Below are 72,089 nucleotides of genomic sequence, written 5' to 3'. Positions count from 1 at the left end.
AGTTCTGAGGACATGGAGTGCGGCAGCCAGGCTGAAAAGTGGTCAAGGAAGTGGGTGGGTGAGCCTGGGGGCGGGTATATGACCGCTACTCTGAGGGAGAGGGGACGGAAGAGCCTGATGGTATGGACCTCAATGGACCTCAAAAGAAGGGAATGAGATTGATGGAACTGGAGGGATGACCTGGAAAGTGCATTGTGGGGACAGGAGTATGCCGACTCCACCACCAGGTCTGTTTGTGGGTCTCGGGGAATGAGTGAATTAATAGCAACAAAAATCCCATAGGTGAAATAAATGGTGTGGATACAAGGGACAACCCTGCTCCAACACCATAAACATAAGCTCTGCAACTGATATGAAAAACCAGGAGGAGCAAAAAGAGCATAAAGTCACATAATTGTAATAAATAGAGTTGAGCGACTTTTGGTTTTTTAGGGTCGCGTTTCGTTTCGTGAAACCCGACTTTTCCAAAAGTCGGGTCGAGCAAGATCGTCCGATTATAGGGAAAAGTCGGGGTCGTCCCGAAACACGAAACCCAATGTAAGTCAATGGGGAATAAAAGTCGGCAGTGAGAGGAGGACAGGAAACACACCTACAGTGCCCATTTGAATGCCAAAAGCATCAATTCTTCTTTCTTAAGCTTGTCAACCTTAATTAACTTCATAATACAAGTTACGCACTGAAAAATGGGGGTTATTTGGCTACAAACTGTGGGCGGGGAGGGCTGGCTCCAGGTTTTCATGTGCCCTGGGCGAAAGAGCGCCCCTTTAACACATACCACAACTCATCATGCTCCGATACGGCAGAGAAATAGCGGTATAGTCCAATGAAAAATACCTCACTTTTTACATCTCATGACGAGGCCCATCTATTTCTCCATACAGAATCATTGGTCCCATATAATGTTTGAAACAGTATATGATGAGCTCCACATAATGCTACAGTATATGTTGGTCCCCATGGATGAAGCTCCACTGTCTTATGGGCCCAAATAATGCTCCAAACATAATGGGCCCCATTTCTAATGCTCTAGTGTATAATGGGCCCTGTAAATGCTGCTCCAGTGTCTGATGTCCACCTTTGGAATGTTCCAGTGTATGGTGGGCCCCATCTATCATTCTCCAGAGTATAGTGCTCCCCAAAAATTACTGTCCCAACATTGAAAACAATCAAATAAGTCTCCTCGCTAGGGAATCCCTGTACTTGTCTGGACAGGTGCTGTAGCTTGCTTAACAGCTCGCCAGCCGTTCTCACGCCCAGTATGGATTACACGTGATTGCACAAAGGTTAGAAAGGGTACCGTATCCCCGGATAACATGTATGGATAGCGTACACATTCAAAATATATGTCTCAGGAGGCAGGCTCAGACGGTGTTAGGCCCAGTATGGATTGCACGTGATTGCACAAAGGTTAGAAAGGGTACCGTATCCCTGGATAACATGTATGGATAGCGTACACATTCAAAATATATGTCTATACAGCATGAGGCAGGCTCAGACGGTGTTAGGCCCAGTATGGATTGCACGTGATTGCACAAAGGTTAGAAAGGGTACCGTATCCCTGGATAACATGTATGGATAGCGTACACATTCAAAATATATGTCTCAGGAGGCAGGCTCAGACGGTGTTAGGCCCAGTATGGATTGCACGTGATTGCACAAAGGTTAGAAAGGGTACCGTATCCCTGGATAACATGTATGGATAGCGTACACATTCAAAATATATGTCTATACAGCATGAGGCAGGCTCAGACGGTGTTAGGCCCAGTATGGATTGCACGTGATTGCACAAAGGTTAGAAAGGGTACCGTATCCCTGGATAACATGTATGGATAGTGTACACATTCAAAATATATGTCTATACAGCATGAGGCAGGCTCAGACGGTGTTAGGCCCAGTATGGATTGCACGTGATTGCACAAAGGTTAGAAAGGGTACCGTATCCCTGGATAACATGTATGGAGAGCGTACACATTCAAAATATATGTCTCAGGAGGCAGGCTCAGACGGTGTTAGGCCCAGTATGGATTGCACGTGATTGCACAAAGGTTAGAAAGGGTACCGTATCCCCGGATAACATGTATGGATAGCGTACACATTCAAAATATATGTCTATACAGCAGGAGGCAGGCTCAGACGGTGTTAGGCCCAGTATGGATTGCACGTGATTGCACAAAGGTTAGAAAGGGTACCGTATCCCCGGATAACATGTATGGATAGCGTACACATGCAAAATATACAGTATGTCTCAGGAGGCAGGCTCAGACGGTGTTAGGCCCAGTATGGATTGCACGTGATTGCACAAAGGTTAGAAAGGGTACCGTATCCCCGGATAACATGTATGGATAGCGTACACATTCAAAATATATGTCTCAGGAGGCAGGCTCAGACGGTGTTAGGCCCAGTATGGATTGCATGTGATTGCACAAAGGTTAGAAAGGGTACCGTGTCCCCGGATAACATGTATGGATAGCGTACACATTCAAAATATATGTCTCAGGAGGCAGGCTCAGACGGTGTTAGGCCCAGTATGGTTTGCACATGATTGCACAAAGGTTAGAAAGGGTACCGTATCCCTGGATAACATGTATGGATAGCGTACACATTCAAAATATATGTCTATACAGCATGAGGCAGGCTCAGATGGTGTTAGGCCCAGTATGGATTGCACGTGATTGCACAAAGGTTAGAAAGGGTACCGTATCCCTGGATAACATGTATGGATAGCATACACATTCAAAATATATGTCTATACAGCATGAGGCAGGCTCAGACGGTGTTAGGCCCAGTATGGATTGCACGTGATTGCACAAAGGTTAGAAAGGGTACCGTATCCCCGGATAACATGTATGGATAGCGTACACATTCAAAATATATGTCTATACAGCATGAGGCAGGCTCAGACGGTGTTAGGCCCAGTATGGATTGCACGTGATTGCACAAAGGTTAGAAAGGGTACTGTATCCCCGGATAACATGTATGGATAGCGTACACATTCAAAATATATGTCTCAGGAGGCAGGCTCAGACGGTGTTAGGCCCAGTATGGATTGCACGTGATTGCACAAAGGTTAGAAAGGGTACCGTATCCCCGGATAACATGTATGGATAGCGTACACATTCAAAATATATGTCTCAGGAGGCAGGCTCAGACGGTGTTAGGCCCAGTATGGATTGCACGTGATTGCACAAAGGTTAGAAAGGGTGCCGTATCCCCGGATAACATGCATGGATAGCGTACACATTCAAAATATATGTCTCAGGAGGCAGGCTCAGACGGTGTTAGGCCCAGTATGGATTGCACGTGATTGCACAAAGGTTAGAAAGGGTACCGTATCCCTGGATAACATGTATGGATAGAGTACACATTCAAAATATATGTCTATACAGCATGAGGCAGGCTCAGACGGTGTTAGGCCCAGTATGGATTGCACGTGATTGCACAAAGGTTAGAAAGGGTACCGTATCCCTGGATAACATGTATGGATAGCGTACACATTCAAAATATATGTCTATACAGCATGAGGCAGGCTCAGACGGTGTTAGGCCCAGTATGGATTGCACGTGATTGCACAAAGGTTAGAAAGGGTACTGTATCCACGGATAACATGTATGGATAGCGTACACATTCAAAATATATGTCTATACAGCATGAGGCAGGCTCAGACGGTGTTAGGCCCAGTATGGATTGCACGTGATTGCACAAAGGTTAGAAAGGGTACCGTATCCCTGGATAACATGTATGGATAGCGTACACATTCAAAATATATGTCTCAGGAGGCAGGCTCAGACGGTGTTAGGCCCAGTATGGATTGCACGTGATTGCACAAAGGTTAGAAAGGGTACCGTATCCCCGGATAACATGTATGGATAGCGTACACATTCAAAATATATGTCTCAGGAGGCAGGCTCAGACGGTGTTAGGCCCAGTATGGATTGCACGTGATTGCACAAAGGTTAGAAAGGGTACCGTATCCCCGGATAACATGTATGGATAGCGTACACATTCAAAATATATGTCTCAGGAGGCAGGCTCAGACGGTGTTAGGCCCAGTATGGATTGCACGTGATTGCACAAAGGTTAGAAAGGGTACCGTATCCCTGGATAACATGTATGGATAGCGTACACATTCAAAATATATGTTTATACAGCATGAGGTAGGCTCAGACGGTGTTAGGCCCAGTATGGATTGCACGTGATTGCACAAAGGTTAGAAAGGGTACCGTATCCCTGGATAACATGTATGGATAGCGTACACATTCAAAATATATGTCTATACAGCATGAGGCAGGCTCAGACGGTGTTAGGCCCAGTATGGATTGCACGTGATTGCACAAAGGTTAGAAAGGGTACCGTATCCCTGGATAACATGTATGGATAGCGTACACATTCAAAATATATGTCTATACAGCATGAGGCAGGCTCAGACGGTGTTAGGCCCAGTATGGATTGCACGTGATTGCACAAAGGTTAGAAAGGGTACCGTATCCCTGGATAACATGTATGGATAGCGTACACATTCAAAATATATGTCTCAGGAGGCAGGCTCAGTCGGTGTTAGGCCCAGTATGGATTGCACGTGATTGCACAAAGGTTAGAAAGGGTACCGTATCCCTAGATAACATGTATGGATAGCGTACACATTCAAAATATATGTCTCAGGAGGCAGGCTCAGACGGTGTCAGGCACAGTATGGATTTGACGGCCCAGATTACACAGCGGAGGAGCAGGGAGAGGTAAAGATTGCAAATGCTGGGGCCCTGCCCAAGCAAGGGGGGCCCACTCGTGGGCGTCGGTACTGGCACTGGGCCCCTCATAGTACAGCGGTGTGTCTGACGGCGGGTGTGCACCACCACCGTCAGAGACACTTGATTGCACTATGAGGGACCCTGTGCCAGTGCCCGCGCCCAAGAGTCGGCCTACCCACCTGTCCAGGGCAACGGCACTCGCACGGTGTCGTGCGCTAGGTGGTGACCCCGGCCATGAGGGGGGAGGCAGCACAGTTAGGGAGTTTTAGAAAGTGGCATATGTTGATGTTGGACATTCAGCTGATGCAAAAGGCGAAATAGGTGAAGTACCAGGAAGAGGTGGACCAAAGCAAGCCATTTTTCTGTCACCCTATGTGTCATCAGGGGAAGGTGGGACAAAATCCTTGGAAACCCATGCGTGGTTCATTTTAATGAAGGTTAGATCATCCACATTTTGTGTTGACAGACGGGTCCTTTTTTCTGTCAGGATTGATCCAGCTGCACTGAAGACTCTTTCCGATAGCACACTTGCAGCTGGGCAAGCGAGCTCCTGTAAGGCATATTGGGCCAATTCAGGCCAGGTGTCCAGTTTAGCGGCCCAATAGTCAAAGGGGAATGACCTGTGTGGGAGAACATCGATATGGGAGGAAAAGTAGTTTGTAACCATAGTTGACAACTGCTGTCTCCTGTCACTTTCCATCGATGCAGTATTACCAGTTGTGTGAGCGGTATTTGAAAAATCAGTCCACAACATTGTCATGAAACCCCTGTCTCCAATGCCACTTCTGCTGTGTGCACCACGAACACCTCTGCCAAGCTGCCCCCGGCCCGTACGGCTCGTGTGAGAACCATCACCGTTGCTGTGTGCTGGGAATGCCTCAAGCAACCGATTTACCAGAGTTGCTTGTTTATTAGCCAATATTAGGTCAAGGTTCTCCTGTGGCATGATGTTTTGTAATTTGCCTTTATAGCGTGGATCCAGGATGCTGGCCAACCAGTAGTCGTCATCGTTCATCATTTTGGCAATGCGGGGGTCCCTTTTTAGGATCCGCAAGGCATAATCTGACATGTGGGCCAATGTTCCCGGTGTCAATGATGCACTGCGAGTGCTGGGTGGAGGAGCACTTTCTGGCAAATCCACATCCCTCCAGTCACGCACAAACCCTGTACCAGACCTTGCCACGCCAACATTTTCACTTGCCCCACGAGATGCATCCTCCTCCCCTAAGTAATCATCCCCATCATCATCCTCCTCCTCCTCTTCTTCCTCCACCTCGTCCAGGAGAGGTCCCTGAGCAGACAATGGCTGAATGTCATCAAGGATTCCCTCCTCCTCTTCCTCCTCATCAACATTGGCTGCAGACGCCTGCTCCTTAAGGTGCGTCAAAGTTTGCATGAGCAGACGCATAAGTGGGATGCTCATGCTTAGGATGGCGTCGTCTGCGCTTACCAGCCGTGTGCATTCCTCAAAACACTGAAGGACTTTACAAAGGTCTTTCAGCTTTGACCACTGCACACCTGTCAACTCCATGTCTGCTCTCAAAGTGCCTGGCCGTGTATCCTCCCACAAATGCATTATGGCCTGCCTCTGCTCGCACAGCCGCTCCACCATGTGCAGGGTGGAGTTCCACCTTGTTGCAATGTCGATAATGAGGCGGTGGTTGGGAAGGTGGAGCAATCGCTGCAGCTTCTGCATACGAACGGAGTGTACAGGCGACCGGCGGATGTGCGCGCACAGTCTTCGCACCTTCTGGAGCAGGGCTGTTAACTCCGGATAATTTTTGAGGAAGCACTGCACTACCAGGTTCAAAGGTGTGAGCCAAGCAAGGTATGTGGCTGAGTTTTGAAAGGGCTATGGCTGCCACAAAATTACGGCCGTTATCACTAACTACCTTGCCTGCCTCAAGATCTACACTGCCCAGCCATGACTCAGTTTGTCGCTTCAAGTACTCGGCCAGCACCTCAGTCGGCGGTGTGTCTGTCAAACACATCATCTGCAACACAGCCTGCTGACGCTTTCCACTAGCTGCTCGATAGGGGGACACATCGTGTGCAACAGTGGCAGCTGCAGATGGAGTGCTCGTATGACTGCGCTCTGTGGACGAGCTTTCGCTTCTGGAGGAGGAGGAGGAGGAGGGTCGAACGCCTACAGCCAACTGTTTCCTATACCGTGGGCTAGGCAGCACTGTCCCACCACCGCTGTCCCCTGTGGACCCTGCATCCACCACATTATCCCAGTGCACAGTGATGGACACGTAACGGCCCTGGCCATGCCGACTGGACCATGCATCAGTTGTGAGGTGCACCTTTCCGCTCACTGACTGCTTGAGTGCATGGACAATGCGGTCTTTCACATGATGGTGGAGGGCTGGGATGGCTTTGCGAGAGAAGAAGTGGCGACTGGGTAGGTCATAGCGTGGTACTGCATAGGCCATGAGTTCGTGGAAAGCTGTGCTTTCCACCAACCGAAAGGGCATCATCTCAAACGAGATTAGTTTGGCAATGTGGGCGTTCAAACCCAGTGTACGCGGATGAGAGACTGAGTACTTTCTTGACCTACTCATAGTGTCTGGGAGGGTGAGCTGGACTTGAGAGCTGCATATGGTGGAAGTAGCGGTGGACAGGGTGGACTGAGAGAGGGTTGATGATGCTGATGGAGTTGGTGTTCTTTCTGATGGCCTAGAATCAGTCTTTCGTTGATATAACAGTGGGATTCCCTGACTGCTGTGGTCTTGCAGCGACACCTCAACATTTGCTGCTGTGCTAACCGGTGGGCTTACAGTGGGGGAAACAATGTAGCGTTGCTGACTACCTTCGTTGTGATCAGTTGCACATGTGGCACTTGAGGTTTGGTGTTGTGTCCACGCTTGCAAGTGCATGCTGGTTAAATGTCTAAGCATGCAACTGGTATTCAAATTTTTCTGATTTTTCCTTCGGCTAAAGGTCTTTGCGCACTTCTTACAGATAACCTTGGCCTGATCATGAGGATTTTGTTCAAAAAAGTGCCACACTGCACTCTTCCTACTTTGGCAGACATTTTGTGGCCTAGCACGCTGTGATCCTTTGACCCTCTGGACAAGCTGTCCAGCAACTCTTTTGATGTTTGGAACCTGTCTTTGGAGTGCTCCGGGCCTGCCAGATAACAGCTGTTGCGATGTCGATGTCTGCAGTGGATGCTCCTCATCTGAGCTATTGGAAGCAGCACCCTCTTCCCCCAATGGATGCCAATCTGGGTCAACAACTGGGTCATCCATCACCTCCTCTTCTATGTCATGTGCACCTTCCTCTGTGTCACCGTGTATGGTGGTATAGTGTGCGGGAAGGGGCACCTGAGTCTCATCAGGGTCAGAATCTGGCTCTGTACACTGCGAGGACAATGTAGCGCTCTGAGTAAATGTACCAGCAGAATCATCCATCAGCAGCTGTGCATCAGTGCACTCCATGTCAGAATCATCTTGGCCTGGGTAATTCACCACTTGACTTGATAATCCAGGCATGGTATGTGAAAACAGCTCCATGGAGTAATCAGTAGTATGGCCTGCGTCATCCTTCAATCTTGGTTGGGGTGAAGGACACAAGGAAAGGTGTGGTTCATGAACATGAGCCTCCAATGACGACTCAGTGCTTTTACTTTTTACAACTGAAGAAGAGGAGGCGATGTAAGACAAAACTTTTTCCTGATGCTCTGGCTTTAAAAGCGGTTTGCCAACTCCTAAAAAACTAAGCATTCGAGGCCTTATGCAGCCAGACGATGACGCAGGGTCAGCAGCTCCTGCATTCGGTCCTATTTTGCTCTTGCCACTACCATCAGATCCACCACCAACACCATCATTACCAGCTGCCAACCTCCGCCCAATTCCACGGCCTCTTCCACCAGTCTTCCTCATTTTTGGTAGAAATGTAGACAAAATCCAACAAACTATATAGTAATGTAAAACAAGGTACAAGGTGTCTATAGGACAGGGGAGATTTTGAATTTCTGCACACACTTTTGGACACTGGACACTTTTGGATTGTGTGAGGCCCACTGATATATGAGCGCTATGTGACATGCTCGATGGCACTGCTGTGACAAAAGTGACTAGAGGATAAGGGAGATTTTGAATATCTGCACACACTTGTGGACAGTGGACACTTTTGGATTGTGTGAGGCCCACTGATATCTGAGCGCTATGTGACAGGCTCGATGGCACTGCTGTGACAAAAGTGACTAGAGGATAAGGGAGATTTTGAATATCTGCACACACTTTTGAACACTGGACACTTTTGGATTGTGTGAGGCTCACTGATATCTGAGCGCTATGTGACAGGCTCGATGGCACTGCTGTGACAAAAGTGACTAGAGGATAAGGGAGATTTTGAATATCTGCACACACTTTTGGACACTGGACACTTTTGGATTGTGTGAGGCCCACTGATATCTGAGCGCTATGTGACAGGCTCGATGGCACTGCTGTGACAAAAGTGACTAGAGGATAAGGGAGATTTTGAATATCTGCACACACTTTTGGACACTGGACACTTTTGGATTGTGTGAGGCCCACTGATATCTAAGCGCTATGTGACAGGCTCGATGGCACTGCTGTGACAAAAGTGACTAGAGGATAAGGGAGATTTTGAATATCTGCACACACTTTTGGACACTGGACACTTTTGGATTGTGTGAGGCCCACTGATATCTGAGCGCTATGTGACAGGCACGATGGCACTGCTGTGACAAAAGTGACTAGAGGATAAGGGAGATTTTGAATATCTGCACACACTTTTGGACACTTGACACTTTTGGATTGTGTGAGGCTCACTGATATCTGAGCGCTATGTGACAGGCTCGATGGCACTGCTGTGACAAAAGTGACTAGAGGATAAGGGAGATTTTGAATATCTGCACACACTTTTGGACACTGGACACTTTTGGATTGTGTGAGGCCCACTGATATCTGAGCGCTATGTGACAGGCTCGATGGCACTGCTGTGACAAAAGTGACTAGAGGATAAGGGAGATTTTGAATTTCTGCACACACTTGTGGACACTGGACACTTTTGGATTGTGTGAGGCCCACTGATATCTGAGCGCTATGTGACAGGCTCGATGGCACAGCTGTGACAAAAGTGACTAGAGGATAAGGGAGATTTTGAATTTCTGCACACACTTGTGGACAGTGGACACTTTTGGATTGTGTGAGGCCCACTGATATCTGAGCACTATGTGACAGGCTCGATGGCACTGCTGTGACAAAAGTGACTAGAGGATAAGGGAGATTTTGAATATCTGCACACACTTTTGGACACTGGACACTTTTGGATTGTGTGAGGCCCACTGATATCTGAGCGCTATGTGACAGGCTCGATGGCACTGCTGTGACAAAAGTGACTAGAGGATAAGGGAGATTTTGAATTTCTGCACACACTTTTGGACACTGGACACTTTTGGATTGTGTGAGGCCCACTGATATCTGAGCGCTATGCGACAGGCTCAATGGCATTGCTGTGACAAAAGTGACTAGAGGATAAGGGAGATTTTGAATCTCTGCACACACTTTTGGACACTGGACACTTTTGGATTGTGTGAGGCCCACTGATATCTGAGCGCTATGTGACAGGCTCGATGGCACTGCTGTGACAAAAGTGACTAGAGGATAAGGGAGATTTTGAATATCTGCACACACTTTTGGACACTGGACACTTTTGGATTGTGTGAGACCCACTGATATCTGAGCGCTATGTGACAGGCTCGATGGCACTGCTGTGACAAAAGTGACTAGAGGATAAGGGAGATTCTGAATAACTGCACACACTTTTGGACACTGGACACTTTTGGATTGTGTGAGGCCCACTTATATCTGAGCGCTATGTGACAGGCTCGATGGCACTGCTGTGACAAAAGTGACTAGAGGATAAGGGAGATTTTGAATTTCTGCACACACTTTTGGACACTGGACACTTTTGGATTGTGTGAGGCCCACTGATATCTGAGCGCTATGTGACAGGCTCGATGGCACTGCTGTGACAAAAGTGACTAGAGGATAAGGGAGATTTTGAATTTCTGCACACACTTGTGGACAGTGGACACTTTTGGATTGTGTGAGGCCCACTGATATCTGAGCGCTATGTGACAGGCTCGATGGCACAGCTGTGACAAAAGTGACTAGAGGATAAGGGAGATTTTGAATATCTGCACACACTTTTGGACACTGGACACTTTTGGATTGTGTGAGGCCCACTGATATCTGAGCGCTATGTGACAGGCTCGATGGCACTGCTGTGACAAAAGTGACTAGAGGATAAGGGAGATTTTGAATTTCTGCACACACTTGTGGACAGTGGACACTTTTGGATTGTGTGAGGCCCACTGATATCTGAGCGCTATGTGACAGGCTCGATGGCACAGCTGTGACAAAAGTGACTAGAGGATAAGGGAGATTTTGAATATCTGCACACACTTTTGGACACTGGACACTTTTGGATTGTGTGAGGCCCACTGATATCTGAGCGCTATGTGACAGGCTCGATGGCACTGCTGTGACAAAAGTGACTAGAGGATAAGGGAGATTTTGAATTTCTGCACACACTTGTGGACAGTGGACACTTTTGGATTGTGTGAGGCCCACTGATATCTGAGCGCTATGTGACAGGCTCGATGGCACAGCTGTGACAAAAGTGACTAGAGGATAAGGGAGATTGGATTGCTTTTAAAAAAGCAGTTTGCGGAGCAGTGGGTAAACAGCAATGCCATCCTGTCAGTAAGCCTTAGAAGGCAGCCCAACAACCAACACCACTGGTACACCACTATATAGCCTCCCCTTGCACTGCACACACAGTGACTGGTGTGTTGTGCAGGCCAAATTGCTAGCAGCAGAAGCATTTTTTTTTTCTTCTCAGCAGGACAAAAAAAAAAAATTGTGATTGCGTTTAAAAAAGCAGTTTGCGGAGCAGTGGGTAAACAGCAATGGCAGCCTGTCAGGAAGCCTTAAAAGGCAGCCCAACAACCAACACCACTGATACACCACTATATAGCCTCCCCTTGCACTGCACACACAGTGACTGGTGTGTTGTGCAGGCCAAATCGCTAGCAGCAGAAGCAGTTTTTTTGTCTTCTTCCCTGCCTAATGCTCTCCCTACAGAATCAGCAGCAACCTCTCCCTATACTAAGATCGGCAGAAGTAAGATGGCGGTCGGTGTGCACGCCCTTTTATACCCCCTGTGACGCCCACCAAAGCAAGCCAATCACTTGCATGCCCTTCTGAAAGATGGTGGTGACCCGTGCCTATGTCATCACGTTGCCCACAGTGTCCATGGATCCTGATTGGCTGAAAAAGAGCGCAAAACAAACTTTTGAAACGCGACTTTGGCGCGTAAGTCGCCAACCTCGTGGCCGACCTGATCCTAGGGTCGGGTTTCGTTTCATGAAACCCGACTTTGCCAAAAGTCGGCGACTTTTGAATTTTTTCGACCCGTTTCGCTCAACTCTAGTAATAAAATATCAAAATTCTTTATTTAAATATCAACAATGCAATACAGATCATAATGAGGTGCTCATGAATAAATATGGACATATATCCCAGGGAAAACCCCCTCAAACTCCCCAAGTTGGAAAAAACCCGGCAAGTATACAAAAAATATATATAGATATAGCACGACGCCCCAAAAAGGGTCCTATTACCATATTAGTCACCAGAGGATTGAGTCATATCAAATCAGTAACTAAAATGGGGCTTTAGTGCTACCTATTATAAGAGCATAGTGGCAATAGATCATAGAAAATGCTCATAAAAGTTTTCACAAGAAGCCATGTGGCAACTTACCAGGAAGGGGAGAAGAGGGAGAGCCCAGCGTAGGTACCCCCGATGCGCGTTTCGCGACGTCCCCCGTCGCTTTATCAAGGAGGCGATAACGCTAAGTGTCCCAGTAGGGCCTTAAAATAACCCCTAACCCCGATCATGTGACCGATATCGGCCAATCACAATGGCGCTTGCGGCGCATGCGCCATGACGTCTGCAGGTCCTGCCCTGCAGCCTGGCGTCAGACACAGTGCGCACGCGCCGGGAAGACCCAGAGCAGTGCACACCATGTAAAGAGACACCGGCCACAGCGCGGAGCCGCAGATAGCATGGCGATGCGCTCGGCCATGAGGGCACAAGATAGTAAGGATGTAGGCACAATACCACGGATCAAGGAGAGAGAGGGAATTACACTAATATATTTAATGGCCTTCTACCACCATGTAGGTCTATATGCCAGAGTAAAATTCATCTCAATAAGATATATAATTTAACCCTCTATCTTCCTACAAAAAATGGAAACCACCACAATGAAAAATAATATGACGCATATGCAATGGGATCATTAATATAATGCAGACTCAATAAGCATATAATAGTGCCCATGGGTATACACAAAAGGAAATGAATACATTCAATGAACCTATAAACAATTCCATACAACATCCTAATTTAAGTGCACCCCAAATACAAAAGCCTACATCCCCATATTTACATAGAACATGGGGAAAGCATATAATCAGTTGACAAAATACATAATAAATTCCATAAGGTGTTTGATTGCAGTAGATGATGTATCAAATCCATGATATGGTGCCACTTCAAGAAAGGACTGGGACACGCCAAATAACAACTGTAAAAAGGTAAGATGAGGAAAAATGAGAAAAATATAAAAACAATAAGAAATTAAAAACAACCACCGCTAAGCAGCCTGGGAGATATAGGGTCATGCGAGAACAATAAACAAGGAAAAAGCAGGAAGATGTCAATATATACAAATATATATACCTGCATATCAAGCTTAGTTAGAAAACATAATAATGTAATGGAAATCTGAAAAAAATGGGTCCAAAGTCAGGTTGCATAATGGGTCACAAAAATGGGGTGAAACTTAAAGACTCATTAAGGCCTCTCGGGCTCATAGTGTCCAACTGGACAATCCATCTGACCTCCATTTGCCCGAGAACCTTTTTGTAATCACCTCCCCTTATCCCCATGTGCAGCACATCAATACCCCTAACTTTTAACAATCCTGCATCACAATTGTGATGTGCCCGAAAATGTCGAGGGATAGTCTTAAGTTCAAAAGGGTCAGATGCAGCCCTGGCTGCGCCAATGTCCCTAACGTGTTCACGTACTCGCACCCTCAGCTCCCTGGTGGTAAGGCCAAGATAAATTTTGGGACACGGACATGTGGCATAGTATATGACATTAGTTGTGCCACATGATATTCTTTGCTTGATCTCAAATCAAGGAGCTGAAGGTGAAGCAGCGTAGGACATTGGCGCAGGCCATGCAGTGCCCACATGGAAAGGAACCACAGATTGGACCACTGGATACGAAAAAGTTTTGAGGAGCGGGTACATAATGACTCCGTACAAGAAGGTCGCCCAAGTTCTTTGAGCGACGTGGTGTCATGGATGGGGAGCACCCCAGAGCGGACCTCAGGGATGGATCTGTCTCCAAAATAGGCCAATGTTTTTGTAAGATGGTACGCATATTGCGCCATTCATGATTAAAAGTAGAAATGAACCGTATAGGTCCATCTCTACTTAATGTACCACTCCTCTTTGTTGGTTGTAAAAGACTGCTGCGTGGGGTGTATCTCGCTCTATTATAGCCCCTCTTGATACACCTATGGCTATAGCCCCTCTTTGAGAAGCGATCACTCAAGTCATGGGCTTGTCTCTCAAATCGATCATTGGTGGAGCATATGCGTCGCATGCGGGGGACGTCGTGAAACGCGCGTCGGGGGTACCTACGCTGGGCTCTCCCTCTTCTCCCCTTCCTGGTAAGTTGCCACATGGCTTCTTGTGAAAACTTTTATGAGCATTTTCTATGATCCTTTGCCACTATGCTCTTATAATAGGTAGCACTAAAGCCCCATTTTTGTTACTGATTTGATATGACTCAGTCCTCTGGTGACTAATATGGTAATAGGACCCTTTTCGGGGTGTCGTGCTATATCTATATATATTTTTTGTATACTTGCCGGGTTTTTTCCAACTTGGGGAGTTTGAGGGGGTTTTCCCTGGGATATATGTCCATATTTATTCATGAGCACCTCATTATGATCTGTATTGCATTGTTGATATTTAAATAAAGAATTTTGATATTTTATTACAATTATGTGACTTTATGCTCTTTTTGCTCTTCCTGGTTTTTCAATGAGTGAATTGTAAGCCACCATAGGAAATGGCAGCAGGAGAGACAGTGTCAGAATCCTGAATCCAGGTTTCAGTGAGGGCCAACAGATTAAGAGAGTTGTTCAGAAAGTAGTTATGCAGGAAAGGAAGCTTGTTACATACAGACCGTGGATTCCAGAGGGCACAATTGAAAAACTCGACATGTCCACCTGGCAAACCGATCATATCTGACATAAACTATCTAACAGCTAATTTGCCTGAATATGTGTACATACATTTACAGAAATGTGTCACATTACTCCTGGCCTACTTGAAGGATTCTGGACACACTATCCAAGTCCTAGACTCAATAAATTGGAGAGATAATTACATTTTAGGGACCTTGAATATTAAGTCTCTGTATACAGTCTTTAACCATGAGAAAGGGTGTGAATCTGCCTAACATTTTTCGTATAAATTGGACATTTACAACCCTATTCAAGTCTCATTCAATATGGAGAGTATCAAATTTATTCTCCAGCATAACTACTTCACATATGGCCAACAGTTTTACCTTCAGACATGAGGAAAGGCCATGGGTACAAAATTTGCCCCAATTTATGCTAATTTATATGTAGGCAAGTGGGAGGAGTCCCACATTTTGATAAATGGACTGCTACATAAAGGCCTCATCATGTGGTGGAGTTTTATAGATAACATTTCTTTTGTCTGGGACGGGTCTCAAACAGACCTTAAGAGTTTATAAAGATGGCTCGAATAAGAATTCTTATGGTTTGGAATTCACACCTACAATAAGTACCAGTAACGTAAATTTTTTGGATTTAAATATCAGTGTGGACAACAATTCTCTAGTAACTAAATGTTATCACAAAGAGGTGGACTGCAACAGCTTTAATTCACATTAATTGCTGCCACCTGCCAGGTTGGCTCATAAATATTCCTAAAAGCCAATTCACATGTGTGAGACAGAACTGCACCAATGAGAGTGATTTTGACACTGAATCAGATTATTTAAAAGGACAGTTTTTAGAGAAGAGGTATCAATCATCATATCTCGAGAAAGCAAGATAAAACGCAAAAGCTATTCCAAGAGCCAACCTGGTACATGGAACAAAATTAATATCTGAACCTCCAGATTTATCCCAACAGATTAGGGATTTACCCTTTATTACTCAAAGCCACACAAATCGTAATCTATTTATGAATATAATTCGTAAACATTGGCCCATTTTAAAGAAAGATAAATCCATAGGGGAATTATTACCCATGAATCCAAGATTTGCATATAGGAAAGCCCAAAATATTTGAAATATAATAGCCCCCACCATCAAATTAGGTATGTGTGATATCAATCATAGGCTCACACTCAATCTACCAATATGGGATTTACTTCATGTGGTAGTTGCCCCTGCTGCATTCCTATAGCATGCAAGAGGACAAAACAAGCGATATTCTGGAATGCAGATAGAGCCAGAACATTTTTTATCAAAGATAGTATCTCCTGTCATTCTACAGGGGTCATCTATAAGTTAAAATGCCCCTGTGACAAACTATACGTGGGTCGCACTAAGAGGCGCCTTAAAGATAGGATAAAGAAACATTTGGGCAACATCAATAAGGGATTCATGGGATACCCGTTATCACGCCATTATGTAGATAAACACAATCGGTCTAGTATTGGGACTTCATTTTGCGGCATTCAAACTGTCTGAAAGAACCCAAGAGGGGGAGACTTTTTAAAACATATCTCAAAAATCAAATCAAAATGGATTTTTTATTGAACAGTTTGGTGCCTAAAGGACTCATCCATGAAATAGAAATATATGCCTTGTGAGGAATGATATATAGTCCATCAAAAAAGAAAGCAGCACACCATGTTAGTTTTCAATAAAGTGCTTTTGTAATAGCCCATATGGCTATGTGCCCATGCAGCAACGTTTCGGTTCAATGGGTGTGAACCTTTATCAAGCATGGCCATATGGGCTATTAAAAAAGCACTTTATTGAAAACTAACATGGTGTGCTGCTTTCTTTTTTGATGGACTAACTGGAGGTTTGGTGTGTACCTGGAGGGCCTGCACCTGAACCCTTTTTCTATTTTGTGCTGTTTTTTCATTTTTTTCTATATTTACTGTATATATATATACTAGATGTGTGCCCGATGCTATTGCATTGGGAGGGCAGTAACATCACAATAGGGGCAGCGGCCCACGCACTTCCGTGCAGTCATAACCGGCAGGAAAGACGGTGTTTTGTGGCCTGTGCTGGAGATGGTGTGCGGTGCCACCAGAGGGTAGCCGCACCCAATCTCCGGCACAGGCCTCAAGCCGTGGTCTTTCCTGCTGGCTGTGACTGCATTGAGGTGGGTGGGCAGGCAGCGGCAGGATCCAGGGTGTGTAGTCAGGCGGTGGGTCCTGATGGGGGTCCGGTGGTTGCATCCCTCTCATTGCTCCCTCCTCATTACACCCTCTCATTACACCCCCTCATTACACCCTCTCATTATACCCTCTTCATTACACCCCTCTCATTCTACCCCCACGTTACACCTCTTTCACAGCCTCGTGATCACAGCGGCGGCCTGGATCCGAGCGGCAGCTGGGATCGCAGCTGCGTTCAGGATTGCAGCGGCATTCTGGATCCAAGCGGCATCACTTGGATGTTCCATAATGGCGGTCGGCGTACGTCCGCTGCGGCACAGTGGATTGTGGGATTCGGGGACATCGAGACGGAAGAGGATGACGGACAATTTAAGGCAATTATATATCTAATATATAAAGCTCAAGTGTGTGTATGTATGTATGTATGTGTGTGCATGTATGTGTGTGTGTGTGTGTATGTTCGGTATTGGCATCCACACCGTCGCAGCTACAGCCACAAAATTTGGCACAGTCACACGTCTGGACCCCGAGAGCGTCCTAGGCTATGTTGTGAGGTGAAATTTTAACCCTGCGCATTCCAATTCACCAAACAATTTTGCCCCTATCTACATAATGGGGAAAAAGTGTGTGTGTGTCAAGCCCCGCCCCTCATTATGATGTCATAATGCCCCTATCTACATAATGGGGAAACAGTGTGTGCGCATCATAATGTCATAATGGTTGCCATGGCGATGCTGATGTCATCATAGGTTGCAAGCCCTGCCGCTCATTATGAAGTCATAATGGTTGACTATGGGATGGAGGATATGTGATGGGTATATGGGCACTGGACTATGGGATGGAGGATATGTTTGACGGGTATATGGGCACAGGACTATGGGATGGAGGATGTGTGATGGGTATATGGGCACTGGACTATGGGATGGCGGATATGTATGATGGGTATATGGGAATGGGCCTATGGGATGGAGGATATGTATGATGGGTATATGGGCACGGGACTATGGGATGGTGGATATGTATGATGGGTATATGGGCATGGGACTATGGGATGGAGGATAATTTTATTTTGTTATAACTAACCACACTTAGTTACTATGCCCAGGCGGCGCCGTATGTCTGGGATAGGCATCCACACCATCGCAGCTACAGCCACAAAATTTGGCACAGTCACACGTCTGGACCCCGAGAGCATCCTAAGCTATGTTGTGAGGTGAAATTTTAACCCCGCGCGTTCCAATTCACCAAACAATTTTGCCTCTATCTACATAATGGGGAAAAAGTGTATGCGTGTCAAGCCCCACCCCTCATTATGATGTCATAATGGTTGCCATGGCGACGCTGATGTCATCATAGGTTGCAAGCCCTGCCGCTCATTATGATGTCATAATGGTTGACTATGGAATGGAGGATGTGTGATGGGTATATGGGCTGTGGGTATAATAGATTATTTTTAAGACAATAATGCCTCATCAGAAAAGGAAGGCCATGGCACGAAGGTCAGCTGATGCAAAAAGAAAAGCTGCATTACGGGCCAATGAAAAATGTGAAGACCGAGAAACAAGGCTGACACACATGAGAATAGCAGCTGCTTCCTCAAGAGCCAATGAACTTTCTGAGGAGAGGGAAGCGAGGCTTGCAGACAAGAGAAGAAGAGCTGCTTCCTCAAGGGCCAGTGAACTTTCTGAGGAGAGGGAAACGAGGCTTGCAGACAAGAGAAGAAGAGCTGCTTCCTCAAGGGCCAGTGCGACGGTGCGGATGCCAATTCCGGACATATGGCGCTGCCCGGGCATAGTAACTAACTGAGGTTAGTTGTTGTGAGCTCATTTTCGGGATTGCCTCTGGTTTCTGGTGAGGGTTATGGAGCTGGCTGTGCTGACAGAGGAGTAGTGAGTTTTCTATCTGGACTCCCTCTGTTGGTGAAGGGAGGTAATGAAGCTGATCTAAATGGCAGAGACCGGCCACCTGAGGAAGAGGACTGCGATTGGACATCAGGAGTTTCTGATTGGATTTAAGGCAGCCGACTCCCTAGTTTCTTGCTGGTGATTCTTCCTGACTGTGGCTCCTGGTTTCCAGTTTGGTTCCAGCCTTCCTAAAGCTAAGTTTTCTCTGCTATTGTTCATATGAGTTTTTGCTGGTTTACTTAGTTTTTGTGTTCAGCCAGCCCTGGCTGGGACTGGGCTGAATCCCCATTTTGTCTCTGATCAGTTGATCTCTTTTGCTCTGTCTTCAGAATATACCTGAGTGCTGATATAGTGATTTGAAGTCTAGCGACTTAAGGGCCTTTTTCTATCAGACGTGTTGGACATTGTTTTTGGCAGGGTTTTTTGCGTGATTGCCGACAGCAGCTTTTCTTTCCTGTCCTTTCTAGTTAGCGAGGGCCCCATCGTTTGCTCAGCCTTTCTTTCTACCTGTGTCTGTGTTTTCATCTTGTTTTACCGACAATACATGTTGGGGGCTGTCTATTGTTTTGGGGTCTGCTCTGGGGCAGTTTAGATTTTCTCTTTCTTTCTTTAGGCTTATTTAGTTCTCCGGCCGTGATGAGGCATCTAGGACCACCGTAGGCACGCTCCACGGCTACTGCTAGTTGTTATGGATAGGATCAGGGGTCTGCAATCCGCTAGTTACCAACCTCTCCGTTTTTTTCGGCTTAGCTTGCTTTTTGTTTTTTCCTCTTCGGTGACTCATTCATAACAGAATCACCAGCCATACCGCAGATTCTAGGGTACTCAAAAGCAGGAGAGAATTGTAAAAAAAAAAGTGTCAGAATTTTTTTTTATATGTATATTTTCTCCTCTTTTTCTCTGGGGCCGTAGGAGGATTCTTTTTTTTTTTTTATTTTTCTCCTTGATGGAGATTAAGCAATTGTCTGATTGTGTGGAGCAGCTCGCTGCTGAAGTGCGGGGAATTTCCGCCTATCTCACTCATTCACATGCTGCTGAACCAAGGATCCCTGCTCCTGATGTGTTTTCTGGGGATCGGTCTAAATTTCTGAATTTTAAGAATAATTGTAAATTATTTCTTGCCTTGAAGCCTAACTCATTGGGGAGCTCTACGCAGCAGGTTAAAATTGTCATCTCCTTGCTGCGCGGCGATCCCCAGGATTGGGCGTTTTCTTTGACACCTGAAGATCCTGTTTTGACTAATGTGGATGCATTTTTTCAAGCCGTGGGGTTGTTATATGATGAACCTAACGCTATTGATCAAGCTGAGAGAGCCCTATTGGCATTGAACCAGGGTCAGGATCCTGCAGAGTTATTCTGTCAGAAATTCCCAAAAGTGGGCGGTCCTTACTACATGGATTGATAGTGCATTGGCAACTATCTTTCGGAAGGGTTTGTCTGAGGCTTGAAAAGATACTATGGTGGGATTTCCTGTTCCCTCTGGTCTTGACGATATTATATGTCATTAGCCATTCAAGTTGATCGGCGTTTACGTGAACGCAAGACTACATGGGAGGCGCTGCCACATTTTGAACAAATGTCTGAACCTATGCAATGTGATGGAGTTTTGTCTAGGGCACAACGTCAGGAGTTTAGATGGCGTAATAAGCTGTGTTTTTTCTGTGGATGATGCCTCTCATGTTATTTCTGTCTGCCCTAAATGAGAGAAACGTTTTGCACACACATTTGCTGTGGGTGGTGTACAACCTAAGTTTCTTTTGGCAATTACTCTGATCTGCTCCTTATCCACATTTTCCGCGAAGGCTTTTGTGGATTCAGGAGCGGCCTTGAATCTAATGGACTTGGATTCTGCTAAACGTTGTGGTTTTCCTATGACACCTCTGCGGACGCCTATTCCTTTGAGGGGTATTGATGCTACTCCTTTGGCGAAGAATAAACCTCAGTTCTGGACCCAGGTGATAATGTGGGTCGCCCCAGACCACCAAGAAAATTGCAGATTTTTGGTGTTGCGTAATTTACATGATACCATTGTTCTTGGTTTTCCCTTGTTGCAAATCCATAATCCGGTTTTGGATTGGAAATCTGTATCTGTGGTGAGTTGGGGTTGTCAGTGTGCTCTTGGTGACAATCCTGTTTTCTCCACCTCTCCCCAGTCTCATGATGTTCCTGACTATTTGGCTGATTTTTATGATGTATTTAGTGAGAGCAAGTCTGCATCATGCCTCCTCATAGGAATTATGACTGTGCAATTGAGTTGAGACCTGGGTGTAAATTTCCAAAGGGTCAACTTTTCAATTTATCTGTACCCGAACACGAGGCTATGCGATCTTATATTAAGGAGTCGTTGGAGAAGGGTCATATTAGACCATCCTCTTCGCCCTTAGGTGCTGGGTTTTTTTTCGTGGCCAAGAAGGATGGTTCATTAAGGCCTTGTATTGACTATCGTTCCCTCAACAAAATTACGGTTAAATTTAAGTATCCGTTACCCCTGATTTCTGATTTATTCTCCAGAGTTAAAGGTGCTTGCTGGTTTACTAAGCTTGACCTCAGGGGGCGTATAATCTTATTCGCATCAAGCGTGGGGATGAATGGAAGACGACGTTTAATACTCCGGAGGGACATTTTGAGTACCTGGTGATGCCTTTTGGGCTCACTAATGCCCCTTCTGTCTTCCAATCCTTCATGAATGATATCTTCCGGGACTTTGTGGATATGTTTTTGATCATCTATCTGGATGATATTTTGATCTTTTCCAGGGATTGGGATTCTCATGTGGAACATGTTCGGACTGTGTCTGTGTTTTCATCTTGTTTCACCGACAATACATGTTGGGGGCTGTCTATTGCTTTGGGGTCTGCTCTGGTGCAGTTTAGATTTTCCCTTTCTTTCTTTAGGCTTATTTAGTTCTCCGGCCGTGACGAGGCGTCTAGGACCACCGTAGGCATGCTCCACGGCTACTGCTAGTTGTTGTGGTTGGATCAGGGGTCTGCAATCCGCTAGTTACCAACCTCTCCGGTTTTCTGGGCTTAGCTTGCTTTTTGTTTTTTCCTCCTCGGTGACTCATTCATAACAGTCAGTTATGACAAATTATAATTATCCTCCATCCCATAGTCCCGTGCCCATATACCCATCATACATATCCACCATCCCATAGGCCCATGCCCATATACCCATCATATATATCCTCCATCCCATAGGCCCGTTCCCATATACCCATCACATATCCTCCATCCCATAGGCCCGTGCCCATATACTCTTCATACATATCCTCCATCCCATAGTCGAGTGCCCATATACCCATCACACATCCTCCATACCATAGTCCCATGCCCATATACCCATCACACATCCTCCATCCCATAGTCCCATGCCCATATACCCATCATACATATTCGCCATCCCATAGTCGAGTGCCCATATACCCATCACACATCCTTCATCTCATAGTCCCATACCCATATACCCATCATACATATCTGCCATCCCATATTCCCGTGCCCATATACCCGTCATACATATCCTCCATCCCATTGTTCAGTGCCCATATACCCATCACACATCCTCCATCCCATAGTCAACCATTATGACATTATAATGAGGGGAGGGGCTTGACGTGCACACACTTTTTCCCCAGTATGTAGATAGGGACAAAATTGTTTGGTGAATTGGAACGCGCGGGGTTAAAATTTCACCTCACAACATAGCCTAGGACGCTCTCGGGGTCCAGACGTGTGACTGTGCCAAATTTTGTGGCTGTAGCTGCGACGGTGCGGATGCCTATCCCGGACATACAGACACACACATACTTACACACACACATACATACATACATACATACACACACTTGAGCTTTATATATTATATATATATATATATATATATACATATATACATACATGTGCATGTATTATTTTAATCAGCCATAATTCAAGATCATCCCCGTTTGTGTGTAGTACTACAAATATGTCCTGTGTTTTTTATGTATTTCAACATGGAAAAAATTTAAGGATTTTGGCAACTCAATGACACCATGTAGCAATGGATTCCATACAGTATGTTGGATATACTTGTATTCCTCTATAAAGAACTTTAGAGATAGGCATCACTGGGCTAGTTTTGCCAATGGTCCGTAATTAAATCAGGCAGACTTTATAAAGGTAACCATGGAGGGGAACGTGGCTATAAAAGGACAACAGAAGAGGATGAGCCATACCTTGAGAAAGAGGGACTGAGTCTCTCGAAACACATCAGTAAATTAGCTGTGTGGCATGGCACATTGTCCTGCTAGAAAAACCAGTCCCCAGAGTTGGGGAACATTGCCTGAGCAGAAGTAATCAACTGTTTTTCCAGGAGAAGCTTGTATGTGCCTTGATTCATACAGTATATTTTTCGCAAAGATTAACCTGCCCAATTCCAGCTTTGCTGAAGCATCCCCAGATCATCACCGATCCTCCACCAAATTTCACAGTGGGTGCAAGACACTGTGGCTTGTACGCCTCTCCAGGTCTCCGTCTAACCATTAGACAACCAGGTGTTGGGCAAAGTTGAAAATTACACTCATCACAGAAGATTACCTTACTCCAGTTCTCTATGGTCCAATCCATATGGTCTTTGGCAAACTGCAACCTGGCTCTCCTTTGCTTCTCAATGATGAAAGGCTTTTTTCTAGCTTTACACAACTTGAGCCCTGCCTCTAGGAGCCTGTTACAAACTGTTCATGCCATGCACTTCACCCCAGCTGCCATTTGCATTCCTTTTGTAGGTCACTTGATGTCATCCTGCGGTTGCTGAGTGACATTCGAATAAGAAGACGGTCATCCTGGTCAGTGGAGAGTTGTTTTCGCCCTCTGCCAGTCTGTAGCTTTGTTGTTCCCAATGTCTCCTGCTTGATCTAGTTGTAATGGACTGGATGGCGGCAACATGACGCTCACTGTATCCCTCTGCTAGTAAAGCCAGAATTGAGCCCTTCTTTTCCTCACTCAAGACTTTTCTTTTTAATTCCTTTGGCATGGTTAAAAGTTATTTTTTCATTCCTATTACTTTTGGGATATTACTAGCACTTGTTTTGCCATCCAGCTTGTCCTATTGCAAGAGGATTGTGAACACCACAGCAGGGTTTTTTATACTTTCCTTCTTAAATAAGATTAGGTTCAGGTGTTCACCTAATTAGAAGCACATTTAGTAGAATGAGGTGTACTCTGGTTGGAATTCAACTGATACTGGAATGGAATGGCTGACAGACATGTAGAGAAGCTGATTTTTAAAAAGTTAATTTATTTCAGTTCTTCAATAAAAAATAAAAAAGTGAAACTCATATAATATATAGAGTCATTACAAACAGAGTGGTCTATTTCAAGTGATTATTTGTGTTAATGTTGATGATTATGTCTTACAGCCAATGAAAACTCAAAAGTCATTTTCGCAGTAAATTAGAATACTTTATAACACCTACTTGAAAAATTATTTTAAAATCCGAAATGTTGGCCTACTGAAATCTATGTTCAGTAATTGCACTCAATACTTAGTTGTGGCTCCTTATGCATCAATTACTGCATCATTGCGGCGTGACATGGAGGTGATCAGCCTGTGGCACTGCTGAGGTGTTATGGAAGCCCAGGTTGCTTTGATAGTAGCCTTCAGCTCATCTACATTGTTGGGTCTGGTGTCTCTCATCTTCCTCTTGACAATACCCCATAGATTCTTTATGGGGTTCAAGTCAGGTGAGTTTACTGCCAATGAAGCGCAGTGATACTGTTGTATATAAAACAGGCATTGGTACTTTTGGCAGTATGGACAGTGTGGCCATCTCCAAAAAGCTTGTAGTCAGAGGAAAGTATAAACTGTTCAAAAATTTCCTGGTAGAAGGCTGCACTGACTTTGGTCTTGATGAAACACAGTGGACCTACGCCAGCAGATGACATGGCTCCCCAAACCATCACTGATTGTGGAAATTCACACTAGTCCTCAAGCAGCTTGCAACATTTGCTTTCATCTGAAATCAGCACCCCAGACCACTGAGCAACAGTCAAGTTCTTTTTCTCCTTGGCCTAGGTAAGACGCTACTGGCAGTGTCTATTGGTCATGGTGGCTTGACACAATGAATGCGACACTTGTAGCCCATGTTCTGTATATATCTTGGTGTGGTGGCTCTTGAAGCAATGACTCCAGTAGCAGTCCACTCCTTGTAAATCTTCAACAAATTTTTGAATGGCCTTTACTTAACAATTCTTTCAAGGCTATGGCTTTCCTGACTGCTTGTGCACCTTTTTCTACCACACTTTTTCCTTCCACTCAACTTTCCATTAATATGATTGGATACAGTACTCTGGGAACAGCCAGTTTCTTTAGCAATGACTTTTTGTGGCTTACCCTCCTTGTGGAGTGTGTCAATGACTGCCTTCTGGACATCTGTCAAGTCAGCAGTCTTCCCCGTGATTGTGGAGCCTACTGAAACAGACTAAAGGTACTGTCACACTTAGCAATGTACCAGCGATCCCGACCAGCGATATGACGCGGTCAGGATCGCTGGTACATCGCTAAGTGGTCGCTAGTGAGCTGCCACACAGGCAGATCTCACTAGCGACATCGCTGGGGACGGGGGTCGCTACTTACCTGTCACACCAGGCGATACTGCGTCCTCCCGCCCGGCTCCACGCGTCGCTCGTCTTCACAGCAGGAAGCGCCGCAGGAAGCTGATGACGAGAAACAGTCCTGAACGTTCTCGCGCGATCAGCGATAACCAGCAGGGGAGCCGGTCGTAGGTAAGTATCACACACAGAGATATCGCTAGCAATATCGCTATAACGTCACTAGTTATAGCGATATTGCTAGCGATATCTCTTAGTGTGACTGGCCCTTAAGGGACCTTTTTAAATCCTTAAGGAGCCTTTGCAGGTGTTTTTTGTTAATTTTTCTAATTTACTGAGAAAATGACTTTTGGAGTTTCATTGATAGAAATACATCACTCTGTTTGTAATGACTCTTTATATGAGTTTCACTTTTTGTATTGAAGAACTAAAATAAATTAACTTTTTGATGATATTCTAATTTTGCGAGAAGCATCTGTATATACACACAATATATTTGTTGTATTCATATTTAATTTTAATGTTGAAAGCATTATTGTAGCAGTGCATGACAATAGACGTAAGACTGTAAATAGAGCTGTCAATCACTCTGTAGTTCTATCCAAATTCTAGTCCGTAACTAAACATTACATGAATCACACCAACGGATTTTGTTTTTTTACTCGAGATGCACAATTGTCCTTTTACAATAAAACATTTTTTCTGCTATGCTCCTGGGAAACCCTTTTAAAATGTCATGCTGTCTTTTAATGTGAATGATATTAGATTTTTCAGAAATTCTGTGATGCACTCTATATTTGTCTGTGTGTGAGAAAAAAAAGTTTTATATCTGTAAGCTTCAAAGTCTTTTATGATTTAAAGGTCAGACAATGTGGGCCCCCTTCCTCCTTCTCCAGAGGATGCAAAGATAAAACAAAAAGCAGAGGTACCGTAGCCATTCAACCCTTGGGTGCTCCTGTGAACTAATGCTACTATCTTTGGAAATGTGTGGTTATGTTTTTCTGCAGATTGCTCTGTACTTGACATTGAGGAAAAGATAAAACAGAGTTTACTTGTTGCCTGAGGCAAACTCAAGCGCTTCTCTGTAATGTAAAATTACATTCAGTATTTCACAGCTGCATGGTAAAAAGTTCTTCTTATGTCAGATGTATTAAGATTCATAGAGCAGAAATATGTTTCACTATTACATTGGTTTCCAGTAAGCTGCCTTGAATAAATGTATGGTTGATATCTTTCCTGACATATAGTACTGATGCTTTGCATTCATATGTACAATTGATGGTACCATTAAAATTGCTTATAACGACTCTAGCTCTATAGTACTGTATACCCTCCCAGATGTGTATGAAATATTTCTTCAAAGTACCTTTGACATCAGATGTATGTTAAAAATTGAAAGATATTCTTAAAGGAGTTTCCAGCAAATGAGAATTATTTGTAGAGTATAATTATAAGAATTAAAAAAAAAGTATCACTCAGTCACAGTTCCAGGCCGGGGTCACACTTGCGAGTGCAGTGCGAGAAACTCACGCGAGTCTCTCGCCTCAATACCCGACACTCCAGTCGGCACTCTTGACCGGAGTGTGCGGCTGCATGTCTTTCTATGCAGCTGAATGCTCTGGTCTACACAGCAGGCGGCAGTGCCAGGTATTGAGGCAAGTTTCTCGCACTGCACTCGCAAGTATGACCCCGGCCTTACTGGTTCCCACTGCTTTCCTTCTCAACACACTAGAGATTGCCAAAAACGTCGATAGTGAACAGCGTCCACTAGGGTTTGGCTAACCAGGCATTTATGGTCATTAACTGTGTATCAATATAGAACCATAAATTCCTAAGTATTGCATGTCACTAGCAAAACCCTCCCTATAGGGAGAACAGGGGTTATATCACCACTTTTCAAGGTGTCATGGCTTCTGCAATCTCCTCTAAAGCTGATGGGAGGGCTAGAAATAGTTAAGCTCTTACAGTACGCAGTCTCAGTGGTGTTGGGCATGTCATCATTAGGGATGAGCAGATCAAGCAAAATTCAAAATTTGACTGTTTGCACAGATATTTCTGGAAAATTCATTAAGCACATAAGTTATTTTCCATGATTGTAATGTCCATTGTTATGATCTGGGGTCTCAGCAGACCCCAGAGTATAATAAATATAAAATTTTAAAAAGATTTTAAAAATCTCTTCTACTCACCTTAACACATTATTATTATTATTATTATTATTATTATTATTATTATTATTCATTTATATAGCGCCATTTATTCCATGGCGCTTTACATGTGAAAAGGGGAAATATAGACAAGTATAGTAAACATGTGTAAGACAAGGGACACACAAGTACATAAGGAAAGGGGACCCTGCCCGCGAGGGCTCACAGTCCCAGGGATGGGTGAGGATACAGTAGGAGAGAGTAGAGCAGGTCGTGCTGTGGTTCAGTAGACCGAGGATCATTGCATGCTGTAGGCTTGTCGGAAAAGGTGGGTCTTCAGGTTCTTCTTGAAGGTTTCCGTTGATAGTGAGAGTCTGAAGTGTTGCGGCAGGGAGTTCCAGAGTATGGGGGAAGCACGGAAGAAGTCTTGTATGCGGTTGTGGGAAGAAGAGATAAGGGGGGAGTAGAGAAGGAGATCTTGAGATGATCGAAGGTTGCGTGCGGGTAGGTACCTAGAGACCATGTCACAGATGTATGGAGGAAACAGGTTGTGGATGGCTTTGTATGTCATGGTTAGGGTTTTGATTTGGAGCCTCTGGGCGATAGGGAGCCAGTGAAGGGCCTGGCATATGGGTGAGGCTGGGGAATAGCGGGGAGACAGGTGGATTAGTCGGGCAGCAGAGTGTAGGATGGACTGGAGCAGAGCCAGAGTGCTAGAGGGGAGGCCAGAGAGTAGGAGGTTGCAGCAATCGAGGCGGGAGATGATAAGAGCATGCTCTAGTGTTTTTGTGGTTTCGTGGTTGAGGAATGAGCGGATCTGGGAAATATTTTTGAGTTTGAGGTGGCAGGAGGAGGCGAGGACTTGGATATTTGGTTTGAAAGAGAGCGCAGAGTCGAGGATCACCCCAAGGCACCGAGCGTACAGGACTGGGGAAAGAAAGCAGCAGTTGACATTGATGGATAGGTCTGGTGGAGGGGTAGAGTGAGATGGGGGAAAGATGATGAATTCTGTTTTGTCCATGTTCAGTTTGAGAAAGCGAGCAGAGAAGAATGCTGAAATAGCAGACAGACATTGTGGGATTTCAGTCAGTAAGGAGGTGAGGTCGGGTCCAGATAGGTAGATCTGCGTGTCATGGGCATAGAGGTGATACTGCAAACCGTGGGATTCTATGAGCTGTCCCAAGCCGAAGGTATAGATGGAGAATAGTAGGGGTCCTAGGACAGAGCCTTGGGGAACACCGACAGACAGGGGGCGAGGTGAGGAGGTGGTGTGTGAGAGGGAGACACTAAATGTTCGGTCTGTTAGGTATGATGAGATCCAGAATAGGGCCTGGTCTGTGATGCCAAGAGATGAGAGAGTCTGTAGCAGAAGGGAATGGTTTACAGTGTCGAAGGCAGAGGACAGGTCCAGGAGATGGAGGACAGAGTAGTGTCGCTTGCTGTTGGCGGTTAGTAAGTCATTAGTGACTTTATTTAGGGCAGTTTCAGTTGAGTGATGCGGTCGGAAGACAGATTGTAACTGGTCAAAGAGGGAACAGGAGGAGAGGTGGGAGGACAGTTCAAGATATACATGCTGTTCCAGTAGTTTTGAGGCGTAAGGGAGAAGAGATATTGGGCAATAGTTAGACACAGAGGATTGGTCAAGGGAGGGCTTTTTGAGGATGGGTGTGATTGAGGCATGTTTGAAGGATGAGGGAAATACACCATTTGTAAGTGAAAGGTTGAAAAGGTGTGTTAGAGATGGGATGAGGACTGTGGCTAAGTTAGGGATGAGGTGAGACGGGAGTGGGTCGAGGGCACAAGTGGTGAGGTGTGATCTTGACAGAAAGGTGGAGAGCTGATCTTCTGTCATGGTGGAGAAGCTGGCTTTTACAGAACAGGGCTGAGCGGCTAAGAGGGGCATTGGGGGCTGCGGGCCAAAGTTTTGTCTGATCGTGTCGATCTTCTGCTTATAGAAGGAGGCAAAGTCTTCGGCAGAAATGAGAGGAGGGGGGAGGTGCTGTGGGATGGAGTAGAGAACTGAAAGTGTTGAAGAGCTGTTTAGGGTTATGAGACAGGGAGGATATGAGAGATGTGAAGTAAGTTTGCTTTGCGGCAGAGAGCGCGGACTTAAAGCTGGCAAGGGACTGCTTGTATGCGTTGAAGTGCTGAGTAGAATGGGTTCTCTTCCATCTCCGCTCAGCGGCCCTGGAAACCCATCTCAGTTCTTTGGTCAGGCTGGTCAGCCAGGGCTGCCTGTTGATTGTTCGAGTTTTACTCTGCGTGGGGTGGGCAACAGAATCAAGCGTTGCTGTTATTGTGGTGTTATAAAAGGTGGCAGCAGCATCTGTGTCATGAAGGGAAGCTATGTCTGTAAGAGGGAGAAGGGATTCAGAGAGTGATTGTAAATTGAGGTGTTTGCGATTCCTGCGAGGGTGAGCGAGTTTATGGAGCGGGGGTTGCACAGTAGGAGAGGAGAGGGAGGAGAATGTCAGTAGTTTGTGGTCAGACAGGGAGAGGGGTGAGTTATTGAGATTAGTGAGGGAACAGAGACGGGTGAAGATAAGGTCCAGTGTGTGACCATCTTTGTGAGTGGCCGCAGAGGACCATTGAGTGAGGCCAAGAGAAGCCGTGAGTGATAGAAGTTTAGAGGCAGCCGGGGTGGAAGTGTTAATGGGGATGTTGAAGTAGCCCATGATGATGGTGGGGATGTCAGCAGAAAGGAAATGGAGTAGCAAGGTGGTGAAGTGGTCGAGAAAGGTGGAGATGGCTAGTTCTGGGGGGCGGTAGATGACAGCCAGTTGGAGGTTGGAGGGGGAATAGATGCGGACGGAGCGAAGAGTAGCAAAGGGTGGCAAAGGAATTGGGGTAAAGGAGCAGGTATCAGACAGGAGCAAGCCAACTCCTTCACCACATTTGTTGCTGGGGCGAGGGGTGTGAGAGAGATGGAATCCGCCATAGGAAAGCACAGCTGGAGAGGCTGTGTCAGAGGGAGTGAGCCAGGTTTCAGTGATGGCGAGGAAGGAGAGTTTGTTGGTGATAAAGAGGTCATGGATAAATGATAGCTTGTTGCAGACAGAGCGTGCGTTCCATAGGGCTCCATGTAAGGGGGTTGAGGGAGTGGGGGCTGGATGAATGGGTATGAGGTTATCATGGTTGCGAAGACGTGTAGAGGATCGTGGCAGGGTGGTAGAAGTGAGTGTAGGGAGGTGTTGAGGAGGGCCAGGATTTGAGGATACGTCGCCAGCAATAAGGAGTAGTAGACAGAGCATTAGAAGATGGGAGCAGGATAGGACATGATGTGGCCGTGTGGGTCTGGAGAAAAAGGATTGTATGTGGAGGAACAGTTGTGACGAAGAGGTGAGATGGCTCGGAAAGATGGAGGGGGAAATGACAAGTTCCTTACTGGGTGGAGGGATTGCAGGAGTTAGGGAGAAATAGAGTAGTATGGGGGTGATAGTAAAAAGAAGGCGAAACATTGTTGTGGTGTTATAGTCCGTTACCTTACAGTCAATTCCAATCCAATTCAAGTCTAATTCAAAGTACTTAGAGATTAGTACTTTGAAATTGATGGAGCCGACTACGTCTGGAGCAGACCCATGGTGATGAATATATGTGCAGCTAAAGACAATCAGTTTTCACTATCACAGGTTTGGTCCACACTGCATCGTCAGATTGCGATTGTACGAGCTGAAATATTGGGGTCTCTTGCACTGAGCCAGGACTTTCAGCTTTGTAATAGCCCAGGAGGGTCTTGCATATGTGATCAGGTGCAAGGTAACAAAACTGTAACCTTTCACATGCTTGTGTAGAACCTTTCCGAGTCTCATTACAACTGGATCCTCCTGGACGTTATCAAATGGCAATGATCTGAAGATGTAGTGAGGATCTGACAGGTGACATGGAGGGATCGGAGAGGTGAGTGGTAAAGTTAGTATAAAAGGATTCTTTTTATTTTTTAACATTTTAATGGCCTTTTACAGTTCATAAAAATGTCGGCAAGCAGCATTTTGGAGACGGCAGTTTTTTGTAAATTTTCATTAGAACTCCACTCCACTTGAATTTATTTGTTCATCTCTGCTCCTCATCTATTTCAAAATGTTCATTTCAGTTTGTGACACATAACATATTGAGCTTCTTCTATGACCAATACAAAAAGACTGTAAAAAATGCTGATGTTACAATATGTATGTAATTCCCCCTTCTCTTCTTTCCTTGCCTTATTTTCTTTTCTCTTTGTTAAGATCTGGAGGACAATTAAGAATAAGAACATTGTATTCTTTGTAAATGTGTTATTAATTTAACAGGTGAAACAAATACACAAAAGGATATTTATAAAAGAATCTTCAGTACAAGGCAATTGCAGAAACAACTTGCCCTGTGGTTATACACAGTACATAACAGAAATACTATCAAGCACAAACTAACTGTTATACTAAATTCCAGATAATATTGTTTGACATGATGCTAAAAAAAAAGTTTTATCTTAAGCTAGCTGAAGAGCCCGGCGCTGCCTGGGCATAGTAATATATATATATATATATATATATATATATATATACATAAAAAGCTGAGTGTGGAGCCCCGCCCACTCCGCATATCCACATTCACTATAATATCCCAGAACATCCCGTCAGCCAGAGCTACCGGACTACTACCCTTAATATCCTACATTGTCCCATCAGCCAGAGCCACCGTACTATTAATATCCCACATCATGCCGTTAAAGCCACCGGACTAGTACCCCTAATATCCCACATCATCCCATCAGCCAGAGCCACCGGACTACTACCCCTAATATCCCACATCATCCCATCACATCCTCCGGACTTCTACCCCTAATATCCCACATCATCATGTCAGCCAGAGCCACCGGACAACTACCACTAATATCCCACATCATTCCGTCAGCCTGGGGTCAGAACCAGAGCGCTGAGTGGATTTACTCTAACTTCCATACCAGAGATCCCTTTAAGAAAGCCTGGGATCTGAACCAGAGAGCTGAGTGGATTTGCCCTGACTAGCATACCAATGATCCCTTTAATAGAACCCTGAGGTCAGAATCCGAGCACTGAGGGATTTGCCCTAACTTCCGTACAGGAGATCCATTTAAGAGAGCCTGGGGTCAGTACCAGAGCATTTGAAGGAAACTGCCCTGACTTCCATACCGATGATCCCTTTAAGAGAGGCCTGGGGTCAGAACCAAAGCACTGGATGGATTTGCCCTGCCATCCATACCGGAGATCTCTGTAAGAAAGGCCTGGGGTCACTACTAAAATGCTGAGTGGATTTGCCTTAACTTGCATACCATTGATGCACGGGAGGGGGGATTCATTTCTGTCATGTGCTCTCTGCTCCTTTCTGGGGGCAGACAATGGCTGGGAGCTTATGTTCCTGGGGATGCTAGATTTCTCCCACCATTTCAGTGTCTGCTGAGGTGTTGTCAAGTGGGAAAACTTGCTTATAGCAACCAATCACAGCTCAGCTACTTTTAACCAGCTCTGGTGAAATGAGAGATGTTTAGTGATGGGTTGCAAGGAAAATGGTTGGTCATAGCAACCAATCACAGCTCAGCTTCTTTTGAACAGCTCTGGTGAAATGAAAAATTCTTTGTGATTGGTTGGTGATACACACAGACATATATTCATTTTATATATAGAGATTACCACTGCATCACATGACTATACATGTGGCAAGTTTAACAGAAAATTATGAATCCAACCATGGTCAGTATTTGCACAAAGTTTATATCTTCACCAAATTTTTGCATGGTTTCCTCAATGTTATATGCTGATACCGATTTAATAGTATCCTGTGAAGTTAGGCTTTGCAAGTTTTGTTTTTATTATGTTAGGGACAAAGACTGTTGTATATGATGATAAGCATTGTACAGTGCTTATCATACATAGAAAAAGACAAAACACCTAACTAAAATAAAATGGAACCCTTTGATGTTGTCAATGTTCTATTGCTGCTATTTTAATTAACCCCTTAACGACCAGGGGCATTTTTGGTTTTGCATTTTCATTTTTCGCTCCCCTTCTTCCCAGAGCCATAACTTTTTTTTATTTGTGGTCAAAATGTCCATGTGAGGGCTTGTTTTTTGCAAAATGAGTTGTACTTTTGAACGACACCATTGGTTTTACCATGTCATGTAACAGAAAATGGGGAAAAAAATTCCAAGTGCGGTGAAATTGCAAAAAAAAGTGCAATCCCACACTTGTTTTTTGTTTGGCTTTTCTACTAGGTTCACTAAATGCTACAACTGACCAGCCATTATGATTATCCAGGTAATTACGAGTTCATAGACACCAAACATGTCTAGCATCTTTTTTATCTAAATGGTAAAAAAAATTCCAAAGTTTGTTGAAAAAAAAGAAAAGGTTGCCATTTTCCCAAGACCCGTAGCGTCTCCACTTTTTGTGATCTGGGGATGGGTGACGGCTTATTTTTTGTGTGCCGAGTTGTCATTTTTAATGCTAACATTTTGGTGCAGATACAATATTTTGATCGCCCGTTATTGCATTTTATTGCAATGTTGCAGCGACCAAAAAAACGTAATTCTGGCGTTACAATTATTTTTCTCGCTATGCCATTTACCAATTGGATTAATTCTTTTTATATGTTGATAGATCGGGTGATTCTGAATGTGGCGATGCCAAATATGTGCATATTTGATTTTTTTATTGTTTTATTTTGAATGGGGCGAAGGGGGGGTGATTTGAACTTTTATATTTTTTTAATATTTTTAAAGACTTTTTTTCACTTTTTACTTGCTTCAATAGTCTCCATGGGAGACTAGAAGCTGCAGTTGTCCGATCACCTCTGCTACATAGAGCAGGGCTGCAGCCCTGCAGCTCATAGCGATCCATTAATGACAACCACAGGGGTCTCCTGCTGACCCCGGTTGTGATGCCGACCCATCAGTGACCCATGGGACAAGGGCGCAGATGGGAGGAGGTAATAACTTGCTTCCTGCGCATGCATGACAGAAGCTTTTAACTGCCGCTGGTGAATCACGATTACACCAGCGGTTGTTCCAGGCACATGTCATCTGATTAGATCAGCTGTTGTCTGCCGGAAAAGGTGCGGGCTTATCGCTGGAGCCCACACCAAACAGGGGAGAGGCGTCCAATGACAGACTCTGTCCGTCATTGGACATTAAGGGGTTAAGAATACATTTTCACTCTATATAAATGTTCCTTTACAAGTAGTTCCTAATATACGTCCTTATGATGAAAGCTTTGAAAGCTTAAGCATACAGAGTATGTGAAGAATTAGATACTTAAAGCTCCGCATGTATGTTGGAATGAAAGAAAATGCATATGCAATTTAATCTTAATATTGATAGTAGCACAGAAAATGACTGACCATGAATGAAATATTAAAGCTCCATACCTAAGAACAATGGTTTGGATTCTCACAGCTGTTTTTGAGAGAGGCCATCAATTTTACGCTACACGCTGCTCACAAAAGAGAGAGAGATTATATTCTATAATGGATATTTTTAGTAAGTATCCTTTATTATCTTCCAGAGCATGAAATAGGATTGAATAATAATTGATGCTCTGGATGGTGTTGAATATGTCAAACATTAGGATGACAGTTGTTTGTGGTTCTCTTTCTGGCAGAATATAAAAGAAAGAAAGTGTCTCTACAAGAAGATGAAATTGAATTAGGACATGACTCAAATACCCATTATTTGATTCTATTAAACATAAATATCAAAAATGTAGGACATTTTTTGTACAATTACATGTGGTCAAGCAAGTGGAAATAATCTACCCCCAACGCGACTCAGTGGTTAGCACTGTGGCCTTACAGTGCTGAGATCCTGGTGTCAAACCCCACCAAGGATGATACCTGCAAGGAGTATGAACTGTATGTTCTCCTTGTGTGTGCATGAGTTTCCTCTGACACTTTAAAGACATATTGATTGTGAATTTAGATTGTGGAGACAGAGATTATGTCTGTGAAGTGCTATGCAAGCAATTGAAATAAACATTTAGCCCTTTTTAAACTTCTTTCTGGTTTATATTCCTTTATAAAAATCTTGAAAAAAAAACCATCCCATAAGACATGTTGGATTGACATTTAACCCTGCTGTTTCTTGATTAATTCATTTTTTATATAGTTTAGAAGCATAGTTTAAATAACTGGCCTGCTAACAACAATTTCAACCGTACAGTTTCCAAATTTTAAACCTTACATTATTAGATTCATAAGGTATAATATAATCATGGTCGAAAGTGTTGTCACCCCTGAAATTGTCCCAGAAAATTAAGTATTTCTCCCAGAAAATTATTGCAATTGCGTGTGTTTTGTTATACGCAAGTTTATGTATTTTGTGTTTATTGGAACAAACAAAAAAAGGCAAATTGAACATAATTTTACACAAAACCACCAAAATGGGCCAGACAAAAATGTTGACACCCTCAATTTAATATTTGGTTGCACACCTTTGGAATGAATAACTGCAATAATTTGCTTCAAATAACCATGAAAAAGCTTCTTACCCCTCTCAACTGGAATTTTGGACCTTTCTTAAGAAAACTGCTCCAGGTCTCTCATGTTTGAAGGGGGCCTTTCTCCAACAGCAATTTTAAGATCTCTCTACTGTACAATTATTCAATGGGATTTAGATCCAGACTCATTGCTGGCCACTTCAGGACTCTCCAGTGCTTTGTTTCCATCCATTTCTATGTCTCTTTTGATGTATGTTTGGGGTTATTGTCCTGCTGGAAGACCCATGACCTAGGATACAAACCTAGCTTTCTGACACTGGACACTACATTCCGACCCAAAATCCTTTGGTAATCTTAATTTCATGATGACTTGCATACAGTTAAGACATTCAGTGCCAGAGACAGCAAAATGACCCCCCAATATTTTTTAACATCCAATATATTTGACTGTAGGTAGTGTGTTGTTTTCTATGCAGGCCTCATTCCATTTTCTGTAAACAGTAGAGTGATGTGCTTAACTAAAAAGCTCTAGCTTGACCTCATCTGTTCACAAGATGCTCTCCCAGAAGGATTTTGGCTTACTCACATACATTTTGGCAAAATGCAGTCTAGCTTTTTTTATGTCTCTGTATCAGCAGTGAGATCCTCCTGAGTTTCCTGCCATAGCGTTTTATTTAATTCAAATGTGGATGGATAGTTCACGCTGACATTGATGCCCCCTAAGCCTACAGGAAGGCTTGAATTTCTTTGGAACTTGATTGAGGTGGCGCATCCACCATCCAAACTATCATGCGTTGCACAATGTCATCAATTTTTCTCTGCCAACAAGAGAGGTTAGCTACAGTGTTATGGGTTGCAAAAATTCTTGATTATGTTACACCATGGACAAAGGAACACCAAGATCTCTGGCGGTAAACCAGTAACCTTGAGATTCTTGATTTTTTTTCAATAATTTTAAATCTTAAGTCCTGAAACAGTTCTCTTCTCCTCTTTCTGTTCTCCATGCTTAGTGTGGCACAGACAGTCACACAATGTAAAGATTGAGTCGTCTCCATTTTTTATCTGGTTTAAGGTGTGATTTACATATTGCCCACACCTGTTACTTGCCACAGGTGAGTTTGAATGAGCAACACATGCTTGAAAAAAGTTGCTTACCTACAGCTTTAGAAAACTTTTGTCTGGTCAATTTTCATGTTTTGTGTGAAATTATGTACAATTTGCTTTTTATTCTCTATTTTTTGTGTTGCTCGAATACACACAAAGGAAATAAACATGTGTTATAACAAAACATACTGTATGTACATAACTGCAATCATTTTCTTGGAGAAATACTTCATTTTCTGGAACTTTATTTCTGATACATGGAAGTAGTTCCAATGGATATGCCAGAAATACGTTTGCCGGCGCATGCCCACTTCTGCTTTTCAGCTTTGACCACAGTTGGGCAAAGAATACTGCACAAGTGCGAGACACGATTTGTCTGCAGAGGTGCAAAATTTCACAGGAGGTGTCATCCATGTCCAGGAAGCCGATCAGCAGCCGGGGGGAGGTGTAAAATGGCCCGAAGCCATGCCCATCGAACTAGATGGACCCGATTAGAATACAGCATGGGAGAAATCAAAAAGGGTTTTCAGGACTATACAGGGGTAGTCGGGGTTACATACATATTTAGGGAATGTATAGCAGACGCTGAGCAAGATGATGTTTTTAGCTGGTATGAAATCAAAATAGTGGCAGGTTCCCTTTAAGCTCCAAAATGCACATTAGATTTAAGATGGCTGAACCAACTGTCATCTGCAGGACAGGCCATCAAATTTGTGCAGAAGCCATAGGACTACTCCACCCCCTAACAGAAAATCGGTTTGAGAAGAACTGGGCAGTTTAAATTTAAATGCACAATATTTTGCTCTCTCGGAATATACTAGAGGGTATATTAAATAAAAAAATATTGCTAAAAAAATTCAGAATGTTTGTCATTCAGGAAGCATGAGCTACTTTCCTCAAAGTTATTTCAGCCAGAATGTTGAAGTTGACAGAGAGCCATCCAATGTCAGTATTGCTGTTTGCTGCAGAGTTACAATTCTGCTGAAGGGTGAATGCCACCCTTTGCTCAAAAGCTATAAAAGAGCACTTACCATTAGAATAATGAAAAGAGCAAGGATTAGATGCAATGCTACACTCTGCTATTGTTTGGGATGGGGTCAGTTTACCGAGGAGGATGCGATAAAGGTGTAGAGTGATGTGGATAACTGCTGCCTTGTGGTGATGTAGGATAGGGGAATTTTAACCGACAGGGATGGGGGGGATGACCTGCTTCTTGCCGCAGACAGACACGAGACTGAGACAGGGGTTGTATTCAACAGGTCCATTTTTATTTGCTGCTTCTCTGCCGACCACTGTAATTCACAACAGGACTTTCACACTTCTTTTGTTCACAGACCCGGGTACCTTCACTTCTTATTTTTATCGTCGTGGCGTCCTTTGTGGCTCTTCCCACTGTGGCTGCCCTAGGCCCATCCACCACAGCGCTTCACCATTCCAAGTATGCCGTGTGCTTGGTACCCCCAGACCATCCATGTCTGTGGCTACTGTCCTCTGGGCCACCCCCCCGTGACCGCCTCAACTGTCAGTCCTCTCTGGAGCCTTTCTACCATCTCTCTCTCTACAGCAGAACCTCCTTACTAGTGAACTCCCCTGGCTGACTGGACTTTCCAGAACCTTCCCTCAGCCTCTTATACTCCCAGTCCTGGTAGCTCCGCCCACTATCACCTGACAGTTTCTTTGACCAATGGCAGTTACACAGTCCCACTCCTACACTCCCCACTGCCCTCTAATGGTCAAACTACTACATGGCACCCTTTCTCTTTATCTCAGCGCTTTTGTACCTACACTGCGCCACCCCTCTGCCTCTTACTACAGGCAGATCTGTCCATCAGTTCAACCTCCCTACAGTGAAACAAGACCTAACGCCCAACCATGAAGGCATCACCTTCTGCGTTAGTTGAAATTACTGCCTCTCAAAACATTCACCCATTTGGCTGTAAAAGATATATACTGTCCCTGTCCATAGTTGCTTCTCCATGAGCTTTCAGTTCAGTGCACTTTGAAGCTCAAGTCAAGAGAGTGGCCACAGTTCTTCACACAACATAACAGAGAGAGCCCCGCTTTCTGTGAGAAATACTGGCAGCAATAGTGAACAGTTCTGAATACAATTACATTCACTATAGAGCACCATTTCTGTCTTTTTTTCCATAAATACTTTCTCTGCCTGACACAGAATTCAAATTTCTTTTTGTTTTAAAATATTGCTGCTTTCAAGTGCATGAAGAATAAAGAAAACATTTCTAATTCAAATGCAGCAGGATTACATTAAATTTCTATAATGAGCACCTTCCTCGTGTCCCTTCTCCTGATGACACCATGTATGCGGTGAAACATGTTAATGGGAATTGCTATTTTATTCTGAATTCCCTGTTTTGCTCACTAATGATGGCACCCTGGGGTGCTATCGATTAACAATAAGAAACAATGGCTCATTTTACATGCACAATGTTAGCAAAAAAAGTATAACTTTTTAAATTATTCACTTTATATACCCTTATATGAAAGTTGTGCACAAAGAAGGAGAAAGGTAATTCCAGGTTCCCTGCTTTTAATGCCTCCTAACACCTTCTACTTATGTTCCTTACTATAATAATAATAGTAATAATCTTTATATAGCGCCAACATATTCTGCAGCGCTTTACAGTTTAACAGTTTCAAAACACAAGTCATAAGTAACAACGTTGACAATACAATAATTAAAGCAAAATAAGACGAAATAAGACGACCCTGCTCGTGAGAGCTTACAATCTACAATGAGGTGAGGGAGATACAAAGTACAGGTGTGTATTTACAATGGTGTACTTACAATGATGGTCCAGCCATCTTGAGGGAGTGAAGGATGGATGGAGATAGTGAATGGGCTACACACGCACACTTACACATAGAATGACTTTTTATTAGTGAACGTGATAAGCCGCTCTGATCAAATGTGTTTTGAGGGAGCACCTAAAACTATGCAAATTGTGGTTAGTCCTAAATTCTTGGGGTAGAGCATTTCAGAGGATAGGAGCAGCACGGGAGAAGTCTTGGAGTCGGGAGTGGGAGGTACGGATTAGTGCAGAGGTTAGTCGTAAGCCGTTTGCAGAGCGCAGCCATCGGCTAGGCTGATAGACAGAAATGAGGGAGGAGATGTAGGGGGTGCTGCACCGTGGAGAGCTTTGTGGGTGAGAACAAGTACTTTGAATTGGATCCTATAATGAATGGGCAGCCAGTGTAATGACTGACGAAGAGCGGACACGTCTGAGTACCGATTAGCAAGATGGACGACTCTGGCTGCTGCATTAAGTATGGACTGGAGAGGGGATAGTCGAGTGACGGGGAGGCCAATTAATAGAGCATTGCAGTACTCCAGGCAGGAGTGGATCAATGCTACAGTGAGGGTTTTTGTTGTTTCCATGGTGAGAAAAGGGCGGATTCTAGAGATGTTCTTCAGGTGTAAGCGGCAAGAGCGGGCAAGAGATTGTATATGGGATGTGAAGAAGAGATTGGTGTCAAACATAACACCCAGCCAGCATCTGATGCCGGGGTGTTATTGTGGTACCACCCACGGAGAGGGAAATGTCAGATTTAGGGAGGTTAGTAGATGGAGGGAGCATAAGAAGTTCAGTTTTTGAGAGTTTGAGTTTCAGATAGAGAGTGGACATGATATTGGAGACTGCGGACAGACAGTCACTGGCGTTCTGTAGTACAGAGGGTAAGGTTGGGGGAAGATGTATATAGTTGTGTGTCATCAGCATAAAGAAGGCACCGAAAGTCAAATCTGCTGATGGTCTGTCCAATTGGGGCTGTGTAGAGAGAGAAGAGAAGGGGGCCCAGGATTGAGCCCTGAGGTACCCCAACAGCAAGAGGAAGAGGAGATGACGTGGAGCCAGAGAACAAAACACTGAAGGAGCGGTCAGAGAGATAGGAAGAGAACCAGTAGAGAGTGATGTCCTTAATGCCTAGTGACTGGAGGCTAGAGAGTAGGAGATGGTGGTCAACAGTATCGAAAGCTGCAGATAGGTCAAAAAGAATGAGCAGAGTGGTCACCGTTACATTTTGCTGTCAGAAGGTCATTGGTCACTTTGATGAGTGCCGTTTCAGTCGAATGTAGGGGACGGAAGGCGGACTGTGAAGGGTCTAGAAGGGAGTGAGTGGAGAGGTAACGGGTAAACTGGGAGTAAACTAGGCACTCCAAAAATTTAGAGATGAAGGGGAGATTGGAGACTGGTCTGTAGTTGTTTGTGCAGGATGGGTCGAGAGCGGGTTTCTTTAGTAATGGAGTAACGATGGCGTGTTTGAAGGAGGATGGGAAAATGCCTGAGGAGAGGGAGAGATTAAAGATTGTAGTTAGGTGGGTTGTGATGGACTGGAGAGAGAGACTGGAGGAGATGTGAGGGAATGGGGTCCGTAGTGCATGTAGTCAGACAAGAAGAAGAGAGGAGTCTGGAGACTTCTTCTTCTGTGATGGGATCAAATGTAGACAGTGAGCTAGGGGAGATGCAGGAAGGGATGGGAGTCACAGCACTTGGTGGTTGGGAGCAGATTTCCTGACGGATATTATATATTTTTTCTGTAAAGTGGGAGGCCAGGTCATCAGCACAAATGTCTGTGATAGGGGCTTGTGCTTTTGGCCTGAGGAGGGAGTGAAACGTGTCAAAAAGTTTCTTGGGGCTGTTGGCTAGTGATGAGATCAGGGTGGTGAAGTGGGTCTGTTTGGTGAGGTGAAGGGCAGCGTTATAGGTTCTTAACATAAATTTGAAGTGGATGAAGTCTTCTGGTGTGCAGGTTTTTCTCCATAGGCGTTCAGCACTCCTAGAGCATCGCTGGAGAAGTTGAGTTTGCGATGTGAGCCAGGGCTGTTTTACTCTGTGCTTGGAGTGTCTGAGGGTGAAGGGAGCTACTTAGTCAAGGGTGCTTCTAAGAGTGTCATTGTAGTGATGAACATCCAGATTAGGACAGGAAAAAGTGGAGATTGGGGACAGTGATGAGTGTAGGGAGTCTGAAAGTGTCTGAGGGTTAATGGCTTGTAGATTTTTGACTGTGGTAGGTAGAAGTGAGTTGGGGTGGGCGAGGATTTGTGAGCGTGAAGGAGAGAATGTTGTGGTCAGATAGTGGAAGCGGTGAGTTATTTAGGTGGGAGATTGAACAGAGCTGGCCGAAGACCAGATCAAGGGTGTTACCGTCCTTGTGTGTCTCAGAGGTTGAAAGCTGTGAGAGGCTTAGAGAGGTGGTTAGTGATAGAAGCTGGGAAGCAGATGTGGAAGTAGGGCTGTTAATGGGGATGTTGAAGTCTCCCAGGATAAGGGTGGGAAGTTCTGAGGACATGAAGTGCGGCAGCAAGGCTGAAAAGTGGTCAAGGAAGTGGGTGGGTGAGCCTGGGGGCCGGTATATGACCACTACTCTGAGGGAGAGGGGACAGAAGAGCCTGATGGTGTTGACCTCAAAAGAAGGGAATAAGAGTGATGGAACTGGGGGGATGACCTGGAAAGTGCATTGTGGGGACAGGAGTGTGCCAAATCCACCACCATGTCTGTTTGTGGGTCTCGTGGAGTGAGAGAATTGTAAGCCACCGTAGGAAATGGCAGCTGGAGAGACAGTGTCAGAATCCGGAATCCAGGTTTCAGTGAGGGCCAACAGATTAAGAGAGTTGTTCAGAAAGTAGTTGTGTGGGAAAGGAAACTTGTTCCAAGCAGACCGTGGATTCCAGAGGGCACAATTAAAAGATGGAGATGAGGGAGTGCAAGTAATATTAATAAGATTATTATGGTTTCAATATCGATATCAGGTAAGGTATGGGTTGAGGTTGGGGGATGGTGGACCAGGGTTGATGGAGATGTCCCCTGAAATTAGGAGGAGTAGGAAGATAAAGAGCTAATAGTTGTTGGAATTGTAAGTAGTTTTTTTCTTCAATGTGTTTGGTCAAGATGGGCTGAGGTTTCTCAGGAAGGTGAGGAGTGCATGGGAGCTGTACATGGGAAAGGGAAGTATAGAGGGGCTGATGTGTATGAGTCGTGATGGAGAGGGGATAGGGTGGTGAATGTGGATGGCAAAGAAACACAGGAGGATAAAAATAAAGCACATGGTTAAAGGGGAAAGCAAAGTGTGGGTTACCGGTCTCCTGCCCTGATTAACTGCCATGTATAACTGCCGTTTTCCTGATGCTTAGCTTCTGTGGTGCTTTGCTTATGGGATGCTTGCGTGCTGCACCCCACACTGCGTGCTTCTCCTTAGGAACTACTACATATATAGGCCACACTACAGGGTCAGGAGAGAGGAATTGTGGGAGCTGGTTGGGTATAATTTGGCAGCTGGGGCCAGCACACCAGGGGATGGGTATAGACCAGGCTGTGTCAATATGCTATAGTGCCTTCCACTTGATAAGATCTAGAGAGGCCCCACTCACGGATCTAAAGGGCATGTCACACTAAGAGATATTGCTAGCAATATCGCTATAACTAGTGACGTTATAGCGATATTGCTAGCAATATCGCTGTGTCTGATACTTACCTATGACCGGCTCCCCCGCTGGTTATCGCTGATCGCGCAAGAACGTACAGGCCTGTTTCTCGTCGTCTGCTTCCTGCGGCGCTTCCCGCTGTGACGACGAGCGACGCGTGGAGCCGGGCGGGAGGACGCAGGATCGCCTGGTGTGACAGGTAAGTAGCGACCCCCGTCCCCAGCGATGTCGCTAGTGAGATCTGCCTGTGTGGCAGCTCACTAGTGACCACTTAGCGATGTACCAGCGATCCTGACCGCGTCATATCGCTGGTCGGGATTGCTGGTACATCGCTAAGTGTGACAGTACCCTAAAGCAGTAAATACTACATACAGTGCAACAAATGAATTATACCAAAGCTTTAGCAAGCACATTAAAATATGCAGCCAAATGGTAAAGCAGCAGAAGTACGGAGTTGTACCATTTGGATATATTGCAGCAGAAAATAGAGGCAGCAGAGGTGGGAAGTTGTACCATTCAGGCTCCTTGCTAGCAGTGTATGGAGTAAATACATGCAGGGTGGCTCAGTTGATTACCAATTGGATATATTGCAGCACAAAATAGAGGCAGCAGTGGTGGGAAGTTGCACCATTCAGGCTGCTTGCTAGCAGTGAATGGAGTAAATACATGCAGGGTGGCTCAGTTGATTACCATTTGGATATATTGCATCAGAAAATAGAGGCAGCAGAGGTGGGAAGTTGTACCATTCAGGCTGCTTGCTAGCAGTGAATGGAGTAAATACATGCAGGGTGGCTCAGTTGATTACCTGTGTGAAGAGAGAAGATGAATGTTAATTCCATGCCATGTATAACTGCCGTTTTCCTGATGCTTAGCTTCTGTGATGCTTTGCTTATGGGATGCTTGCGTGCTGCACCTATGAAAATCACATAGAAGATCTCAGTCATGAAGGCCTGAATGGTCAGAAGATAAGACTTGGTCTAGTGGCATTTTATTGCAGAACACATTGTGAGACATATCCAGCATGCTTTCATCCATTTCAATTAGTTTCAGATCAACAGTTGGCTGCATTCAAAATTTCCAGTGCTGGAGCTCCCAGTCTAGGTCCTTTGTTATTATTATTATTATTATTATTATTATTATTATTATTATTAATTTCTATAGCACCATTGATTCCATGGTGCTGTACATGAGAAGGGGTTACATACAAATTACAGATATCACTTACAGTAAACAAACTAACAATGACAGACTGATACAGAGGGGAGAGAGGACCCTGCCCTTTCGGGCTTACATGCTATAGGATGGTGGGGAAGGAGACAGTAGGTTGGTGGGTTGCAGCAGTTCCGGTGTTGGTTGAGGTGATATCACCGGTAGTGGTGAGAGAGAAGGAGGTAGCAGGGTCATTGCAGGCTTTAGGCTTTCTTGAAGAGGTGGGTTTTCAGGTTCCGTCTGAAGGATCCAAATGTGGTTGATAGTCGGACTTGTTGGGGCAAAGAATTCCAGATAATAGAGGCTATTCGGGAGAAGTCTTGGAGGCGGTTGGGTGAGGAGCGATAAGTGTGGAGGAGAGAAGGAGGTCTTGGGAGGACCGGAGATTACGTGAGGGAAGGTATCGGAAGATTAGTTCAGAGACATATGGGGGAGACAGGTTATAGATGGCCTTGTAGGTCAGTATTAGTAATTTGAACTGGATACGCTGAGGGAATGGGAGCCAGTGAAGTGATTTGCAGAGGGGAGAAGCGGAGGAGTAGTGAGTAGAGTTGAGCGACTTTTGGTTTTTTAGGATCGAGTTTTGTTTCATGAAACCTGACTTTTCCAAAAGTCGGGTCGAGCAAAATCGGCCGACTATAGGGAAAAGTCGGGGGTCCGACCGAAACACGAAACCCAAAGTAAGTCAATGGGGAATTAAAGTCGGCAGTGAGAGGAGGACAGGAAACACACCTACAGTGCCCATTTGAATGCCAAAAGCATCAATTCTTATTTCTTAAGCTTGTCGACCTTAATTTACTTCATAATACTAGTTACGTACTGAAAAATGGGGCTTATTTGGCTACAGTTGTGGGGGGGTAGGGCTGGCTCCAGATTTTCGTGGGCCAAGGGCCAAAGAGCGCCCCTTTAACACATACCACAACTCATGATGCTCCGATACGGCAGAGAAATAGCAATATAGTACAATGAAAAATACTTCACTTCTTACATTTCATGACTGATATCCATTTTAAATTCTCCAATACCTCCAAAAATGGACATTATATAACCATACAGTATTATGGCCAGCGCTTAGTGCGCTATACAGAGTAATGAGGCCCATATATTTCTCCATATGGAATCATTGATCCCATATAATCTTTCAAACCGAATATGATGAGCTCCACATAATGCTATAGTATATGTTGGTCCCAATGGATGAAGCTCCACTGTCTTATGGGCCCAAATAATGCTCCATATATAATGGGCCCCATTTCTACTGCTCTAGTGTATAATGGGCCCTGTAAATGCTGCTCCAGTGTCTGATGTCCACATTTGGAATGCTCCAGTGTATGGTGGGCCCCATATATCATTCACCAGAGTATAGTGCTCCCCAAAAATTGCTGTCCCAAAATTGAAAACAATTACATAAGTCTCCTTGCTAGGGAATCCCTGCACTACTCTGAACTCCTTGTCGTCCCCATCATCCATCTCACTGCACTTGGCTGTTTAGGCCCTCCCACCGGCAGAGACACTTTTGCGTACTATGCGGTGCCCTGTGCCAGTGCCATTGCCCATGAGTATGCCCCCCCACCTGCTCAAGGAACCTGCACTTTCATCTGCACCTTTCCCTTTGTCACCGTGTAAGGTGGTATAGTATGTGGGAAGGGGAACCTGAGTTTACTCTGGGTCAGATTCTGGCAGTGTAGAGTGCGAGGGGAATATAGTGGTCTGGGTCAATGTACCAGCAGCATCATCCAGTAGTGGCTGGGCCTCAGTGCACTTGTGGCGTCCCCAAGAGTACGGTCGCCGCTGTGGCATTACCTTCCTCCTAGAGAGTGTGTTGTCAAGCTTGGGAGCAACGAAGGATCTCTCTAGCAGTGAAACCAACACACAACATATTTCCCACTCCAGGCTAGCAGGGAGACCTCTGAACCTGACTGCTGAGGAGCTGCTCTCTGTGGTCGGGAAGAGGTAAGTTAGGGCACTCTGTGCAGGGAAGGGGAAGTGTGTGGATGTGAGAAGGGGAGCTGGAGGATGAGCAGAGTTAAGGCTCACTCCTAGCTGGAGCGCATGGTCCCGATTCCGGTCTCTGAGTTTGTAGGGACACTGACGTTCCTGCAGCAGAAACCGGGGGAAGTAGCAGCTATAAATGCTCTGTACCCAACTAAGGCTCGGAGGCCCTAGCATCGACGTGTGGGAGCCAGAAGGAAAAGGCTACAGCTGTCTGCCATACAAGTAAAGTCTGAGGAACATCTGTTAGACAGGAGGCGCTTCAGTGAACCACGGTCCTGTGAGTGCTTCCACCACAAGCGCTAGAAAGGAGACGTTCAGGAAGGTACATGTTGGCGGAGTGTTGGTAGGGAGCTTTCCATTTTGGTCCCGGAGATTGGCTGAGGTCCTGACCCGGAGGACACAGCACGGAGGCAGGCATCTGTGTAACCTGCAGAATGTGAGTAATGCTTTGGAACTGCACGCTCTGGTGTCCTACAGTTATTCCAGCACCGCTACATCTGGGTACCAGCACCTACACCACCTGTGCCTTTCCCCCATCACTACATCTACACTTCCCTGGGACTCCAGCTTCACCTGTGGGGAGCTTCACCATCTTTGCTGCACAACACCATCAGTCTCAGAGGATCTGCATGCAGCGTCGGCCTAACATCTATGTTGCCGAACACCACAGGTGGCGTCAAACTATCTATATAAACTCTTTACCATTATACCACGCCATTTACATGGGCGCCCAGGGCGACTGTCCGGGTCACCGCTGCTGTGACACATCCCACTGACACCGGCCCGGTAACTAGTACCCCACAGCCCTGGGAGGACGACCCATATGCCGACTGCTGATCGGGCGGCGTTATTCCCACGAACCTCCAAACAGCGTCCATAAAGGCAAAGTTTTTGGTTTCCGGGGGCAGTATGATTGCAAAGCTGAACCTTAAAGGAATGTCCAAAAGGGCACCACCAGGAGTGGAGCCTGTGGCTTAATTGGACTCCACCCGGGAAACCACAACCATGCCACCTAAAGAAAAGATGCACACTTTGAAAGCTTTGTCGATTCTGTGTGTGGTGTGGTATGTGTGTTTGTAGTTGTGCTAGCGATTTCTCAGCTTTATTCCATTAACAATCGAGACTCCGGCATGCCCCCGCAGTACGCGTCAAGCTTACTAGAGGGATAAGCGAGGCTCTGGCACGTGAGATCGAGCAATAACAGGTCTAGCATTTCCGTACATGTCCAGGGCTGCATGCACGCTACACTGAAAGGACCAGCTTTTGTCGCTTACAGGTGCAGATAACCTGCTGAACTCCGTTAGTGATGGGGATCTGGGATTCAGATTATTCCCCGCGAACGATGATTTCCCAGTAAGTTCAGGTCAACCGCAATTCCGGAGTTAGGCCTATCTGTCATTCCTGAAAAAAATTACGTGTCCAAACCACAGGTGCTGTAGCTTGCTTAACAGCTCGGCAGCTGTTCTCAGGCCCAGTATGGATTCAACAACATTGTAGAAAGTTGATAAAGGGTACAGTTTCACCGGATAACACGTATATATGTAGCCTAGTTTACACATTAAAAATATATGTCTATAGATCAGGAGGCAGACTCAGATGTTCTCAGGCCCAGTATGGATTTGACCAGATTGTACAAAGTTGAGAAAGGGTACTTTATCACTGGATAGCAGGTATATATAGCATAGTAAACTATGTAAAATCTCCGTGTTCTCAGTATGGATTACACAGCAATCTAAAAAGTGGAAAAAAGGAAATGCATTTGAGGCGTACACAACTATATACTTTTGGTGTTATTTTTAAATCTTCATATATATTTCTGTCTCAGTAATACAGTCCAGCCTCTCCGCAATAGGAAATGAGATGCATGCAATTACTGACATAAAGGCTAGTGATTGCAGAAATCTAGGAATTACTATTCACGGGAAAAACTTCCATCACAATTCTCATAGGCGATGCTAACCCTCAATTAATTTGTGTGTTGAGACAGTGAAAACATTTTTTTGTGAATAAAGTCTTGCTGTATCGCACTTCCGATGATTCCATCACTGTTACTCATCTCAATCAAATTTTTATCACAGGGAGCGATGTATACATGGTGCTCACTGGCTATCATGATCTGTCACGTAACTTTGGAGTGCAAAAGACAGAAGCCACAGGCCGTAGGCGATTCTATTTGATTGGCATGAGAGGGCACATTTTAAAATGTGCGCTGGAATGTCGCACGTTTGTGAGTAGGAAAACTGTATAAGCTGATGATAAACCACCACTGCATGTAATTGTGAGTCGACGTCCATAAGAAATGGAAGCCATTGATCATCTGGAGCTAGAGCCCGGCCAGCAGGACAGGGCATAGCTACATCTTAACCATCATCTTTCAGTTCAATCAATTTGTAGTGGCACTCCCAGTGAAGGATTTGACAGCCCAGACTACACAGCGGAGGAGCAGGGAAAGGTAAACATTGCAAATGCTGGGGCCCTGCCCAAGCAAAGGGGGCACACTCGTGGGCGTCGGTACTGGCACTGGGCCCCTCATAGTACGGCAGTGTGTCTGACGGTGGGTGTGCACCACCACCGTCAGAGACACTTGATTGCACTATGAGGGACCCTGTGCCAGTGCCCGCGCCCAAGAGTCGGCCTACCCACCTGTCCAGGGCAACGGCACTCGCACGGTTTCGTGCGCTAGGTGGTGACCCCGGCCATGGGGGGGGGGCAGCCCAGTTAGGGCGGTTTACAAAGTGGCATATGTTGATGTGGGACATTCAGCTGCTGCAAAAGGCGAAATAAGTCAAGTTCGCGGAATAGGAGGAGGACCAAAGCAAGCCATTTTTCTGGCAACCTATGTGTCATCAAGGGAAGGTGGGACAAAATCCTTGGAAACCCATGCATGGTTCATTTTAATGAAGGTTAGATCATCCACATTTTGGGTTGACAGACGGGTCCTTTTTTCTGTCAGGATTGATCCAGCTGCACTGAAGACTCTTTCCGATAGCTTACTTGCAGCTGGGCAAGCGAGCTCCTGTAAGCCATATTATGCCAATTCAGGCCAGGTGTCCAGTTTAGCGGCCCAATAGTCAAAGAGGAATGACCTGTCCGGGAGAACATCGATATGGGAGGAAAAGTAGTTTGTAACCATAGTTGACAACTGCTGTCTCCTGTCACTTTCCATCGATGCAGTATTACCAGATGTGTGAGCGGGACTTGAAAAATCAGTCCAAAACATTGTCATGAAACCCCTGTCTCCAACGCCACTTCTGCTGTGTGCACCACGAACACCTCTGCCAAGCTGCCCCCGGCCCGTACGGCTCGTGTGAGAACCATCACCGCTGCTGTGTGCTGGGAATGCCTCAACCAACCGGTTTACCAGAGTTGCTAGTTTATTAACCAAAATTTCAGTCAAGGTTCTCCTGTGGTATGATATTTTGTAATTTGCCTTTATAGCGTGGATCCAGGATGATGGCCAACCAGTAGTCGTCATCGTTCATCATTTTGGCAATGCGGGGGTCCCTTTTTAGGATCTGCATGGCATAATCTGACATGTGGGCCAATGTTCCCGGTGTCAATGATGCACTGCGAGTGCTGGTTGGAGGAGCACTTTCTGGCAAATCAACATCCCTCCAGTCACGCACAAACCCTGTACCAGACCTTGCCACGCCAACATTTTCACTTTCCCCACAAGATGCATCCCCCTCCCCTAAGTAATCATCCCCATCATCATCATCCTCCTCTTCTTCTTCCTCCACCTCGTCCAGGAGAGGTCCCTGAGCAGACAATGGCTGAATGTCATCAAGGATTCCCTCCTCCTCTTCCTCCTCGTCAACATTGGCTGCAGACGCCTGCTCCTTAAGGCGCGTCAAAGTTTGCATGAGCAGACGCATAAGTGGGATGCTCATGCTTAGGATGGCGTTGTCTGCGCTTACCAGCCGTGTGCATTCCTCAAAACACTGAAGGACTTTACAGAGGTCTTTTAGCTTCGACCACTGCACACCTGTCAACTCCATATTTGCTCTCAAAGTGCCTGGCCGTGTATCCTCCCACAAATGCATTATGGCCTGCCTCTGTTCGCACAGCCGCTCAATCATGTGCAGGGTGGAGTTCCACCTTGTTGCAATGTCGATAATGAGGCGGTGGTTGGGAAGGTGGAGCAATCGCTGCAGCTTCTGCATATGAATGGAGTGTACAGGCGACCGGCGGATGTGCGCGCACAGTCTTCGCACCTTCTGGAGCAGGGCTGTTAACTCCGGATAATTGTTGAGGAAGCACTGCACCACCAGGTTCAAGGTGTGAGCCAAGCAAGGCATGTGGCTGAGTTTTGAAAGGGCCATGGCTGCCACAAAATTACGGCCGTTATCACTAACTACCTTGCCTGCCTCAAGATGTATACTGCCCAGCCATGACTCAGTTTGTCGCTGAAAGTACTCGGCCAGCACCTCCGCGGTGTGTCTGTCGCCCAAACACATCATCTGCAACACAGCCTGCTGACGCTTTCCACTAGCTGCTCGATAGGGGAACACCTCGTGTGCAACAGTGGCAGCTGCAGATGGAGTGCTCGTACGATTGCGCTCTGTGGACGAGCTTTCGCTTCTGGAGGAGGAGGAGGGTCGAACGCCTACAGCCAACTGTTTCCTATACCGTGGGCTAGGCACCACTGTTCCACCACCGCTGTCCCCTGTGGACCCTGCATCCACCACATTAACCCAGTGCGCAGTGATGGACACGTAACGGCCCTGGCCATGCCGACTGGACCATGCATCAGTTGTGAGATGCACCTTTCCACTCACTGACTGCTTGAGTGCATGGACAATGCGGTCTTTCACATGATGGTGGAGGGCTGGGATGGCTTTGCGAGAGAAGAAGTGGCGACTGGATAGGTCATAGCGTGGTACTGCATAGGCCATGAGTTTTAGGAAAGCTGCGCTTTCCACCAACCGATAGGGCATCATCTCTAACGAGATTAGTTTGGCAATGTGGGCGTTCAAACCCAGTGTACGCAGATGAGAGACTGAGTACTTTCTTGACCTACTCATAGTCTCTGGGAGGGTGAGCTGGACTTGAGAGCTGCATATGGTGGAACTAGAGGTGGACAGGGCGGACTGAGAGAGGGTTGATGATGGTGATGGAGTTGGTGTTCTTTCTGATGGCCTAGATTCAGTCTTTCGTTGATATAACAGTGGGATTCCCTGACTGCTTTGGCCTTGCAATGACACATCAACATTTGCTGCTGTGCTAACCGGTGGGCTTACAGTGGGGGAAACAATGTAGCGTTGCTGACTACCTTCTTTGTGATCAGTTGCACATGTGGTACTTGAGGTTTGGTGTTGTGTCCACGCTTACAAGTGCATGCTGGTTAAATGTCTAAGCATGCAACTGGTATTCAAATTTTTCAGATTTTTCCCTCGGCTAAAGGTCTTTGCGCACTTCTTACAGATAACCTTGGCCTGATCATGAGGATTTTGTTCAAAAAAGTGCCACACTGCACTCTTCCTACTTTGGAAGACATTTTGCGGCCTAGCACTCTGTGCTATTTTGACCGTCTGGACAAGCTGTCCAGCAACTCTTTTGATTTTTGGAACCTGTCTTTGGAGTGCTCCGGGCCTGCCAGATAACAGCTGTTGCGATGTCGATGTCTGCTGTGGATGCTCCTCCTCCTCATTTGAGCTATTGGAAGCAGCACCCTCTTCCCCCAATGGATGCCAATCTGGGTCAACAACAGGGTCATCCATCACCTCCTCTTCAATGTCATGTGCACCATCCTCTGTGTCACCGTGTATGGTGGTATAGTATGCGGGAAGGGGCACCTGAGTCTCATAAGGGTCAGAATCTGTCTCATTACACTGCGAGGACAATGTAGTGCTCTGAGTGAATGTACCAGCAGAATCATCTATCAGTGGCTGTGCATCAGTGCACTCCATGTCAGATTCATCTTAGCCTGGGTAATTCACCATTTCACTTGATAACCCAGGCATGGTATGTGAAAACAGCTCCATGGAGTAATCAGTTGTATGGCCTGTGTCATCCTTCAATCTTGGTTGGGGTGAAGGACACAAGGAAAGGTGTGGTTCATGAACATGAGCATCCAATGACGACTCAGTGCTATTATTTTTTACAACTTCAGAAGAGGAGGCGATAGAGCTGGAGGATTAGTCAGCAATGTAAGCCAAAACTTTTTCCTGAAGCTCTGGCTTTAAAAGCGGTTTGCCAACTCCTAGAAAACTAAGCCTTCGAGGCCTTGTGGAGCCAGACAATGACGCAGGCTCAACAGCTCCTGCATTCGGTCCTATTTTGCTTTTGCCACTACCATCAGATCCACCACCAACACCATCATTACCAGCTGGCAGCCCCGCCCAATTCCACGGCCTCTTCCACCAGCCTTCCTCATTTTTGGTAAAAATGTACACAAAATCCCACAAACTATATAGTAATGTAAAACAAGGTACAAGGTGTATATAGGACAGGGGAGATGTATAATTTCTGAACACACTTGTGGACACTGTTGAATTGTGTGAGGCCCAGTGAATATCATACCGCTATGTCACAGGCTCAATGTTGCAGATGTGAAAAATGTCACTATAGGACAGGGGTGATGTAGAATTTCTGAACACACTTGTGGACACTGTTGGATTGTGTGAGGCCCAGTGAATATCACACCGCTATGTCACAGGCTCAATGTCGCAGGTGTGAAAAATGTCACTATAGGACAGGGGAGATGTAGAATTTCTGAACACACTTGTGGACACTGTTGGATTGTGTAAGGCCCAGTGAATATCACACCGCTATGTCACAGGCTCAATGTCGTAGGTGTGAAAAATGTCCCTATAGGACAGGAGAGATATAGAATTTCTGAACACACTTGTGGACACTGTTGGATTGTTTGAGGCCCAGTGAATATCACACCGCTATGTCACAGTCTCAATGTCGCAGGTGTGAAAAATGTCACTATAGGACAGGGGAGATGTAGAATTTCTGAACACACTTGTGGACACTGTTGGATTGTGTGAGGCCCAGTGAATATCACACCGCTATGTCACAGGCTCAATGTCGCAGGTGTGAAAAATGTCACTATAGGACAGGGGAGATGTAGAATTTCTGAACACACTTGTGGACACTGTTGGATTGTGTGAGGCCCAGTGAATATCACACCGCTATGTCACAGTCTCAATGTCGCAGGTGTGAAAAATGTCACTATAGGACAGGGGAGATGTAGAATTTCTGAACACACTTGTGGACACTGTTGGATTGTGTGAGGCCCAGTGAATATCACACCGCTATGTCACAGTCTCAATGTCGCAGTTGTGAAAAATGTCACTATAGGACAGGGGATATGTAGAATTTCTGAACACACTTGTGGACACTGTTGGATTGTGTGAGGCCCAGTGAATATCACACCGCTATGTCACAGTCTCAATGTCGCAGGTGTGAAAAATGTCACTATAGGACAGGGGAGATGTAGAATTTCTGAACAAACTTGTGGACACTGTTGGATTGTGTGAGGCCCAGTGAATATCACACCGCTATGTCACAGGCAGAAATTGGCTAGTGTATGACAAACTACAAGGTCTATATAGAATTGGGCAGAATAGGAATCTCCCTAGAGTGTAGGTCTGTAAGAACAGAACATGTCCTCGACTTATTCTTACAGAGTCACACACAGATAGCTTCACTGTGGCCGTGATAACAGCCGTTACACGGTACTGAGAGAGGGGCGTGCACGTACACCGTTGTCCGGTGTCCGTAAAATTGTCAAGCTCTGTGTTTTTTAAGTATACGGACTGACACGCTGTCTCTCTATAGTTTTGAATGTGATCAAACAGCAAATATACTTAACTGTTTGAAAAACAGACAAAACTAGAAGGTGGGGGTCTGTAAGAACGGAACATGTCCTCGACTTATTCTTACAGAGTCACACACAGATAGCTTCACTGTGGCAGTGATAACAGCCATTACACGGTAGTGTGTGAGGAGCGTATACCGCTGTATGGTGTGAAAAAATGCACGCTCAGTACCTCACCAGGACAAAAAAAAAATTTGGATTGCTTTTAAAAAAGCAGTTTGCAGAGCAGTGGGAAAACAGCAATGCAGCTACCAGGAAGCCTTATAAGGCAGCCTAACAACCAACACAGCTGATTCAGCAAAATATAGCCTCCACTTGCACTGCACACACAGTGACTGGTGTGTTGTACAGGCAAAATCGCTAGCAACAGAAGCAGTTTTTGGTGTCTTCTTCCCTGCCTAACACTCTCCCTACAGAATCAGCAGCAGCAGCAGCTCTCCCTATTCTGAGATCAGCAAGAGTAACATGGCGGTCGGCGTGTACGCCCTTTTATACCCCCTGTGATGCCCCCCAAAGCAAGCCAATCACTTGCATGCCCTTCTCAAAGATGGTGGTGACCCCTGCCTATGTCATCACGCTGCCCACAGTGTCCGTGGATCCTGATTGGCTGAAAAACGGCGGAAAACAAACTTTTGAAACGCGACTTTGGCGCTAAAGTCGCCGAGCTCGTGGCCGACCTCACCCTAGGGTCAGGTTTCGTTTCATGAAACCCGACTTTACCAAAAGTCGGCGACTTTTGAAATTTTTCCACCCGTTTCGCTCAACTCTAGTAGTGAGGAGAGAGATGAATTAGTCGGGCGGCAGAGTTAAGGATGGACTGGAGAGGTGCGAGGGTGTTAGCAGGGAGACCACAGAAAAGGATGCTGCAGTAGTCGAGGCGGGAGATGATGAGGGCATGCACAAGCATTTTAGTAGATTGAGGGTTGAGGAAAGGACGGATTCTGGAAATATTTTTGAGCTGGAGGCGACAGGAGGTAGAAAGAGCTTGGATGTGCGGTTTGAAGGACAGGGCAGAGTCAAAGGTTACTCCGAGGCAGCAGACTTCTGGTACGGGGGAAAGTATGATGTCATTAATTGTTATAGCTAGGTCGGGTAAGGAAGATCTGTGAGATGGAGGAAAGATGATGAGTTCAGATTTGTCTACATTGAGAAGAATGAGAATATGACTGATAGACACTCTGGGATTCTGGACAGCAGAGAGGTGACGTCTGGGCCAGAGAGGTAGATCTGAGTGTCATCAGCATAAAGGTGGTAGTGGAATCCATGGGACTTTATGAGCTGCCCCAGACCAAGTGTATAGATTGAGAAGAGTAGGGGTCCTAAAACAGAGCCTTGGGGGACTCCAACAGAGAGAGGGTGGGATGAGGAGGTGGTGTGGGAGTGGGAGACGCTGAATGTGCGGTTGGAAAGGTATGAGGAGATCCAGGATAGGGCAAGGCCTTTGATGCCGAAGGAGGAGAGGATCTGTAGTAGGAGGCAGTGGTCAACTGTGTCAAATGCAGAGGACAGGTCTAGAAGGAGGAGTATAGAGTATTGTCCATTTGATTTGGCTGTAAGTAGGTCGTTAGTAATTTTGGTCAGGGCTGTCTCAGTGGAGTGATGGGGGCGGAAACCAGATTGCTGGTCTTATGCTTTATTTGGATTAGAGATGAGCTAAATAGTTCAAAAAACTTTCATCAATCTCAAATTCGGCACGAGCGTTACACATTCATTTTCGGATTGCTGAGCATTTTCCTTAAAATCCGCAAAATTCAGTCAAAGTTCGGTAAATGATCGAGTTTCCACTAATGCTTTTGTTAGTTTTGTTACTTTGGAGCTGTACGATGAGCGGGGGGACGTGTGTAATGTGTGGAGGTGTAAGCAGGTTGCAAGATGCAGTGATGCAAGGAAGGCAGAGCAAGTGCTAACAATTTAATTAACAGTAAAGATTCTCCTCGCAGGGAGATAAACAGTTTAACTGGGGATGGATAAAGGGTAATAGCACAAAAAGGCAAAAAAAGATAGCAACAGTTCACTCAGCAAACTTATCATGTCCGGGATTTCCTCAGCCGTAGATGACCCCCTGAGGGTTGTAGTCCTTGGTGACAGCCGACAAAATTTCCTAAGATGGGGATCCTCTACTCCCGGTCCAGCTTCTGGCAGCAATGGGTGGCCTCTGGTCTCACCCGTTGGGCCCCTAGTCCGTGAACTAGTGCAGCCAAATTTACAGGTGCTGCAACAATCCCGGTATCAGGTGAAGTCTCTGATGTGAAGGAAGAGGGACCGCAGTTCCAGGTCCCGTACACAGCCCACGCTTCTATGCACGCTCGTGACCCTAAACTTAACTGAGCCCACGAGCCTGTCTCTTCTCACAATTCCGATGCCATGCCCGCTGGAGGTCAGCTGCAGCCCATTGCGACTCTCCTCCCCGGAGACCGGAGCATGCTGCGCATGCATCCCGTCTGCCTCAGTCTATGCCGGCGGGAAACTGCTTGCCGTTGCGCGCGCTTTTGCTTTTAACATGCCCCTCCTCCCCGGGTAATTGGGTCCCTCCGGTCCTCTATTCCTTCCCCCAGGCAACATGGGACGCAGCCTCAACATTTCCGGACCCGGCTCAGTACAGCTGACCAGTCTTCCTCCTAACAGAGGGGTAGGGATCGGAGGTGCGGCATACTGTTATTCGTTTTTATTTTTTTATTAACTTAATGTGTGGATTCTGGCAGCCAGTCAGGGTGCAGAAACCATTCACAACGTCCAGACACAGGTGCTTGTGTCATTGGTTGCCGAATTCACATGTCCCTCTCCATATAAAAAGCAGACATGTGGCTTTGGAGCCATTTTGTGACAGTAAATGCATAGTGAGGCTGCTACTGCTGTAAGTAGTCAGATAGTTAGCTAGACAGTTTATTGTCAGTTAGTTCAGAGAGATAGGATCATGTGTCAAATCGACCTTCTAGCATATCAATGCTTTGCGCTGTGTGGTCCCACCACCAGTCCACATTTCAGCATCTAAATCTTTTGTGATAATTGTGTGGTCAAGCCAAGTGTTCCCATTTCAGCAAATAAATCCTTTGTGCCAATTGTGTGGTCCAGCCACCAGTCCACATTACAACATATAAATCCTTTGCGCTAATTGTGTGGTCCAGCCACTAGTCCACATTTCAGCATATAAATCTTTTGTGTTAATTCTGTAGTCTCACCATCAGTCCACATTTCAGCATATAAAAAGTTGTTGACAGCTATCCAGGCCTAGTTTGAGCAAAGGCTATATCCACTGAACCTGAAGCCAGAGAAGGCCGTGTGCGATAACGGTGCAAACCTTGGGCAACCTCATACATGTGCCTTGTATGGATCACATCCTCAACCTGTTGGTACAATTATTTATATGCCACTATCCTGGCCTGGATGCGTTGCTGCATGAAGCACAGTCACTGTGTGCTCACTTCTGCTGTTCGCACCCCGCAGGTCATCAACTTGCATCACTACAGAGGCCTTTCGGCCTACCGCTTAATCGGGTGATATGCAACATGATGGAATTCCATGCTGCACATGTTGCAGCGACGATGGCAGCAGTGACAAGCCCTTGAACAGTATGTCATTTTGCATTACCTGGGCCAAGGCAGTACGGACGTGGAATAAATCATGCTTGCAGAGTGGGTACAGATGAAGGACCTGTGCACCCTTCTGCAAAGTTTCAAAATGGCTACTAAGCTGGTTAGTGCTGACTATGCTATCATCAGCATCACTATTCTGGTCATCTAAATGCTGGAGCACACTTTGAATTATCTGAGGGAGGAGGTGATGGTCCCAGAGGAAGGGATAACAATATCTCTAAGTTCTATACTGTCGTAGCAAAGGCGGGTGCTATCGGACAGTGGATTACAGCCATCAAGGGGGGCTCATGGTACCAGACAAACTGTTAGTGAAGGTACAGGAACCAAGAAAAAAATGTAGGAGGGCAAGGAAGAATAGGTAAAGGGCAAGCAATAGTCAGGAGATGAAGTATGAGTATCTCAAGCTCAATTAGGGAGATTTGGACCGTTTTGCATTTTGGTCTTCAAAAATGGAAGAGTGGCCTGAGCTCGCCAGTCACTCCTAGGAGGTTTTGTCATGCCCAACAGACAGAATTCTCTGAGAACGTGTCATTGCTGGTGATGGTGTCCTGATGGATAAGCGCATCTGGCTGTCCCCTGAATGTGTAGAGCACCTAACCTTCATCAAGATAAATAAGTCATGGATCTCCAATGACTTTTGCACCCTAGTCGCAGACTAGGCAATGGTGTAGTTTTCAATTTGCTGCATGATTCTCACGTGATTGCAGGGTGTGACACCTTTGTCGTGGATTCTATGGCTGTTGTTGCTACTGCTGCTGATACTACTAATAAGTGCCTTGGTTGTGCAACAATCAGAAGGTTTGTCCACCACTGTTACTTTTAAAATTTGTCTTTTTTAAAGCACTTAATATTTCTCCTATTCCTACTCATTTTGCTTCCTCCTGAGTCAAGACAAGACAAATTTTGGGTAAATGGAGACGCTTATTTGGGTCTCCATGTTGTGTGTTGTCCGTAGTGGCAGGGGTCTCAGAGCACCATTAAACTATTTCTGCTCTGGGGAAATTGTTGCCACTTTAGTGGTGTATGCCAATAATTATTTGAAATGTGGAGAATCCAAGTTGGATATCCATCTGGTGGGGAACCTGTAGTAGAAGGGGTCTCAGAGCACCATTATACTATTTCTACTCTGGGGAAATTGATGGCACTTTAGTGGTATGTACCAGTTTTTTTTTAAATGTCAAGACTCCAAGTTAGGTCTCCATCTGGTGGGTTGCTTGTAGTGGAAGGGGTCTCAGAGCACCAGGCCTACACCTGTCAATCATCCACTTCTTACTGATCAACTCATTAATCTAGAAATGCTGGGCCAGGCACTGTCTCATTCATCCTGTGCCATTATAACTTTCCATTGTGGGACAATTGATGCATATTTTCCTGGTGTCTGCCCCTAATTTTTGGAATTGTTTCCACTCCAACTTGGGTCTCCTTCATGTGCGTTGCCTGAATTTGGCAAAGCTCTTGGAGCATCAGGCCTACACCTGTCACTCATCCACCTGTTACTGATCAATGTTTAAGCTAGAAATGCTGGTCCAAGCCCCAGGCCCTGTCAAATGCTGCGCAATTATATTATTTGTACTCTGGGTCAATTGATGGCACTTTTCCTGGTGTCTGCCACTAATCTTAACTGTTTTGGCAGCTCATGGGTCCCCCTGAAGGTGTTGTCTATGCATTTGGTTTTGCCTTCCATTGAATTAAATGGGGTTTGGATACGTTCGACAAACTGTTCGGCGAACTACGGGAAGTTCTCCGATCCTAACCAAACAGATCTGTTGTGAGCTCTCTTGATCCGACTTTTGAGGCAAGGCTCCCTCTGGTGGATACTGCTGGTAGTGGTGCTGGTCAACGTGATGTTAACCCAACAACTGCAGAAGATAATTGGAGGAGTGGTGGTAGTGACTGGGACTACATAAGCAAGCAGACTTCTCTCAGTGACTGCCGGTGATACTCCTTTCTTTGCTTACTGAAGATTTCTGTCTGCTGCCTGATCCTGCATTTTTTCTGCTAAGTGTCATTTGCTAAACCCTTTGCATCTGTTTTTGCCTTGCTGTCTGGGGTCAGCTTGCTCCCCCTGGGACTGCTGGCTCCTGCCCTGTATTTTTGTATCTTGTGTTTGCTTGCTCAGTCCCCTGCTCTATTAGCCTGTTGCTAGCCGCCAGTTCACACCTGAGGGCTGATATAGTGGGGGTAAGGTTGTTCAAACCTCAGTATTTTTGTACTTCAGTCGCGTTGGAATTATTAGGGTTTTTGCATGATTGCAGACAGTGCCTTTTCTGTCCTGTCCTATCTAGTCAGTGTGGGCCCCATCATTTGCTCAGTCTATTTTCTGTCTGTGTTTGTGCTTCATCTTGTCTCACTGACAATATATGTTTGGGGACTGTCTATTCCTTTGGGCATCTTCTCCAGGGCAGTTTAGATTTCAACTTTCTGTCTTTAGGCTTAGTTAGTCCTCCAGCTGTGACGAGGCTTCTAGGGCAACGTAGGAACGCTCCACGGCTACTGCTAGTTGTGTTGCTAAGATCAGGGGTCTGCAATCCGCTGAGAGACCAATCTCTCTGGTGTTCTGGTGGCATAGCCTATTGTGCTCTCCTCCTCGGTGACCCATTCATAACACTGATCCTTATGGTTTGCTCATCTCTACTGAGCATGGCAGAGGAACCATTGTAGAAAGAAGCTGCTTCAAAACGGGCCTCCTTTTTGGCCCATACATCCTTATGGCTGTTCTTATTGTCAGACATACTTTTTTGGGCTATGACCTCTCCATGTATTTCATGCAATTCTTGGATATATTGTTTGATAGGCTGATGCTTGGAAGAGTGCAGACCTATGCTAATCTGCTGCTCTGTTCTTTAGAGACAGAGATCTTTTTCTATCTTCTTTGCCAAAGTTGTTCTTCTTGATTGGAAATCTTCAGCAAAGTGTTTTTCTTCAATGTTTCATTGATGATTACTGGATCTCAAAAGCTGTTCTTTGTAGTGCAAGTCATAGATCTAATTCTGAACAAATTTTTGAATTTAAATTTAGAATAATCTAGATAAAAATATTAAAATAACATCTTTCATAAATGAAAATGCCATATTCTTAAAAGTCTCTTCTTTCCCAATCTCTTTTGTTTAAATAGATAATACATATATGATTTACTTATTGCCAACTTTATTCAGTTTCTTACTTCCATGCGATCTCTTTTAAACAAGCAGCATGCTACTTGCTTAACAGAAAGCATTATAGACCCAATTTAAAATGCACTAAAAAACTATTTCTCTTTGCTCATACTTGATAATATTTCATAAAAGACAATTTAATAATTTAAAAAAATTAGCACCAAAGCAAAATTTTAAGGGTATGTGCCCACGATCTGGAATAGAATGGTTTTGGACCAGCACACACGTCCTGTCTTCAAAACGCTGCATTGTACAGTACAAGCACGGTAGATGGAATTTATAGAAATCTGATGCCCACTGTGCTTCTATTTGAAGCAGCGTAAATTCATCCATAGGTGGCTTTACGAGCCACAGCATTTCAATTTCTGTTGAGGAGAAATTTCCACAAAAAGAATTTCTTGGATGCGGTAAATCAACATTGTTCAGTGAACACATGCGGATTTATCTGCATAATTAAAACAGAGTGCTTTGAAAACAGTTAAAATACACTGAATTCAAAGCGGTGCTACGAGTACGTCCTGATCATGGGAATGTAGACTAAACACTTGCTACATTTTCTCAAGACGATCTGTGCAATTTGACAGTTCCAAATATGTTCCTTACACTTGCCAGTCCTACTCTAACATGAAAACCTCAAAAAAAGGAAAAAATCCTCCAAAAAATTCAGATACAAACCAGACAGGCCTAAATGCATCTGCACTTATACAGGGTGCAGCGGACCCAAGTAAAATGGCAGCTGCACAGGTGCATAAATACCAAATGAAACAGCCAGCCGACAATCAGGGATTGGCCGTGTGGTACACCAGTGCAGAAAAAATAATCCGCATGTGGCAGTGTTCACACAGGGAATGCAGGGCTTCTGGTTCACAACCTCTTAGTAACACCATATAGAGGGGCTGCCCAGTGCCAACTAGAATGCACCTCGTGTGAACAGAGGCCACAAGTTTGCAGAACCATTTGGACCCAAGAGCACCCTGAAAGAAATATAAAAAGTGCACAAAAAAACATATCAATATCTGTAAGGTATTGGTTGATATTAAGGCCTTAATACGGAAGCTGGCAAACTGCGTCAAAGTTCCTTACACTTGTCAGTCCCTACTCTAACATGAAAACCTCAAAAAGAGGAAAAAATTCTCCAAAAAAAATCAGATAAAAACCAGACAGGCCTAAATGCATCTGCACTAATACAGGGTGCAGCGGACCCAAGTAAAATGGCAGCTGCACAGGTGCAATAATACCAAATGAAACAGCCAGCCTACAATCAAGGATTGGCCGTGTGGTACACCAGTGCAGAAAAAATAATCCGCATGTGGCAGTGTTCACACAGGGAATGCAGGGCTTCTGGCTCACAACCTCTTAACACCAAATTAACACCAAAGCAAAACTTTAAGGGTATGTGCTCACGATCTGGAATAGCATAGTTTTGGACCAGCACACACGTCCTGTCTTCAAAACACTGCATTGTACAGTACAAGCACGGTAGATGGAATTTATAGAAATCTGATGCCCACTGTGCTTCTATTTGAAGCAGCGTAAATTCATCCATAGGTGGCTTTACGAGCCACAGCATTTCAATTTCTGTTGAGGAGAAATTTCCACAAAAGAATTTATTGGATGCGGTAAATCAACATTGATCAGTGAACACATGCGGATTTATCTGCATGATTAGAACAGAGTGCTTTGAAAGCAGTTAAAATACACTGAATTCAAAGCGGTGCTACGAGTAAGTCCTGATCATAGGAATGTAGACTAAACGCTTGCTACATTTTCTCAAGACGTTCTGTGCAATATGACAGTTCCAAATATGTTACTAAGTTGTTTTATCATAATAGTACTTGTTAGGAATGGCGTAACGCACTAAATAAAAATAAATAATTAAGCGCTTTCGCCGCTCGGGGTCCACCGTGCAGTAGGTGTTACACCGCTGCTAGTTAATGACAGACGAGCAATATGGCGGTATAATGTGCACGGGTTCAACTTCACCCGAAGTGCACAAAGCAGGCTCTGTTCACACACAGAGGCGCAGCAACAAAAACGCTGAGCCTGTTAGTGTCACAGACCACAGGGAAATGCACACACGGTATCAGGTCACAGGAGCAGGACCCAAGGCAGAGGATCTGCGTCCGTCTAGACCTACCGTGTGTGTGGCGTCGCTACTGCGGACTGCAACTGCAATGCGGCGTAGGACACTGTCGCTAGTCGACAAAGCTAGGAAGCAGGCGCAATGTCGGACACTAGAGAAGAGGTGCGGTGTGCACAGTGGCCTAAGGCTTGCCACTGACTGGCACTGACTGCTGCACTAATTCCCTATCCACATGCATAATATCAGAGGGAAGGGGTTTGAAATGAGTCAATCACCTGAGTCATACATCCGTCACCATTCACACATTTAGCTTGAAAAGTCTATACTAGCGCAAGGCTGAACGGTCATGCGTGCTTTTTATAGCCATGCGGGACCTTCCAGCTCTCCGAGATGGACCAATGAGATCTGGAGCAGGACCTGGGCACATGACCCCCGATCTCCAATGGGAGATCGTCTCGTGAGCATGTCCAGTAGGAGCACAGAGGAACTTAGTCTCTGGAGCGGTCTGCTGCAAAGTAATCTTCTCTGCAGTAGATAGACAGCAGGAGACCGCAGAATGTGAGGCTCTGTATTCCTGCAGAGCAGACGCAGAAACCTGATGCCTAACAGATACCGATGTCTGGAGCAAGTTTACATTACATAAATGCAGATACTTCAAAATGTGGGTGAGACAGCCTCAACACTCAAAATGGTTAGTGTTCTGCCTTCTTCCACATATGATTCCAGCATACGGCTAAACCCTTCATCCACTCCCAGTAAAAAGACTGTATGGGTGCTTAAGTCTATATTTATTGGGATGATGTTAACAACAATGGTAGTGGATGATATAGTGGAGGAGATTGGTGAACACAATTGAAGATGGAAACGGAGATTGATGAACACAATAGTGGATGAGATCGGGTAAAAACTATAAGGAAACAGACAGTACAATACATCAGTACTGGCAGATAATAACAACAGCAGTAATAAACAAGGTACTATCATAACAGTAGCAGGCATTATTACAGAGTGCTGCCACATCAGCAGCAGGCATCACCACAGAGGCTGAGCAATGCAGCACACAATGCAGTGAAAAGAGATCCAAACAAACTTAGGGTGCTAGCATTGTACTAACTGAACAGGGGTGCATATGTCTAACATGCAGTGTAAAAGCATTACAGGAGCTGAAAATAAATTGCAAATATCATGGGGGCTGCATTATGGCCAGCTAACACAGATACATAGCACATTGCACATAACTGCATTAAACCCTGACCGGAATCCGCTTGATATAAGCAGTGATTTTGCAGGGAGCTGGACACGTGCGAGTAGCTCAGGGATCGGAGGGAAAATGGCTACAACTTCCTAGCCTGGGAAGCTGAAGGGGTGGTTCTAAACAGAACAACAATTAAAGGGACAGGATTTTACATCCATGAATAGGAAAAGAAGGGCAACTATGACATCTAATGCCCATAGCTGGAACAGCACTTAAGAAATGTCTTGCTGCACATGAATAGGCAGCACAGTTAGTAAAGGAGAAAAACTGGAGTGATCTCACCCATTAGAAGAAATCAGTCAGGTCCTGGGAGCATATTAATCCTGGTGATTCCATCCAGGAAAACAGGGATAAAGGTCTAGCCCAAAAGATCCCTATTAGAGCTAAATCCCATCTCCAAGCCTGACAAGGGCAATCCACATCTAAACCGGTTATGGAGGGCCTCCACTATCCCTATGTGCATCCTGACATGTTTCATCAATCCAGAATCCCACTGTCACTCCATTGCTTTAATCTGAGTTTAATAGATTAAAGTGAATCCTTGCAAGTCAATAATATCACATGTCTATCCTGCTTCAATAATATCTTATTTACTTAAATAAACTTAGATTTTTGTTTTTTTTTGGACGAAGACCCTAATCTTTGTAATTGGGATGAAACAGGAAGTCCTTGATGGAAACCTATGCATTATCTCTATAATTACATACAAAATCTACATGTTGCCCATTTAATTTTATAATTTACTAGCTGAAGAGCCTGGCGTTGCCCAGGCATAGTACCTAACTGTGTGTCCCGCTGTCTTCCTTAACAGCCCCGCTCTCCACCCACCATCACGCTCTCCTTCCGCAGCCCAGCTCTCTACCTGCCGTCCCGTTCTATCGCTCCGCAGCCATGCTCTACATCCATGTCCCGGTGTCCCTCCTCAGCCCCGCTCTCTTCTTCCACAGCCCTGCTGTCCCACTCTCTCCCTCCACAGCCCCAGTCTCTTCGTCCACAGCCCTGCTCTCCCACTATCTCCCTCCACAGCCCCGTTATCTTCCTTCATAGCCCTGTTCTCCCGCTCTCTCCATCCACAGCCCCGTTCTCTTCCTTCACAGCCCTGCTCTCCCACTCTCTCCCTCTACAGCCCCGCTGTCTTCCTTCCTCCACATCCCCGCTCTCCATGCACCACACGCGGTGACACCGGGACCAGCAGAGAGGTGCGCAGATTATTCGTTCGGCCGGAGTGGGCGGAGCTGGGCGGAGCTAGAGCAGAGCTGCAGTGCATGTGATTGGGCGGCCTGTGGGGGGCATGGCCTAGCGTGGGCGGCTGGAGTGGGTGGTGCTTGTTGGAGCGGGCAGAGCTAGAGCAGAGCTACAGGGCGTGTGATTGGGCGGCCTGGGGGGCATGGCCTAGTGCTGTAGTAGGCCGCAGTTGAAGCCGGGGACTAAATTTAGGCCGGGAAGCTGCAGGGGAGAGGGGGGATACCGCAGTTTGTGACGGGGAGCGCCGACTGAGCCGGGACAGGGTTGGGAGGGTGCCGGCACTATTCGGCCCCTATGCTGAAGACTATCTTCCTCCACAGCCCCTCTCTCCATGCACTTTCCTGCTGTATCCGTCCTCAGCCCCGATCTCCATCCGCGTCCCACGCTGCTGCTTCGTGATTGGTTGGTGTCCCACTCTGCTGCTTCGTGATTGGTCGGTGATACACACACACATTCAGATTTTTATATAGAGATAGTCTAGGAATAATGATCAGGTTCTCTATTGTTGTCCTCCCTTGTACACTTGTAACTTGTTTCTTTTGCCATGTGCATGCATTCATTTATACATTTTATGAGTAAAATTACTTGATGATCCAGCTACAGTGGGTATGGAAAGTATTCAGACCCCTTTAAATTTTTCACTCTTTGTTTCATTCCAGCCATTTGGTAAATTTAAAAAAGTTCATTTTTTTCTCATTAACCCCTTTCTGACATCCGACGTACTATCCCGTCTATGGGACCCGGGCCCCTATGCCCATGGACGGGATAATACGTCTACCGCGATCAGCGGCGCCCACGTGGTGAGCGCCGCTGATCGCGGCTGGGTGTCAGCTGATTATCACAGCTGACACCCGGCACAATGTGTCAGGGGCGGTCACGGACCGCCCCCGACACGTTAACCCCTTGCACACCGCGATCAAACACGATCGCGGTGTACCGGGGGTTAAAGGGAAGCATCGGCAGGGAGGGGGCTCCCTCCGTTCTTCCCTGAGCCCCCCACGGCAGCGCAATGTGCAGTGCTGCTGCGGGGGGCTCCTTTCCTGCAGGCCCCCGAATCCAAGATGGCGACGGGGGCCTTCGGGGGCCTGCAGGAAGCTGGCTTCCTCAGTGCCTGCAAAGCGCAGGCAAGAGGAAGTCTTCTTCAATGCCTGTGACAGATTGTTGATCTGTCACAGTGATCTGTGATGTGACAGATCAGCGATCTGTCACAGGACAGTGATGTCCCACCTGGGACTATTTAATAAAGTTAAAAAAAAAATTAAAAAAGTGTTCAAATAATTAAAAAAAATCGCCAAATAAATTAGAAAAAAAAAAAAATATTCCCCCAAATAAATCCATTTTTTAGAAATAAAAAAAACAAAACAATAAAAGTACACATGTTAGGTATCGCCGCGTCCGTAATGACCCGCGCTATAAAACTGTCCCATTAGTTAACCCCTTTAGTGAACCCCTTAAAAAATAAAAATAAAAAACGAAGCAAAAAATAATGATTTATTATCATACCACTAAACAAAAAGTGTAATAACACGCGATCAAAAAGACGCATATAAATATCCATGGTACCGCTGAAAACGTCATCTTGTTCCGCAAAAAAACGAGCCACCACACAGCATCATCAGCGAAAAAATAAAAAAGTTATAGCTCGCAGAATAAAGCGATGCAAAAATAATTATTTTTACATAAAATAGTTTTCATTGCATAAAACCGACAAAACATAAAAAAAGACCTAAATGAGGTATCGCTGTAACCGTACTGACCCAAAGAATAAAACCGCTTTATCAATTTTACCGCACGCGGAACGGTGTAAACGCACTCCCCCAAAAGAAATTCATGAAACGCTGGTTTTTGTTCATTCTGCATCCCAAAAATCGGAATAAAAAGCGATCAAAAAATGTCACGTGCCCGAAAATGGTACCAATAAAAACGTCAACATGTCTCGCAAAAAATAAGACCTCACATGACTCGGTGGGTCAAAATACGGAAAAATTATAGCTCTCAATATGTGGTGATGCAAAAACTATTTTTACAATAGAAAGCGTCTTTTAGCGTGCGACAGCTGCCAAACATAAAAACCGCCATAAATAGTAAATCAAACCCCCCGTTATCACCCCCTTAGTTAGGGAAAAATAATAAAATTAAAAAAATGTATTTATTTCCATTTTTCCGTTAGGGTTAGGGCTAGGGTTAGGGTTAGGGCTAGGGTTAGGGTTAGGGTTAGGGCTGAGATTAGGGTTAGGGGTGTGTTGGGGTTCGGGTTGGAGTTAGAATTGGGTGTTTCCACTGTTTGGGCACATCAGGGGCTCTCCAAATGCAACATTGCGTCTGATCTCAATTCCAGCCAATTCTGAGTTGAAAAAGTCAAAAGGTGCTCCTTCCCTTCCAAGCTCTGCCATGCACCCAAACAGTGTTTTACCCCCACATGTAGGGTATCAGCCTACTCAGGACAAATTGCAAAACAATTTTTGGGGTCCAATTTCTCCTGTTACCCTTAGGAAAATACAAAATTGGGGGCAAAAATATCATTTTTGTGGAAAAAATGAATTTTTTATTTTCACATCCGAACGTTATAAACTTCTGTGAAGCACTTGGGGGTTCAAAGTGCTCACCACACATCTAGATAAGTTCCTTGGGGGGTCTAGTGTCCAAAATGGGGTCATTTGTGGGGAGTTTCAATAGTTTAGGTACATCAGGGGCTCTCCAAACGCACATGACACCCGCAGACCATTCCATCAGAGTCTGCATTCCAAAACGTCACTGCTTCCCTTCCGAGCCCCGACGTGTGTCCATACAGTAGTTTTCTCCCACATATGGGGTGTCAGCGTACTCATGACAAATTGGACAACAACTTTTGGGGTCCAATTTCTCCTGTTACCCTTGGGAAAATGAAAAAATTGGGGACTAATTGATCATGTTTGTGGAAAAAATAAAAAAATTTTATTTTCATGCCCGGGCATTATAAACTTCTGTGAAGCCCTTGGGGGTTCAAAGTGCTCACCACACATCTAGATAAGTTCCTTAGAGGATCTCGTTTCCAAAATGGGGTCATTTGTGGGGGGTTTCCACTGTTTAGGTACATTAGGGGCTCTCCAAAGGCAACATGACACCCGCAGTACATTCCATCAATGTCTGCATTCCAAAACGTCACTACTTCCCTTCCGAGCCTTGACGTGTGTCCATACAGTAGTTTTCTCCCACATATGGGGTGTCAGCATACTCAGGACAAATTGGACAACAACTTTTGGGGTTCAATTTCTCCTGTTACCCTTGGGAAAACAAAAAAAATTGGGGACTAATTGATCATGTTTGTGGAAAAAATAAGATTTTTTTATTTTCATGCCCTGGCATTATAAACTTCTATGAAGCCCTTGGGGGTTCAAAGTGCTCACCTCACATCTAGATAAGTTCCTTAGGGGGTTTAGTTTTCAAAATAGGGTCATTTGTACGGAGTTTCCACTGTTTAGGTACATTAGGGGCTCTCCAAAGGCAACATGACACCCGCAGACCATTCCATCAATGTCTGCATTCCAAAACGTCACTACTTCCCTTCCGAGCCCCGACGTGTGCCCATACAGCAGTTTTCTCCCACATATGTGGTATCAGCATACTCAGGACAAATTGGACAACAACTTTTGGGGTCCAATTTCTCCTGTTACCCTTGGGAAAATAAAAAAATGGTGACTAAAAGATCATGTTTGTGGAAAAAATACGAATTTTTTTATTTTCACGCCCGGGCATTATAAACTTCTGTGAAGCACTGGGGGGTTCAAAGTGCTCACCACACATCTAGATAAATTCCTTGGGGGGGTCTAGTTTACAAAATGGTGTCATTTGTGAGGGGGTTTCCACTGTTTAGGTACATCAGGGGTTTTCCAATCGCGACATGGTGTCCGATCTCAATTCCAGCCAAAAACGTCAAATGGCGCTGCTTCCCTTCCCAGCTCTGCCATGTGCCCAAATAGTGGTTTACCCCCACATGTCGGGTATCAGCGTACTCAGGACAAATTGCACAATAACTTTTAGGGTCCTGTAACCCTTGGAAAAATAAGAATTGAGGGTGAAAAGATCATTTTTGTGGAAAAAATATGATTTTTTAATTGTACCGCTGTACGTTATAAACTTCTGTAAAGCCTTTGTGGGTTCAAAGTTCTCACCACATATAGATAAGTTCCTTGGGGGGTCTAGTTTCCAAAATGGGGTCACTTGTAGGGGGTTTCCACTGTTTAGGTACATCAGGGACTCTCCAAACGTGACATGGTGTCTGATCTGAATTCCAGCCAATTTTGCATTGAAAAAGTCAAACGGCGCTCCTTCCATTCTGAGCTCTGCCATGCGCCGAAACAGTCATTCCCCCCCACAAATCAGGTATCAGCGTACTCAGGACAAATTGCACAATAACTTTTGCAGTCCAATTTCTCCTGTTACCCTTGGTAAAATAAAAAAAATTGAACCTGAAGTATTTTTTTTGTGAAAAAAAGTTAGATGTTCATTTTTTTTTAAATATTCAAAAAAATTCCTGTGACGCATAGTGTTGAGCATTCTGATACCGCAAGTATCGGGTATCGGCCGATATTAGCGGTATCGGAATTCCGATACTGACTTCCGATACTTTTGTCATATCGGATTCCGGAATCGGAAGTTCCCATCATGCTATGAGCCTGCTTGCTTTGATTAAGCCAATGGGAATCCTCCGAAGTGTGGGCACATCCTGTTGTAAATCTTTTGTGACAGGCAGAACGGAAGGTGTAAACTTCTAACTTTTCTAGATAACAACTACAGGAATGCCTGACACAAACAAGAATATGATGAAGAAGAATAGGAAGAAGATGAAGAAGTTGAATATGTAGAATAATAATTGTTGAATAAGAAGAATATGAATGTAAGAAAAGGAAGAAGAAGAAGAATTTAAAAAAAGAAGTAGAAGAATTTAAAAAAAGGAAGAAGAAAAAGAATGTAAAAAAGGAATAAGAAGAAGAATGTAAAAAAAGGAAGTAGAAGAATGTAAAAAAAGGAAGAAGAAGAAGAATGTAAAAAAAGGAATAAGAAGAAGAAGAAGAAGGTAAAAAAAGGAAGAAGAATAAGAAAGAAGAAGAAAGAAGAAAGAAGAAGAAGACATACATGTCTGGCAAAATATAAATGAGGCTAACATAGTCAATATCTTTGTAACTCCTAACGTCTTTAAAAAAAAAGTTTAATTCCTGCTATTCCATTTGATTGGGCTAAACCTCTATGGCTTTAATGTCTCCTCCACCTCCCACAATACATTCTACATTATTCTTAGTTGTTTTTCTTCATGTAGAATTAACCTACAAGGAAAGAAAGGGTTTTTTTTAATTCCGATATTTTGGCCCCATTGACTTGCATTGGTTCCCGGTATCGGAATCGACGATACCGATACTTTTTTTTAAGATCGGCCGATCCATTCCGATCCGATATTTTCAAGTATCGGCTGGTATCGCTCAACAATAGTGACGCACCTAAAGGGTTAATAAACTTCTTGAATGTGGTTTTGAGCACCTTAAGGGGTGCAGTTTTTAGAATAGTGTCACTTTTGGGTATTTTCTATCATATAGACCTCTCAAAGTGGCTTCAAATGTGATGTGGTCCTAAAAATAAAATGGTGCTGTAAAAATGAGAAATCGCTGGTCAACTTTTAACCCTTATAACTTCCTAACAAAAAAAAATTTTGGCTCCAAAATTGTGCTGATGTAAAGTAAACATGTGGAAAATGTTAGTTATCAAGTTTTTTGTGTGCCATATCTCTGTGATTTAAGGGCATAAAAATTCAAAGTTGGAAAATTGCAAAATTTTCAAAATTTTTGCCAAATTTCTGTTTTT

This window comes from Dendrobates tinctorius, unplaced genomic scaffold, assembly GCF_039654945.1.
Source record: "Dendrobates tinctorius isolate UK_male_01 unplaced genomic scaffold, ASM3965494v1 ptg000074l, whole genome shotgun sequence".
Classification (NCBI taxonomy): Eukaryota; Metazoa; Chordata; class Amphibia; order Anura; family Dendrobatidae; genus Dendrobates; species Dendrobates tinctorius.
The sequence above is the reverse complement of the archived record's forward strand: the minus strand, read 5'-3'. Positions refer to the sequence as shown.